Below are 72,089 nucleotides of genomic sequence, written 5' to 3' on the forward strand. Positions count from 1 at the left end.
AGTTAAAGAGATTCAACATATTCTGGTAATAAATCACGGATGAGATTATCTGGCCAGTTCTAAACCTTGCTTCCTTAGATGCAACAAATTTCATTTAAGCTTGTATCAAGAGGTATGAAAGTGTTTCCATTGCTGTTAGACAAACCATATTTGACCAACTTGCCTAGAATTCAGTCAGGTAAATTCGCACTAACTCTTATCCTGGATGTCATGCCTTATCTAGGTGTGCCTTGCCTTCTACCCTAGCTGCTACTACCATCACTAGATGAATTACTACGAGTAGTGCACCACAGGAAAAAACACAATAGTCTGAAGTTAGATCTTACACTAGAATATTGATCATTAAAAATGAAGTGGCCGAGATTCAACTGAACCTTACCATAGATACCATGAATATTTTTTAATGTAAGGCTTATGTCTTGATTGATTCATTGTCTAAAAGACCCTTTGTTAGCACTGTATTTGGATGTCTCGCTAATATATTTTTGAATCTATTTGATTATTTGCTTATTGTCCAAACTCCTCTTAGCGAGGAGATAATAAAAAAGATGGCATTTAGAGGGTGTATGACAGATGGGAAGGATTAAGTCTGTATATATTGCAAGTGCACAAGTCTTCAAGTAATACCTCGTGGGTGAGCATGAGGGTTGTATTCCTAGGGGAACGGCGAGAGGTTCCTATTACTTTCTTTTTCACTTAATCAATAACCGGAACATCTACGATGTTTCTTAATTTTATTTCTATAAATTAATTAATAAAATACAGTTGAGGATTGTTAAGTGCAACTGGAAGGTGTTGGTTAATCGTATACCAATTCCCTCAATAATCACTTGTGAAATAACATTGAAAGGTGACAATGCAATCTAATATTGGACCGAGAGAATTCAAAGGCCTAATGATCCAAATCTATTGGCAATTAGGTCTAAAATAGTAGAAACTTAAGATGTAATCTCTTTCACCCAGCCTCGCATGTCAGCCTTAACTTCAATAACTCCACTAGATGGGCTAATCAAACACTAATCCAGAAACCTTGCTATGCCTGATCTCTTAGCGCATGCATAGATCTAATAGAGCATGGGTGCTCTAATGTGTGGGCATATCTTCTTCACCACATCAAAAAAGTATCATTAAACAAGCATGCAATGAATCACAGAAGACTAGAAAGAATATTGAATTGCCAAAAGAATTTTCAAATAGAAGTTGAAGTACATTGACATGCAATTCCCCATGAATTGGGGTCCTCTAATGGATGTAAAAGTATAAATCAATGAATAATAATCATCCAAAGGAAAAGAATCATAAAAGAATTCCTAATCTAACTCCCTCCAATAGGTCACCAATGGTTGAGGTTGAGAAGTTCCCAAAATCATCAAGAAAACACCGAATCTCATCACGAGCTCTCCCCTAGTGATGCATGTTGAATCTTCTGTGAGGAAATAACCAAAATTTGTTGAATTGGTGATCAAACTCATCTCTAGCAACCTAGGTCTCTATAAATTAGACCGTCTCTCTCAAATTTTGCATAATAATCCCTTTTTTCATATAAAACCTAGCTGTATTTATAACCCAAGTCCGTCATGGCCTCACCACGCCCATTGTGAAGGCCGTGGTGAGTAAATTCTATTGCTTGGGCTGCAAGTCATGTCTTGGCATGGTCTGTCTTGCGTTGTGTGGATTGGTCATGGCCATTATGATTCACAATAGCCATTTTGGAGTCCATTATGACTTTTGTGTTGTTCTTTATGATTCGACACTGATACGGCTTGATAACGATCATGATAGGAATAGACAATGGGCATGGTAAGATGTTACTATGGCCATTGTGAGCTATGCGGATGCTCTAGTTCAGCAAGTTGATCTATTTTGCTTTGAAACGCCTTCATATTTGCTCCTTTAGCCCTAAGATGGAATTAAAGCTTATGGTAAACAAAAGAATAAATATATGTACTAGTTTGGTGCTGGACATGTAAAATCTTATGCTAAATGTAGTATAAATCATATATAAAATACACAGTTTCAAGCACTTATCAATGTGTTGTTAAAACTAGGGAAACAAAGCTAAGGGAAGATTGATTCCATTAGAGATTTAGGATTTTGATGCTATTCTTGGCATGTATTAGATGAGTAGGCATCTAGCTACTATTAGCTTTTTCACAAAGCAGGTGACCCTCTAGAGGCTAGAGATCCTAGCGTTAGTGTTTGTGGGCTATAGAAAGATTCCACCAACTTGCATAATCACCACTATTGAGGCTCGAAGATTGGTGCTTAAGGGTTGGCAGGCTTATTTGGCTCACATGATGGTACTATTATTATTGAACCAACATTGGAGAGTGTGCCAATAGTTAAAGAATTTACAAATGTATTTCAAGAGAAGTTACTTAGACTACCCCCAAATTAGGTGTTTGATTTTGCTATTGATTATTTACTTAATATTGTACAGATATCTATTTCTCACTAAAGTACGACCTGGGTAGAGCTGAAGGGACTAAATGTGGAGTTGTAAGATCTAGTGGATAAGGGCTTCATTCAACCTTATTTGTTTCCACAGGTTTCTCTAGTGTTGCTTGTGAAGAAGAAAGATGGTTTTTCCAAATGTTTATAGATTACTAGCAGCTAAATCGGGTAACCACCAAGAACAAGTAGCTTTTACATTAGGTTGATGATTTATTTGATCAATTACAATGAGCAAGTGTGTTTCAAAGTTTGATTTTTAATCAAGGTATCATCAGTTGCTAATAAACGAGAGTGACATTCAAAAGACTATTTTTTGCACTAGCTATGGGCATTATGGGTTCCTCGTGATGCCTTTATAGCTAGCTAATGCTCCAGTGGCTTTCATAGACTTGATGAATCAAGTTTTTCATCCTTATCTGGACAAGTTTGTGACTATATATAGTGATGACATCCTGTTGTATTCATCAATTGAGGAGGATCATGCATTGCATTTATAGGTGGTTTTACAGACACTTTGAGAGAATCAGTTGTTTGCAAAAAATTTTAAGTGTGAATTTTGGTTGTATGAAGTAGATTTTTTTAGGGCATGTTGTTTCAAGTGATGGGATATTTGTTGATATGAAGATAGTTGAAGCTATTGTTAAGTTGGAGCAACTAAAAATATGCTAGAGATTTGGAGTCTTCTTGGCTTGTTAGGGTACTATCATTGATTTGTTGAGGGGTTTCTAAGATTGTTGCTTGATTAACACTATTAACCCTTAAGGGAGTGAAATAAATTTGGGATCAAAAGTATGAGTAAAGCTTTCAAGGATTAAAGGATCTAATAACTTCAACACCAGTTCTTTCTTTGGATAATAGCGGGCAGGAGTTTGTGGTGTATAACAATGCTCCACAACATGGTCTAGGTTTTTTTTTAATGCAATATCAGAAAGTAATAGCTTATACTTCTCAGCAGTTGAAGAAGTATAAGTTGAACAATCCGACCCATGAGTTGTAGTTGGCCATAGTTGTGCTTAAACTAAAGATCTAGTGATATTTTTTATATGGGAAGAGTTATCGAATTTTTACCGACCAGAAGAGTTTGAAGCATCTTCTCACCCGAAAGAAGCTAAATTTGAGGTAATGTAGGTGGTTAGATCTAATTAAATATTATGATTTAATTATTGATTATCACTTGGGAAAGGTAAATGTAGTAGTGGCTTTTGAGCAAGTGCCCTACTTGGCGTACTTATTGGCAATCTATGAGTTGGGTGTTAGTTTGGAAGCTGATCGAAGTGGAGCCTTGTTCGGAAATTTTTTTGTGAGACCATCATTGCTAGATAAAGGTTGAGAATTCTAGAAGTTAGATGAGGAGCTAGTCCAAGAAGTGCAAAGATTGGGAAAAGGTGAGGCTAGTGAGTTCAAGCTTCTAGAAGATGGTAGTTTGGATATCAATAGTCAAATTTGTGTCCCTATGAACCTTGACTTTGGAAGGCAATTCTAGAGACGCTCATTCTTTTGCTTGTGCTACATATGACAAAAGTACTAAAAATGTACCAAACCTAGAATCGATATCAAAACCTAACCTAATTTCCTTCATTTGATCCAAGAATATATAAAGTAATAACTAGGAAAACTACGCAAATAATCTAACCCTTTTTTCCTTTGATTATCCTTACTTTTCTTAAAAGCTCAAGAATCACTACACTTGCACGAGGAGTCAAAGTCATACTAGTTGAAGAAATAATAAATAGTAGGAGCCTTATAGTTTATGCATCCAAAAGATCTCCTTCCAGGGTTACTAGTTGACTACTCGGTCCTCATTTCAACTACCAATCCATAATGACAAATTGGTGTTTTCTCTCCCAAGTTGTTTTCTTTTACCTACATATTTTACTTGTATTTATTTTATTTTATTTTTTAGTTACCATGTAAGCATCTCATGTGGTTTTCATATACCTTGACATGTCAATTGCGGTATGGTGACTAAAGAAGGATTTGACAAACTAGGCCATATTTCTATTAAACACCATTACTATTAGTAATTTAAAAAGACAAACAATAAAATATAAGTGACCCAATTCTAATTTTTCATAGTTGAGTGACCAAAATAAAAATAAAATCCGAATAGGTAAATGACCATCTATGTATTTTAATATATGGGTAATAAATAAGGTAAAAGATCTCAAAATTAATGTTTTTAAACTCGGAAAAACTACTAGAATAGGAAACTGGGCTACAGTCTTGTCTGGTTTTATATCAACTTTTATTCTGGTAATTAAACCTATTATACACATTAAAACCCAGTTGACCAATCTATTAGACTGAACTAGGCAAACCCGAGTTTTGACTTTAATTTTTTTTTTAATCTCATCATTTCATTCTTCTCATTTCTCTTAGTTGATTTCTTTGTAGCTACGCACCCACCCCTTTCTTTACTTTGTCGATCTCTCCCAATTTGGTTGGAGAAAAGGGAGGAAAGGGGTATCAAAGGCTTCTAGCCCACATCCATTGTCTAAGCTTGGAGTTGGAGACATGGAGGATCTTGATGTTGTTATCTCGTATCTCTCGTAACAATATCATAAACTTGTGGATGTTGTTGTAGTAATGTTATTGATGTTGTTATCTCTTGTAACAATATAATAAAGTTATGATGTTGTTATGATAATGATCAATAGATACATGGTTGTGTTGTTAATATTGTTATTGTCATGATTGTTGCTATGATCCTGTGCCTTGTACTTAGGAGCTAGAAGACGGGTGAAAAGGTAGAGATCAAGATTCAAAAGCCTCACGAGAGGTGATCTTTTCAGCACAACATCACCATCAAAACATATCTGTCTGTCTTGGATCCTGTCCTCAATTTTTATATGATAAATGTATGTATGATATATCATATATATATCCTGTTCAACCAAATAGGGCTATCAGACCCATGACCTAGTTGCTTAGCCAGTTCACTTCCAAGTCCAGTTTTAAATGATAATTTTAGAATAATACCCAAAAAACAAACAATGCAAAAGGCTATAATAATGTAATGAAGTAGTGGTATCAGAGATCATCCACTGTTCAGAATGCTAGGCATGTACCAATACCTAAATCTCAAGCTTCTGTGGATCAACATGAAGGAAAGGAGGTGGTCAGTGAGCAACCATCATCCTCAACTCAGCATAATGCAAGAAGGCGAAAGACACAAGGGCGAGTTTATGCATTGACTCAAGAGGATGCACATGCCTCAAATGCAGTGGTGTCAGGTATATTATCAGTTTATTCAGCTATGCCTGTGTGTTATTTGATTCTAGAGTAACGCATATGCCTGTGTCTTATTTGATTCTAGAGATATATTATCAGTTTATTCAACATACGCTTAGGGAGGAGCGTCTTCTAGCAGCTATGGATCAACAAGATGAATGAGTGAAGGTAGTGGAACAATTAATGAGTGACATAGCCAAATATATCGAGATCCAATAATCTCAAGGAGCTACTAGTACTGTTATTGGATTACAGTTGGTTTAATTAGAATTAGTCGAAGGGTATAAAGGTTGCCGATCAACACCTATTCAAACAAGGTTTGTGAAATGATATGACCCTTGTTTATTCGCAAGTGAACCGGTCCTAAAAATTAGTAACTTGTACCCAATCAGGGATTGGTTAGTCGATTCCACAGGGACTAGCAATTTTTCAATACTAATTTTTATTTGAATATCTAGTCTGCTCAATGATTGGTAAAGGATTCTAATTTATGAATCTAAAAAGGAATAAGAGAAGGGAAGAAAGTATGAAAAATAAAGAGATGAGTATAGCAAGTAACAGTGATGGGGAGTAGCTCCCCGGATTAATCCCCTAATGAAATGAGTAGTAACTCTCCTACAATGACTATTTGGTATATCTTATGGATTTTATGTGTTCTCTCAAGCCTTGTCATATATATTGCAATCAAATATGCCAAGTTCTGCAACTGTAACTATGGAAATCATACACATTCAGTTTTGCAATTACCTACGGTAATTACAACTATGGCAATCAACACATAGCAAGTTTAACAATTACATCTACTTAAATAATGTACGTCCAGTTATATGAGAAGTTTTAACAAAGAAAGAAATAGAACTCCATAGCCATTGTAAGAAAGTAAATCAAACTACAAATTAACACATAGGTTCATGAATCTGGGGCATCGGAGACGGTTAGACCCTCATAGGTTTACACAATATGAAAAAGACAAAGAAAGCAATCAAGTATAAATCCATAGACTCCCTATTGCCTCTCAATCGATCCAATTGCTCTCCTAGAAGCAACCTGATGGCAAAGCTCCACTCCAAATGGTGCCTCTCAATTAATGCTCTAATCTCCAGATGGATGGTGTTGAAGGTCCCCTTAGAGTCCCATCCAAATTCCCCAAGATGAACTCCCTTCAAACTCTAACTTTGCGACTTTAAAATTAAGTTTTCAACCCAAGCCAGGCCTACTTGGGTCATGATTTTTGGCCTGCTCTTTGTAGCCAAGTCTAGGGTTCATGATCAATAATAGTTTCTGCCAAACAGTAAAGTGCACAATCCAAAAGCACGGCCGTTCTTGGGCCATGCATCCATAAGCACCACCGTGCTCTAAGCTCCAAGATTGTGCTTTCTTATATTTGAGTTTTTTTTAAAGTCCAGTGATCTGCATGGCTTAAAAGCATAGTAATGCTTACCTTGGCTATTTGTAAGTTGGTTCTTTTGATGCCGAATTCACTCTAATAGTTTTTCTTTTAACCCAAGACCTATTAATCTACACATGAGCACAAGGATACCAAAAGAAGTACTAAGATATATTAAATAAATGCTAAAAGGCAAGCAAAACATGAATAGAGGTATATGAAATATATATAATACACTCATTAAATACCCCCACACTTGAATCATTGCTTCTCCTCAAGCAAACACACTCAGCTCATACAAATGCGGATGAGTGCATGACCTCTGATCTCAGAGAAATAGGAATTTTCTAAAGTGTAGGAAGACTCTAAATGGTCAGTGCATAGATCAAATGAATGATTAATAAAAATTTTACTCTTAGTCCGTACTCCCCGTGCGTGTGTGAAATACCCTAAAGAATGCACCCCATGTGCTTTTGGAATGACCAAGCTAAATAGGACCTTATTCTTAAGTAACTAAATCACTATGTGGGCAGTAGATTCATACACTCTAGATGTAGCCATTTCTCCCGGTAGGTCATCAAGTGTATGCTTGTAATGTTCCACATCCGACTACTCAAGAGTGGCTTTCACTCTTCTAAAGTGATAGATCTTTCTACCATCTTTTGCAAACTATTTACAAAAACCCAATAGGGTATCCCACCAAGGATCAGACTTTTCATGTTTATTGCACCTAAGTTTAAACAATTTTTTTTGAGCAATAGCTAAGGCCCTTTTGGCTAGAGTCATACCTAAACACAAGTGGCTCCATAAATAGGGTAGAGTGATAGAACTTAGGATTCTAAAGCAAGAGTGAATCTACACTTAAGCTCAAAAAAGTACACTAACACACTCCTCGTCCACCTAGACGTAGAAATTCCTATCCAAGAAGTTGTAGATCATCCTAAGTCATATACTATCACAATAAACACAAATGAAACCCTCCCCCACACTTGAATCATGCATTGTCCTCAATGTACAAGAATGTATACAAAAAAAATGAAATTAAGGACAAGTAAAAGTCGAGGAAAAGTTTTGAAATGACTACCCTGAACATTGAGAGTGATGTTATTGCTCTCAATGTCTATTCCTTAGTCCATTTAACCACACATCATGAGAAGTACAAAAGTAGCACAAGTGAAGCTTAAGCCAACGAAAGATAAAATAAAAGAAAAAAAGAAATAACAAAAAGAGAATGCATAAAGTAAACATACCAAAATATCAATTTAGCAGGGCACTCCCCTTTCTAACTGATCAAAAGTATCAGTCCAAATACTAATAAAATAAAATAAAATAAGTCCAACAGTAAAATAAAAAAAAATGGCTAAAGAAGTTCAGGACTCTGTGATATCGCTCGTCTCAACTGGCTCCGTACTACAAGAATCAGAATGGGTGCTGACTAAATCTGATGTATCTAACTCCACATGGCGTAAGGTAGTCACAGGAAGATGAGGCAGTCTAGATAATGAAGCCGTACACTGGTCAGCGATACACTACAAACTCTCTCCTAGACAATGGCTAAAAGGGGGAATATTCATGTAATGGGTAAGCATCAGTGGGTATCATGGGAACTAGAGTGGACTATGAGGATGGTGGAGATGGCACTGCCACTGCATAGATTCCCATGGTATGCATATTCCTCTGACTAATGGGGAGAATGCCCCCAACCCACCACATTCGATCCATACCACCCGAAAGGTCCATTCCTCGAATCAGCCTGGTAATTATGATCCTGCAACGATAACACTAACCATAGGATAAGTGGGTTGATGATGAAGCGTGGTAAGGAGCATATACTCTATATGATAGGGAACCCCATCTGCCATACTCCGGAAATACACAAAATCTCAACCACTAATGACTCTGATACTATCTCTCCTCCTTGTTACTGTCTCACTAAGTAGAGCATGAAAATGAAGAGCAAGAGACTTGAGGGTTGATGCCTTGGAGTGTGGTGGGTCATGGGTGAGCGGGCTACTGCTTAATCTCTTCCAAGCAATGACTTCTTGTTTCCCTGGCGGCGGATGGGAATTGATGTTCTAATACTCCACTATTTTTGTGTATTCCTCATCATAAAGACCCATGCAAAGGGAAAATTTGGTTTAACTCGGATGATGTGTGCGTCTACGAAGTTGAAAACTGACTGCATCATCCCTATCCCAAGCTACCTACCTTGCACTTTCTCGAATGTGGCTAAAACCTCCAAAGTCAACTCACGATAAATGGTATTAGTTATATTAAACTCATATCACCATGCACCAATGTTAATGAGACATTCCACATCATTTGCTAAATTCAGCTCCCTTAATATACCTTAATCAATGGTACGAAGTTTCCCAAACCGGTGTTGTGACAATCGCCAATGCTGCTCTTGGTGAATTACTAATTCAAAATGTTGTTCATGGGAATCTTCCATTGTAATTTCTATAGCTTGCTCTCTCTTTGCTGGAGGCCTACAAGTAGCCCACTACCAATGCATGCCAACCTATATTAGAGAAGGAAAATTATTAAATTAAGAAACATCCCTTTGAAAGGAAGCACGACTGTGCATAAAATAAGCATGGCTAGGCTTGCCAAAGCACATCAATGCTTTCAAAACGCACAGGTGTGCTTCAGGAATATCTTCCTCTTTCCTGATCAATCTGGAAAATTTTTTTAAACTCAGACTCAGATCTTTCAAATGTATGTTATCATAAAATAACATAGCAACTTATCATGAAATGACCAAGATCCAAGGTAAATAACAACTTTTACCCCAACTAGATAATGAATTATGAAATAAACAACATACTTGGCATGAAGAATCTGGATACAAATGATGAATCAAGGAGAAAAACTAGTGATGATGACAAGGAGTAAACCCGAGAGAGAAACCAATCAATAGAACAGATAGAGGAAATGGGAGATGGAGAATACATGAGAGGAAGAACGAAGGATAAAAACCCTAGATGTCTGTTGATTTACATGGAAAGAAGGTGAAAAGATGGCAAAGGAATTCGGAAGTAGGGTCATGTGCTTTTGGACCATGTACTTTATTGATTTTTGATATAAACATTACAAAAGAAAGCAAGACCTTTCTTTGGGCAACATAATAGTGCTTTTAATAAAGCACGTCCTAAGGACGGGCGTGCTTAGCCTGTGCTTCTTGAGTAAAGTGCACGGCCATAAACCATGGCCATGATTGCCCTGTGCTTAGCCCAAGAAGGTCTCCAAATGTTTGGCTCTTGACACGTCCGAATATGCGTGTGTGTACCGCAAGTGCACGGGTGTCGAAGTAATAATTACCCGGTGAGTCGGGTAGTCGAATCCACAGGGAACGGAAGTATTAGTAATAACCACTTCTCAATTATCTAGTCGGAATCAATGAATATGATGAAGTGAACTAATTGCAAGCAAAGCAAACAAGTATGCAAGAAATAAAGTAGAAGAATCTCAATCACTAAGGATGAGGTATTCGGGCAATGATCCCCCTAAGATCTTCCTTGAAGCTCAAGATTCACTAAATGCTCTAGAATCGAGTCTAATGAGTCAAGGTAATCCAACGATAACCAATCCTTGTCTCCAAGCAAAGGACACTAGTCCCCTACAAGGTCCCGGTGGAGAAATCGACCAATCTCAACACTTCACACCCTATATGACCGCATTATGCTATAAGGAAACCTAAGAGTGAAACCGATTCGTAAATGTAGATCCAACCCTAATTCCCGGCGAAGGATCCTAACCGCCTACAAGGTCCCGGCGGAGAAATCGAGCAATCTCACGCCTCACACCAAATATGGTTGCAAAGAGAATATGGAATATGGAGATAGGAAACACTCAATCGAAGGGGAAAGGGGACACTCCTCCATCTCAAGGCTCACCCTCTCAACCCTCTTTAATCTTGGAAATCTAACTCTAATGGAGACCTCTCACATCAAAGTATTAAATCATGCAATGTAAATCAACGACAAGGATTAACAACACTAGCAAGCAATTAAATCACAAGATTAAAACTCAAGACAACTCGGATTAACTAGAAGCATTAAGAGAATCAATTCAAAATATAAATCTTAGGGTTCACATGCCCAAATACCCACTAGGGTTTAGCGCTCCATGGGCCTAGTTACAAAACAATAATGGATACAATGAAAAGCAATAAAACCCATAGAGAAAACCCCCTCGAATTCACGCGGATTGGCCTTGATTGGTAGTTCTACGTCTTGAAGGGTTCCTCTCCGAAGCTAGGTCGCCAATGGCTCCCCAAAATGCTATGACGTCGAAGGAACCTATCAAAGTTGGTGAAGAACTCCCTCTCAATCGGCGAAGACCTTCTCCTCAAACCCTAGCCGCCTCTCTCTCAATGTCTATGCTCAAAGCTCCGCAAAAAGTCGCTTTAGAATCGGCCAAAAGGTGTATTTATAGCCTCACACCGCGTCTGTCACGTGCCCCCACGCGCCCGCGTGGATTTTCCACGCGCCCGCGTGGGCTGCAGGAAGTGAACAGTAATTCTGCTACAGTATTGTTACATTAAATTTGCTACAGTACTTTTGCTACAGTGATGTTTTGCTACAGGATTTCCACAAAACGCGATGATAAACATTCTCCTCTTAAGGCCACACGATCGGGCACACGATCATATGGTAGGCTATACGGCTTTTCCTTCATCAATGCGTCTTGAAAGGTCTTGAAATCTTTAAAAAGAGGAGGAATGTGGAGACATGGCTGCCTTTGTGCCCTTCCATTAATAACTTGGCTTGCAAAACTATGGAAGTTGGCACACATCTCCTCATACACGAACTCCTCTTGTGTCTTCCAACTTGATTTGTACAAGAACTCCCAATATTATGCCATGATAGCCTATCTTCACTCCCTTTTGAAATCCCAATGCCTTCACAACCTATATGCATAAAAGAACACCCAATACATGAAATGAGACATAAACCGTATAAAATATGATGCTCAATGTATGTAAAACATGCATAAAAACATGTTCACTCAAGCACTTATCAGCTCTACAGTTTTATAGACCTATAAAGCACAAGTGTGTGCAACTAATAATCAGATCCTAAAAATCGCCAAAAGAAAATATGGAAACATCCGAGAAAACTCTCAATAAAACCAAAACTCAACAGCCAACAAGTTAAATCACAAATGGAAATACTATGAAACAAAAAAACGAAAGAAAGAAAAAATTAAAATTCTTGGCCTGTCTCCCAAAGAGCGCTTGTTTAACATCACTAGCTTGACGTACCTGATTGGTCATCATGGAAGTTCTTGGAGTGATTGATAAGTGCTTGTGAGATAAGAATGCGAAGCATTCTTTCCTAGTGTTGAGCATTACTTTTCTCGGGTTTTAACTTTAATATGGGTGTATTTATGTTACTTTCATGCAGGTAGGGTTGTGAGGCCGAATATGAGAGAAAGAAGCCAATGTGGGTCGTAATGCACCAATTTGGAGGAAATCTTGCTAAGTTTCAAACGCGAAGACATAGGTCCGGTTTGAGATGCGGGAATGTGTGCCAACCTCCTCGTATTCGAGTTAGCACAACTATTTGGAGGGGCACAAGGGTAGTCACATTCAAGCATTCTGACTTGTGCATATAAAACAAGATCTCCACCAACATGTCCATTATTTAAGAAGCAAAGCGATCCACGACATAAACGTGTGCCCGTTTGCGTTACCTCGATAAAAGCATGGATTTGGGAGTATTTCGGGGCGGTACTATGTAGGAAATTGTAGCAAGAATACTGTACCAGCATTATTCACAGTCGGCCGAGAAAATAGGAAAACAGAGAATCCACATGCCAGTGTGAAAAATCCACAGGAGCGCTCACACGGCCGTGTAAAATCCCGATTCCAGCCCTTCAAAAGCAGATTTCAGCCCCGATTTCAGTATTTTTTTCTCCATCTTTTCCCCAACTTGAGAGAGTAATGCGGCTAAGGTTTTGAGAGGTATTGGCTAGGGCTTTGGAGAGGTTCTATGGCTCCAACATCACGCGCCATTTGGAAGAAGGTTAGTGGGAGAGCTTTCATCGGCACTGATAAGGCGAGGTGTATCCTAGGCCCGACAAAGGAACCCTTGCGACGAGTAGAGGACTCTCCACAAGACCATCACCACGACTAACGAGGGGGTTTTCCATGGATGCTTTGTTTTTACATTCAATTTCATTGATTGTATCTAGGTCCATGGAGAGCTAAACCCCTACTGGGTACTTAGGTATTTGTGAACCCTCGGATGTATTCCTTTCATTGAATCTCTTTATTATGCTTTCAATTAATTGATGTTTATTGTGAGTTCCAATCTTGTATGCTTGATTGTATGAATACTCCCTAGAGTGACACTAGGGTTGAGAGTTCTTCTTGGTAACTCTTGTGAGTGAGTGACACACCATGAGAGTTAGACAAAGCTAGATTGGAGAGGGTTGAGAGGGTGAGTCGAGAGGTAGCGGAGCGTCCCATTTCCCCTCCGGTGTGATCTATCCTACCTCCACGTTCCAAGAGTTCTTTGCAGCCATAGTAGAGTGAATGGGCTAAGGGATGACCTTTTGCTGGGGCTTAGTTTTGAGTGCAACGGAGTGAAGCGTTGAAGTGATTTTAGCATCTAGGGCTTAATTGTGGATAGGGATCTTTCACCTGGTCCAAAGAGTTAGGTCTATACATAGGAATAGGGTTTATCATTTGGAATCCCTATAGCTCATTGCAATTCTATACAAGTGCGATGTGTTGAGATTGTTCGATTTCTCCTCCGGCACATGTATAGAGTTGGGCATGGTTGACCTTAGATTTGGGACTATGCAATTAAGAATTTTCACGACTCACTATTACATTAATTAGGAAACATAATAGAGGTTTCTTGCACTTAAATTGATTGTTCTAGGTGGAACAATACCCGGGTACCCCATCTTTATCGATTGCCTTATCTTCTCCTTTACTTGTGCTCTCTTTCTTGTTGTTTTTACTTTTGAGAATTGAATCTTGTCACACATATCACTATTCATCTTCCACATTTGTTAAGAAACAACTTAAGTGTCTTTATTCTGTACTCTCAATGGATATGATACCCACTCATCTGGGATTACTTCGACACCCGTGCACTTGCGGTTTACACGCATATACGGATGTGTCAATGATATCTCTTCCCGTAATTCTTCTCGGGAAACATTCTCCATAAGCAAGTAGGGTTTGAAACTGTGCATATCTACCTTGAAAATACCCTTAGTTGGATGAGAAATCTCAACCGCACCATAAGGAAAAACTTTAGTGGCTATGTACGGTCCAGACCATCGAGATTTGAGTTTACCAGGGAAAATCTCAGTCATGAATTATATGGCAACACTTTCTCACCAAACTAGAACTGCTTGTCTCGCTTGATGTGACTGTCCTGTAATCATTTGACTAGTTTCTTGTATAGCACTGAATTCTTATAAGCATTGTAGCAACATTCTTTAAGCTCATTCATATAAAATTTTTGCTTTTTCCCGACCTCCACAATGTCAAAGTTTAGAAATTTTATCACCCAACAAGCTTCATTTTCTGATTCCACTAGCAAATGACAAGCCTTCCCATAGACCAAACGATAAGGAGTGTGCCCTGTTGGGGTTTTAAATGCCGTCCAATAGGTCCAAAAAGCATCATCTAGTCGTTCAGACCAATCTTTCTATTGTGATGCACAATCTTCTCAAAAGTTCTCTTTAATTCATGATTTGTAACTTCAACTTGACCATTTGTTTGATGGTGGTACGCTGTGGACAAGTGAAATGTGACCCCATATTTCTTGATTACCTTCTCTGACTGTGTGTTGCAAAAAGTGTGTCCCCTAATCACTTATGATTGCCCTTGGGCTCCCAAATCTCGAGAATAGCTTTTTCAAAAATTTCACCACCATTCTTGCATTATTTGTCAGGAAGGCTTGTGCATCTATCAATTTAGACACATAATCCACCACAACTAAAATATATTTATTTCTATTCGAATTCGGAAATGGCCCCATGAAATCAATCCCCCAGACATCAAAAACTTCATACTACTGAATGAATTCTGTCTCATCTCATCAAACTTTGATAGATTCCCACTATGTTGGCACTAAACAGATGAGTTTACACATTTGCAAGCATTATTAAGCATCGATGACCAAAAGAAACCAGCTTCCAAAGCACAAAAATGACCTCCTACAACACTTGAGTAACACTGTCGCAAAATTTCCCAGCCTTTTGCATGGGCAACACGATGTCTTACCAGCAAGTCAGCATAGATCTTGTACAAAAATGGATCTTCCTAAACATAATGCTTTATATCTGAGAGAAACATTTTACACTGCTGATATGAAAACTGTACTAGAACAAGACATCTAACCAAATAATTTGCAATGTCTACAAACCAAGGAATATCGGCATCATGAAATTTCTGCACTTGAACTTGGTAGAGACGCTCCTCTTGAAATGCATCATTACTTCTTTCCCCAAGCCTAGTTCACCTTGTGGATGCTCTAAATGAGATAAATGATAAGACACTACATTTTAAGATCCCTTCCTATAATTGATTTTTAAGTCAAATTCCTATATAAGAAAAATCCATCTAATTAATCGTGGTTTTGCATCTGACTTGGTCAATAGGTATCGCAAGGTGATAAGTGCTTGTGCGATAAGAATATGAAGTGTTCTTTCCTTGTGTTGAGTGTTACTTTTCTCAGGTTTTAACGCTAATATGGGTGTATTTATGTTACTTTCATCTAGGTAGGGTTATTAGGCCGATTATTAGAGAAAGAAGCCAATGTGGGTCGTAATGCACTAATTTGGAGGAAATCTTGCTAAGTTTCAAACGCGAAGACATAGGTCGGGTTCCAGATGTAGGAATGTGTGTTAACCTCCTCGTACTCGAGTTAGCTCAACTATTTGGAGGGGCACAAGGGCAATCACATTCAAGCATTCTGACTTGTACATATAGAACAAGATCTCCACCAACATGTACGTTATTAAAGAAGCAAGGCGATCGATGACGTAAATATGTGCCCGTTTGCGTTACCTCGATGAAAGTATGGATTCGGGAGTATTTCAGACCATTACTGTATCAGGGTATTGTAGAAAATACTGTAGCAAAAATACCGCAGCAGCACTGTTTAAAATCGGCCATGAAAACAAGAAAATAGAGAATCCATAAGGGCGTGTGGAAATTCCACACGCCCGTGTGAAAAATCAACAAGGGCGCCCATATGGGCATGTGGATTCCCTATTCCGGCCCTTTAAAAGCCGATTTCAGCATTCTTTTCTCCATCTTTTCCCGAACTTGAGAGAGGCAGGGGCTAGGATTTTGAGAGGTATTGGCTACAGCTTTGGAGAGGTTCTACGGCTCTGACATCGCGCGCCATTTGGAAGAAGGTTAGTGGGAGAGCTTTCGTCGGCATTGATCCAGCGAGGTGTATCCTAGGCCGGACAAAGGGGCCATTGCGATGAGTAGAGGACTCTCCACAAGACCATCACCACGACTAACGAGGAGGTTTTCTATAGATGCTTTGTTTTTACATTCTATTTCAATGATTGTATCTAGCTCCATCGAGAGCTAAACCCTTAGTGGGTACTTGGGTATTTGTGAACCCTAGGATGTATTCGTTTCATTGAATCTCTTTATTATGCTTTCAATTAATTGATGTTTATTGTGAGTTCCAATCATGGAGACTTGATTGTATGAATACTCCCTTAGAGTGACACTAGGGTTGAGAGTTCTTGTTGTTAACTCTTGTGAGTGAGTGACACACCATGAGAGTTAGACAAAGCTAGATTGGAGAGGGTTGAGAGGGTGAGTCAAGAGGTAGCGGAGCGTCCCCTTTCCCCTCCGGTGTGATCTATCCTACCTCCACGTTCCAAGAGTTCTTTGCGGCCATAGTAGAGTGAATGGGCTAAGGGATGACCTTCCGTTGGGGATTAGTTGCGAGTGCAATGGAGTGAAGCGATGAAGTGATTTTAGCAACTAGGGATTAATTGTGGTTAGGGACCTTCCACCTGGACCAAAGGGTTAGGTCTATACATAGGAATAGAGTTTATCACTTGGAATCCCTAGAACTCATTGCAATTCTATACGAGTGCGAGGTTGAGAGGTTATTCAATTTCTCCTCCGGGACATGTATAAAGTTATGCATGGTTGACCTTAGATTTGGGACCATGTATTAAAGGATCTCCATGACCCATTATTGCATTAATTAGAAAGCATAATAGGGGGTTTTGCACTTGAAACGATTGTCCTAGGCGGAACAATATCCGGGTACACCATTTATCATTGATTGCCTCCCCTATCTTTTACTTTTGCCTCCTTTATCTTTTCTTATTTTCATTTGCATTGAGTTTGTTTTCACATCACTTTCAACATATTTTCATTCTAGTTAAATAGCAATTTTGGTGGTTCTAAGCACTATTCCCTATGGATTCGACTACCCTCTCACCGGGGTATTATTACTTCGACACCCGTGCACTTGCGGTTTACACGCATATTAGGACGTGTCAAATTTTTGGCGCCGTTGCCGGTGAGTAGGCATTTAGAGATACTTTGGACTTCGTTTTCTTAGCTATTCATTCATTCTATTTCATATCTTCTTTTCTATCATCGTTCGGATTTTGTTTTCTTTGTTTTGGTGCAGCTCCAGGTTATGACCCGAGGGAACCCTTCGATATTGATTAAAGGAGATCCCGAGCAAGAACAGTCTAATCTAGCTGAATTGGAAGTAAAAGAATTTGAAAACATAACAGAATAGAATGAGCAGCAGTGGACATTATCCGATTATGCCAGACCTTCCGTATTGGGGACACAATCGAGCATTGTGTGTCCCCCGATTACATCTCAGAACTTCGAGCTGAAGCCGGCATCTACATGTTGTAGCAATCCGCACAGTTTAATGGTTTGGCCGATGAGGATCTGAACAGTCATATAGAGAACTTTCTTGAGGTGTGCGACATGCTTAAGATGAATGGGGTAACGGATAATGCCATCAAGTTGAGAGCCTTCCCATTTTCCTTGAAAAGGAGAGCGAAGCAGTGGCTACACTCATTACCTAGAGCATCAATTACAACATGGGAGGAGATGGTAGAAGCTTTTCTTGCCCATTATTCCCTCCCCCCCCCCTCCCCCCCCGAAAAATCTATAAAGCTTAGGAATGAGATCTCATCCTTTGTACAATTGGAATTGGAGTCTCTATTTGAGATGTGGGAAAGGTTCAAGGAGCTCCTGAGAAAGTGCCCGCAACGTGGATTCCCGGAGCGGATGATTGTTCAAACCTTTTACAACGGTTTAAATCTGAGTACAAGGCAACTCTTGGATGGGGCAGTAGGAGGTACCTTAGGTAGTAAGACCCCCGGTGAGGCCTGCCAACTAATTGAAGAAATGGGGTTAAACAGCTACCAATGGAATGCTAGGGAGAAAAAAAAGTGGCCGGCCTCCATGAGATAGATGCAGTAACCTTATTGGCGGCTCAAGTGGAATCATTGAGTAAGAAGTTAGATCTCCTAACTTCGAATAGAGTGTCAGCCGTGACTACTTGCACCGGGTGTGGTGGAGGACATGTTCCCTCCAATTGCCCGATCTCTATTAGTTATGCATTTTCGGTTGAGAATGTCGATTTTGTAGGTAATGCTATGAGGAATCAAGGAAACCCATACAGCAACACCTACAATCCGGGTTGGAGGAGTCATCCCAATTTCTCTTAGAGCAACCAAGGTCCACAAAAGGCCATGGGGCCACTGGGTTTCCAACAACAACAGCAAGCCCCAAACATGGAAAATAGAGTTTCAGGTTTGGAGACTTGAATGAACGATTTGGAGAAGGCTTTAACTAGGTTTGTGCAATCATCTGATACAAGGTTCGAATCAGTTGAGGCTACACTTCACAACCACACCGCCTCTTTGCATAATCTTGAAAATCAAGTAGGGCAGATTGTGAAGTCCTTATGAGAAAGACCACAAGGAAGCTTGCCGAGTAACACCGAGACCAACCTTAGAGAGCATATGAAGGTGATCACTTTAAGAAGTGATCGTGAGGTTTAGGGTAAGCTTCTAAGTGAGAAGCCCAATGAACATGCACCCGAGGTTATAGAGGTTGAGAAGGGAGAAACAAAGAGAAGGAGGTGGCCCACCCACCTTTCACGCCAAGAAGCCCTTATCCCTCTAGATTGAAGAATGACCAAGTGGATGAACAGTACAATAACTTCCTGAGTTTGTTCAAACAACTCCACATCAATATTCCTTTGTTGAGGTATTGGCTCAAATGCCTAAGTATGTAAAATTTTTGAAAGATTTGTTGACCAACAAGAGGAAGTTGGAGGGCAGTGCTTCAGAGATCTTAGATGCTTCTTGCTCGGTGGTGTTGCAAAAGAATATGCCAAACAAGAAGAAAGACCTGGGAAGCTTCATCATTCTGTGTAACATTGGCAATTTGGGTGAAGAAGTGGCATTGGCGGACTCAGGTGCTAGTATCAACGTCATGCCATACACCTTCTTTTAGAAGCTAGGCTTTGGAGAGCCTAGGCCCACTCGGATGACTTTACAATTGGAGGATCAAACATTGAGACATCCAAGGGGTATCATTGAAGACGTGCTTGTCAAGGTGGACAAGTACATATTTCCTGTAAACTTTGTGGTGCTAGACGTCGATGAGGATGAGGACGCACCCTTGATACTTGGGAGGTCGTTCTTATGGACTTCCAAAGCATTGATTGACATGAACGCCGGAGAGTTAACATTGAGAGTTGGAGATGACAAGCTCGCATACCGCCTTGCTGAAGCCATGCAGTATTCTCTAGATTTTGATGATAGTTTGTATTTTCTAGACACTACTGATGAGATTGTTGATGAATATATGCAGGAAATGTTTAATCCGGACCCGTACAAGGGTTTGTTTGACCAAGAGGTGGACAATAAAGGAATCATGATGCTTGGTTCGATGGAAGAAGTACCATCTACAACGGGGATCATGAAGAAGGTGCTTCGGAAGATGAAGAGGGCTAGGAGGCGCCACCGAAAATGCTCCAAGGCTGTTGGAGACGTGCGCAAACTGAACAAATTGGATGAATCATTGCTAGGTGGTCCCAAGCCTGATAATTCCCCCTCTACCTTCAAGAGACTTTGCTCATCATGTTTCCAAGCCATGGGTAAGAGGGCAACCTTCATCTATGAGCCCCCGTAACGTAAGACAAGGTACGTCAAGCTAAGTGACGTTAAACAAGCACTTCTTAGGAGGCAACCCAAGTGTTTACTGTTTTCTTACTTTGGTAGTTTAGTGTTTTCTTAAATAAATTGTAGAGTGTTAGTGTCTTGATTTGTAGATGCTTTTGCTGTAATTTTCTTGTGGACTTGTAATTTTACTGTGTGTTTTCATGTGAATTTGACAAAGTTTTGGTCCTTTGAGCTATCTATCATATTTCTCACTGGTATAGTTGCATATTAGGGCAGGCTCTAAGTGTGTAAACATGTTTAGAAATTTTTTGCAGAGCCTGCAGAGTTTTCTAAGGCATACAAAGAAAACACACGGACGTGTGGAATTAACACATGCCCGTGGTTTTGTATTGCAAGCTTATCCAGAGAAAGCACAAGTGCGTCGACTCACCCCTGTGAATGACCTTGTGATTCTCGCACCCCCGTGGGTAATTTGTGCACGGGCGTTGACTCGCCCCTGTGGGCGAACTTGTGAAATACACATGGGCGTGGGTTCCACAAGCCATACGGATCTCTGCAGATGAGTTCTCTCCATCCCGAGAAGAGAAAAGGGTGTGCAGCTGCCCCTGTGAGTTGGGCTTGTGAATGCCCACGCCCATGAGGAATTTCCACACGGGCGTGTGAAACACTTAGTGATTCTCCTCGAGTAGACAGAGAAGCCACAGGGGCATGCAGCAGCCCTGTGGGTCGGGCACATGGGCTTGGGTATTTCCCACACACCCGTGTATTTGCGTTCAGAGGCAGTGAGTGTTTTCCCGAGAGCGCACAGGGGCGTGCACCTGCCCCTGTGAAGCTTTCCTGTGGAGGCTGGTAAGTGCTTGTGTGATATGAATGCGAAGCGTTCATTCCTTATGTTGAGCATTACTTTTCTCAGGTTTTTACACTAATATGTGTGTTTTTTATGTTACTTTCATGCAAGTAGGGTTGTGAGGCCAAGTATGAAGGAAAGAAGCCAATGTGGATTACAATGCTCCGATTTTGGAGAAAATCTTGCTAAGGTTCAAACGCGAAGACATAGGTCGATGTGAGATGCTAGAGTGTGTGCCAACCTCCTCGTATTCGAGTTTGGCACATCCATTTGGAGGGGCACAAAGGCAGTCACACTCGAGCATTCCGACTTATGCACATAGAACAAGAGCTCCACCAACGTGCCTATCATTGAAGAAGCAAGTGATCCACGATGTGAACATGTGCCCGTTTGCGTTACTCTGATGAAAGTATGGATTCGGGAAACTATTCAGGCCAAATACTGTAGCAGAGTACTGCAGCAACATGATAGAAAGTACTGTCGCAGTAGTGTTCACAGCCGGCCGAGAAAACAAGAATTCAGAGGATCCACACGGGCGTGTGGAAATTATCCACGCCCTTGTGGAAATTCCGCAAGGGCGCGTGAAGCATCCACGGCCGTGTAGTCGCCCGATTCTAGCCCTATTTAAAGCCGAATCAGCCCCGATTTTAGTATTATTTTCTCCATCTTTTCCCCAACTTGAGAGAAGGCTTCGGCTAGGGTTTTGAGGGGTATTGGCCAAGGTTTTGGAGAGGTTCTATGGCTCTGACATCGTCATTCCTAAGAAAGAAGGTTGGTAGGGGAGCTTCCTTCGAGGCGTATCCTATACCGGACGAGGGAATCCTTGGACGACGAATAGAGGACTTTCCACAAGACCATCAACATGACTATCGAGGGGGTTTATTTTTAGATTCATTGCTTTTACATTCTATTTCTTTGATTGTACTTAGCTCCATGGAGAGCTAAACCCCTAGTGGGTACTTGGGTATTGGTGAACCTTAGGATGTATTCGTTTCTTTGAATCTCTTTATTATGCTTTCAATAAATTGATGTTGATTGTGAGTTCCAACCTTGAATGCTTGTTTGTATGAACATTTCCCCTAGAGTGACACTAGGGTTGTGAGTTCTCGTTGGTAACCTTGTGAGTGAGTGACACACCACGAGCGTTAGACACAGCTAGGTTGGAGAGGGTTGAGAGGGTGAGTCGAGAGGTACAGGAGCGTCCCCTTTCCCCTCCGACGTGATAGATTCTACCTCCATTCCTCGAGTTCTTTGTGGCCATAATAGAGTGAATGGTTTAAGGGATAAACTTCAGTTGGGGCTTAGTTGCGCGTGCAACGGAGTGAAGCGTTGAGGTGATCTTAGTATCTAGGGCTCAATTGTGGTTAGGGACCTTCCACCTGGACCAAAGGGTTAGGTCTATAATTAGGAAGAGATTTATCACTTGGAATCTCTAGAATTCATTGCAACTCTATACGAGTGTGAGGTGCTGAGATTATTCGATTTCTCCTCTGGGATATGTATAGAGTTAGGCATAGCTGACCTTAGATTTGGGACTATGTAGTTAAGGATTTCCACGACTCACCATTCCATTGATTAGGAAGCATAATAGAGGGTTCTTGCACTTCAAACAATTATCCTAGGCGGAGCATTATCCGGGTACCACATCTTTATCGATTGCCTTATCCCCTTCTTTACTTTTGCTCTCTTATTTGTTGCTTTTATTGTTGAGAATTGAATCATTGTCACACTCATCATCATTGATCTTTCACATAGGTAAGAATCGAATTAAGTATTTTTATTCACTACTCCCTGTGGATTCGATACCCGCTCACCCGGGATTATTACTTCGACAAACCCGTGCACTTGCGGGATATACGCAAGGGGACCTTGTCAAGTTTTTGGCGCCGTTGCCGGGGAATAGGAGTTTAGAGATACTTTGCACTTTGTTTTCTTAGCTATTTCACCATACATTCTATTTCATATCTTCTTATTCTATCATCGTTTTGATTTCTTTTTCTTTCTTTTTGGTTGCAGCTACAGGTTATGACCCAAGGGAATCCCTCAAAATTGATTGATGGGGGTCCCGAGCTTGAACATACACTTAAAAGAAAAGGGAAAGAGCCTGTGCAAGAACAGTCTAATCCAGCTGATTTGTAAGTAGAAGGATCTGAAAACATGGCAGAATAGAATAAGCAACAGCGAACATTATCCGATTATGCCAGACCTTCAGTGTTGTGGACACAATCGAGTATTGTGCATCCCCCGATTACAGCTCAAAAATTTGAGTTGAAGCCGGCATTCCCTCCTAGAAAATTAGCAAAGCTTAGGAGATGGTGGAAGCTTTCCTAACCCGTTGGAGGAGATGGTGGAAGCTTTCCTAACCCGTTATTTCCCTCCCAGAAAATTAGCAAAGCTTAGGAACGAGATCTCATCCATTGTTCAGTTGGAATTGGAGTCTCTATTCGAGACATGGGAAAGTTTCAAGGAGCTCCTAAGGAAGTGCCCGCAACATGGATTCCCGGAGTTGATGGTTGTTCAAACCTTTTACAATGGTTTGAACCCGAGTACAAGGCAACTCTTGGATGCGACAGTAGGAGGTACCTTCGGTAGCAAGACCCCCCATGAGGCTCGACAATTGATTGAAGAAATGGGGTTAAACAGCTACCAATGGAATGCTAGGGAGAAGAAAATGGTGGGCGGTCTCCATGAGATAGATGCGGTAACTTCATTGGTGGCCTAGGTGGAAAATTTGAGTAACAAGTTAGATCTTCTAACTTCAAATAGAGTGGCGGCCGTAACTAATTGCACTGGGTGTGATGGAGGGCATGCTCCCTCCGATTGCCCGATCTCTATTGGTGATGTTTCTTCGGTGGAGAATGTTGATTTTGTAGGTAATGGCATGAGACCTCAAGGAAATCCATATAGTTCCGGGTTGGAAGAATCATCCAAATTTCTCATGGAGTAATCAAGGTCCACAAAAGGCCATGGGCCCACCGGGTTTCCAACAGCAACAAGCCCCTCAGGTGGAAAACAGAGTTTCAGGTTTGGAAACCCGAATGACTGACCTAGAGAAGCACTTGGCTAGATTTGTGCAATCTGCAAATACTAGGTTTTAATCAGTCGAGGCTACACTTCGCAACCACACCGCCTCTTTGCATAACCTTGAAAATCAGGTGGGTCAAATTATGAAGTCTCTCTCCGAAAGGCCACATGGAAGCTTACCAAGCAATACAGAGACTAACCCTAGAGAGCATGTGAAGGCGATCACTTTGAGAAGTGGTCGTGAGGTTGAAGGTAGGCATTCGAGTGAGAAGCCAAAAGAACACGCACCCGAGGTTATAGAGGTGGAAGAGGGGACGAGAAAAGAGAAAGAGGTGGTATCCCCACCTTTCAAGCCAAGAATCCCTTATCCCTCTAGATTAAAAAATGACCAAGGGGATGAATAGTACAAGAAGTTGCTGAGTTTGTTCAAGCAACTCCACATTAATATTCCTTTTGTTGAGGCATTGGCCCAAATGCCTAAGTATGCGAAGTTCTTGAAAGACTTGTTGACTAACAAGAGGAAGTTGGAGGAGAGTGCTTCAATGATTTTAGATGCTTCATGCTCGGCGGTATTGCAAAAGAACATGCCGAACAAGAAGAAAGACCCGGGAAGCTTCATCATTCCGTGTAAAATTGGCAATCTTGGTGAGGAAATGGCATTGGCGGACTCAGGGGCTAGAATTAACGTCATGCCATACACCTTCTTTCAAAAGCTAGGCTTGGGCGAGTCTAGGCCTACTCGGATGACTTTGCAACTAGCGGACCGAACAGTGCGACATCCGAGAGGCATCATTGAAGACGTTCTTGTCAAGGTGGACAAGTACATTTTTCCGGTTGACTTTGTAGTGCTAGATGTTGATGAGGATGCGGATGTACCCTTGATACTTGGGAGACCGTTCTTGCGGACTTCCAAAGCATTGATTGACATGGACGGCGGAGAGCTCACCTAGAGAGTTGGAGATGACAAGCTCACATACCGCCTTGTTGAGGCCATGCGGCATTTTCTCGATTTTGATGATACTTTATATTTTCTAGACACTACTGATGAGATTGTTGATGAATACATACAGGAGATGTTTAATCCGGATCCGTGTGAAGGTTTGTTCGACCAAGAGGAGGGACATGAAGTTGTCATGATGCTTGGATCGACGGAAGAAGTACCATCTACCCCCAAGATCTTGAAGAAGGTGCTCCGGAAAATGAAGAGGGCTAGGAGACGCCACCGGAAACACTCCAAAGCTGTTGGAGACGTATGTGAACCGAAGAAGTTGGACGTATCATTGTTAGGTGGTCCGAAGCCCGATAATACACCCTCTACTCTCAAGAGACTTTGCACATCATGCTTTCAAGCCATGGGTAACAGGGCAACTTTCATTCTTGAACCCCCGTGAGGTAAGACAAGGTACGTCGAGCTTAGTGACGTTAAACAAGTGATTCTTAGGAGGAAACCCAAGTATTTCCTATTTTCTTAACTTTAGTTTAGTTTGTTTGCATGAATAATTTGTTAAGTGTTGGTGTCTTAATTTCTTAGATGCTTGTGTTAAGATTTCCTTCTGAACTTTGAATTTTAATCGTGTGTTTTCATGTGGAATTGGCGAAGTTTGGTCGTTTGAGCTCTATTTCATGTTTTTCACTGGTAAAAAATTACATAATAGAGCAGGCTCTGAGTGTGTAAACATGTTCAGAAATTTTCTATAGAGCCTGCATATTTTTCTAAGTCATCCAGAGAAAACACACGGGCGTGTGGAATTTCCGCACGCCCGTTGATTTGCACTTCGAGCTCATCCATAGAAGGCATAGGGGCGTGCGGCTGTCTCTGTGAATGACCATGCGATTGTCACACTCCCGTGGTTAATTTTCGCAAGGACGTGTGAATTCCTGCAGGGTTTGGCGAATTTTCCCGAGAGCACACAGGGTCGTGGACTCGCCCCTGTGGGCGACCTTGTGAACCATGCACGGGCGTGGCTAATTTCCACAGGCCCATGCGAAACTCTGTAGAGCAGTTCTCTCCATCCTGAGATAACACAGGGGCATGCGGCTGCCCCTATGAGTTGGGCATGTGAATGTCCACGCTAGTGTGGAATTTCCGCACGGGCGTGTATAACACTTGGTATTTTCTCGGATGTCCAGAGAAGCCACAGGGGCGTGCGGCTTCCCCTGTGGGTCGGACCTCACGGGCGTGGGTATTTTCCACACGCCCGTGCTATAGCAGTCAGAGTCGAAGGAGTATTTTCTTGAGAGCGCACAGGGGCATGCGTGCACCCCTGTGGCTCTTTTGTAATGAACTGTACAGGCGTGGGTAATTACCGCACGCCCGTGTGGATGCACAGAACATCAAGGGTCGCGAGTACTTTTTAAAGAAAATTAGTTTCTCTCTCCTTTCACGACCTCTATTCGTCTAAAAACACTCTCTTATCGTTCTCCGATTTCATAGCGCTACATTGATAGGATTTTTGCGAGGTTTTCTGGCCAGTTCTTCATTTTCTCATCCCATCTCTTCGGTAAGCCCTATTCATCATTTTCTTTGCCAATTCATGGTTTCCATCGATTAATATGGTTAATAATGCTTCGTTTCTTCAATTAGAAGGATGATTGATGTTTAGAACGAAGTTAGAAGTATTTTTAAGTTGTATTGTTGGATTTTTGGAGCGCGGCCGTGCGGTTTTCATGCCCCGTGGATCTACACGGGCATGCGTAAATTCCACACGACCATGTGGATTTCTGCAGTATTATTTTATCAACTTGTTTGATCGATTTCAATTCAAATTTTTGTAGATTATGGCATCTCGATCGAAGAAGCAAGCTGATAAAAGGCCGCGTGAGTCATCCCCTGAGCCTAAGGGCATGAGGTTTGCGATTCCAGAGCATCAGGTTCACTATGAGCGCTTGTCGAGACTCCGGTTCGGACAGACTCGATTCCTGGACATGACTATACTGCGAGATCGACAGCAGGGAGATGAGTTCGCTAATGAGGTAGAGGATCTCATTTCAGCAGGTGGTTGGCGGCATTTATTGATGATTAGAGAGCCCGTCATCCGAGAGTTTGCAGTGGAGATACTATCATCATTCGAATTTGACAGATCTTACACAAGCTTCGAATGTTTAGATACCATTCAGTTCACAGTATTTGGACACCACCATACCTTGAGCGTCACTCAGTTTTCACTATGACTTGGCTTGTATGAGGAGGCATTCACAGATACGGAGGAGTACGCTCAGTTACCGACTGATTATCCTGGAACCTTGACCCCGCAGAGAGCTTACAGAGTGCTATGTGGTCAAGGTCAGTACGAGCCGGTGGTGTCCAAGGCCACGTGCCTTTCCCGACCTGCATACAGATATTTACATGCCATCATGAGTAGGTCGGTGAATGGCCGTGGTGATAGCACTTGTGTTCTGAGCCGACAGGAATTATTGTATCTGTACTCGATGGTGCAGCGTGTACCGATTCACTTAGGGCACATCATGGCAGAGTACATCAGACATCAGGGGAACTATGCTAGACTGGGAGCGATCTTCTCGGGCCCCTACATTACGAGAATAGTGCTAGGCATGGGTCTCTTGGATTCGATTCGCAGGGTCGAGTAGACTAGTATACCTGCTTTCCTGAGCCTAAAGACGATGAGGTTGATGGGCATGGTCCGCAGGGTTCGGACAGGGGTTTTTGCGTTAGTACTACCAGCTCCAGAGATAACAAAGGATGAGGGTGATGAAGCCGGGGCATCTCAGCCCGCTCCCGAGCCTCAGCCAGCCCCGATGGAGACCGAGGCACCTCCAGTGGCAGAGGAACCACCCCCCGTGCGTATATTTTCACCATCTCGAGCTTATGATCACTTTGAGAGGCTCGAGAGCGCTTTAGGGGGAATACAGACTGAGGTAGCTGAGGCTCGAGCCGAGATTGCAGAGATTAGGGATACGCAGGCCACTCAGTCCACAGAGTTCATGGCACATTTCGATGTATTACAGCAGATCTTAGAGAGCGACGTCGCCTCATCATTTGTCTAACGGCCGAGGACTCCTCAAGACCCCTCAATTCCTCCTGCACCCTCATCCCCTACCCCGACACCAGTGGACCCACCATGTGCGTCTTCACCAGCAGCAACAGCAGCAACTGAGCCCGAGGGTGACACCGACATATGATTTTTAGTTCTTTTTCTTTTATGCATTTTATTTTAGACTTTTTTCACTCAGAAAGGATTCTCCTTCTGAGTTTATTTTCATTTTGCATCTCGAGTTGTATTCATTATCTATCTTTTATATATACTCAAGATATTTTGTTTTTATTGAGCTTCACTGAACCCCCTCGTGTATGCGTGCAGATGGTCTTGTCTTCTTGGGAATTGAGACTCAATCATGGGCACGGCCAAAGTGCTGAGGCACTTGGCCGTATGAGCTTCACAACCCGTCGGAACACTACTCCCATGGAATTAGCTTCATCAAACGCAACACTAGGAGTCAGGGGAGTATTGTTTTGATTGCTTCTCCCACATTTGCTTTTGAATGATATATATTTTGAGTGAGCTTGAATGTGTACATTGGGGACAATGTACAACTTAAGTGTGGGGGGGAGTTTCATAGTGCGCACATCTTTTCTATTGTTCTTGATTGATATATGCTCACATAGCCAATGACGGTTCACCTTAGTTGCAAGGATTGTATTCTTGAGTTTAAGAGAATTTCTAACATTGAATGTTTTCATGCTCTTGTTTTTGCTTGAATTTGAAGGAATTTTTGCCCGATTTACACTTAGTGCACTACTCACTTTTTAAACTCTTTTGGAAACTCAAGTTCTATGTTAAAGGGACTAGTTATAGTTGTTTCTTGTGTTAAATTCTGAAGAAAAAAAAAGTTTTATTGTTTATGTGTGCTTGTTGGGTGGAAAGAGCTACCACCTATGAAGTATGAAGCTACTCTCATAAGTCGGATACTAGCTATGCCCTAATGAGAGAAAGAGCTATCTCATAGGATGAGTGAAAGGTACCACTCCGGTAGAAAGAGCTACCACCTCGAAAGTGTGAAAGCCACCTTAGCGGCCGCTTTGGAAAGGGCTACCTTAGAGGATGTGTGAAGCTTCTACCATCTTTGAAATTGTTGTCACTTTTGTAGATAAATAAGTCCCTTGTACTTAGAACTTTGAGGAGTAAACTTTGGGTTGACTTGAGTGAGTTCACACACGTACACGACTTCGGGTTTTGTTTCCTTTTTTATTCAAGTTTTTAGCTAGAGCATTGATTTTTTCGTATTTAGTGTTGAAATTTCCCTCGCTTGTAGAATGCTCTCTTTGTATATTTTGGTGAACCTAAGGCCAAGCACTTTCAATATTTTCTTCATTGATGCACATAAAGTTTTAATTTTTGCTTGAGGACAAGCAAAAGCTTAAGTGTGGGGGAGTTTGATAAGTGTTTGTGCGATATGAATGCGAAGCATTCATTCCTTATGTTGAGCATTACTTTTCTCAGGTTTTTACACTAATATGTGTTTTTTTTATGTTACTTTCATGCAAGTAGGGTTGTGAGGCCAAGTATGAAGGAAAGAAGCCAATGTGGATTACAATGCACCGATTTTGGAGAAAATCTTGCTAAGGTTCAAACGCGAAGACAAAGGTCGATGTGAGATGCTAGAGTGTGTGCCAACCTCCTCGTATTCGAGTTTGGCACATCCATTTGGAGGGGCACAAAGGCAGTCACACTCGAGCATTCCGACTTATGCACATAGAACAAGAGCTCCACCAACGTGCCTATCATTGAAGAAGCAAGTGATCCACGATGTGAACATGTGCCCGTTTGCGTTACTCCGATGAAAGTATGGATTCGGGAAACTATTCAGGCCAAATACTGTAGCAGAGTACTGTAGCAACACAGTAGCAAGTACTGTAGCAGCAGTGTTCACAGCCGGCCGAGAAAACAGGAGTTTAGAGGATCCACACGGGCGTGTGGAAATTATCCACGCCCTTGTGGAAATTCCCCACGGGCGCGTGAAGTATCCACGCCCATGTAGTCGCCCGATTCCAGCCCTATTTAAAGCCAAATCAGCCCCGATTTTAGTATTCTTTTTTCCATCTTTTCCACAACTTGAGACAAGGCTTCGGCTAGGGTTTTGAGGGGTATTGGCCAAGGTTTTGGAGAGGTTCTACGGCTCCGACATCGTCATTCCTGAGGAAGAAGGTTGGTAGGGGAGCTTCCGTCGAGGCGTATCCTACACCGGACGAGGGAATCCTTGGACGACGAGTAGAGGACTTTCCACAAGACCATCGACACGACTATCGAGGGGGTTTCTTTTTGCATTCATTGCTTTTACATTCTATTTCTTTGATTGTACTTAGCTCCATGGAGGGCTAAACCCCTAGTGGGTACTTAGGTATTGGTGAACCCTAGGATGTATTCGTTTCTTTGAATCTCTTTATTATGCTTTCAATAAATTGATGTTGATTGTGAGTTCCCACCTTGAATGCTTGTTTGTATGAACATTTCCCCTAGAGTGACACTGGGGTTGAGAGTTCTCGTTGGTAACCTTGTGAGTGAGTGACACACCACGAGCGTTAGACACAGCTAGGTTGGAGAGGGTTGAGAGGGTGAGTCGAGAGGTACAGGAGCGTCCCCTTTCCCCTCCGACGTGATAGATTCTACCTCCATTCCTCGAGTTCTTTGCGGCCATAATACAGTGAATGGTCTAAGGGATGAACTTCCGCTGGGGCTTAGTTGCGCGTGCAACGGAGTGAAGCGTTGAGGTGATCTTAGTATCTAGGGCTCAATTGTGATTAGGGACCTTCCACCTGGACCAAAGGGTTAGGTCTATAATTAGGAAGAGATTTATCACTTGTAATTCCTAGAGCTCATTGCAACTCTATACGAGTGCGATGTGTTGAGATTGTTCGATTTCTCCTCCGGGACATGTATAGAGTTAGGCATAGTTGACCTTAGATTTGGGACTATGTAATTAAGGATTTCCATGACTCACCATTGCATTGATTAGGAAGCATAATAGAGGGTTCTTGCACTTGAAACAATTATCCTAAGTTTAGCATTATCCGGGTACCCCATCTTTATCAATTGCCTTGTCCCCTTCTTTACTTTTGCTCTCTTATTTGTTGCTTTTATTGTTGAGAATTGAATCATTGTCACACTCATTATCATTGATCTTTCACATAGCTAAGAATCAAATTAAGTATTTTTATTCCCTACTTCCTGTGGATTCGATATCCGTTCACCCGGGATTATTACTTCGACAAACCCGTGCAATTGCGGGATATACGCAAGGGGACCTTGTCAGAGGCGCACGGGCGTGGGTAATTTCCGCACGGCCGTGCGGTTGTACAGAATGCCAAGAGGCGCGAGTCCTTATAAAGGATCATCATTTCTTCTCATTCTTACACCCCCTCTTCGTGTGAGAGCACCCTCACACTTTTTCCCAACTTTGCACTGCCGTATTTGGAGGGATTTTTGCATGGTTTTTCGGCCACTTCTAGGTTTTTCACTTCAACTTGTTGGTAAGCCCTATCTTTTGTTCTCTTCGCAAATTCTTGATTTTAATCGTTGAAACTGGTGAATAATACTTTGTTTCTATAATTAGAATAAGTATGCATGTTTAGAACAAAGCTAAAAAAGATTTAACGGTGTATTTTTTTAATTTTTGAGGCATGGCCGTGCCTTTTTCATGCCCCGTGGATCCACACGGGCGTGCTGAAATTTCACATGACCGTGTGAATTTCTGCAGCATTGCTTAATTGACTTGTTTGATCGGTTTTCTTTCAAATTTTGCAGATTATGGCACCCAGGTCAAAGAAGCAAGCTGATAAGCGGCCGCATGAGTCATCTCCTGAGTCTGAGGGTATGAGATTCACTATACCCGAGCATCAGGCCTATTTTCAACGTTTGTCGAGACTTCGGTTCGGACAGACTCGATTCTTAGACATGAGCATACTGAGAGATTTACAGCAAGGAGACGAGTTCACCGATGAGGTCGAGGATCTCGTGTCGGTTGGTGGTTGGAGGCAGTTATTGTGGATTAGAGAGCTAGCTATCCGTGAGCTTACATTGGAGGTCTTGTCGTCATTGTGTTTGACAAATCCTATGTGAGATTTGACAGCCTCGACGTCGTTCAGTTTAGAGCACTTGGACATCACTAAAGTCTGAGTATCACTCAGTTCTCAATTTGGCTTGGCTTATACGAGGAGGAATTCACAGAAACTAAGGAGTATTCTCAGTTACTGACTGATTATCCTGGAGCTTTGACCTCGCAGAGAGCTTACAGAGCATTGTGTGGTCAGAGCCAGTACGAGCCGGGGGTGTCCAAGGCCACTTGCTTTTCCCGACCTGCGTACAGATATGTACATACCATCATGAGCAGGTCGGTGAATGGCCGTAGTGATAACACTGGCGTTCTAAGCCGGCGGGAGCTTCTGTACTTGTATTCGACGATGCAGTGCATACCGATCCATCTAGGGCACATCGGCACAGAGTACATTTGACATCGGGGCCAGTATGCCAGATTGGGAGTGATCTTCTCGGGTCCATACATTACAAGATTAGCTCTGGGTATGTGTCTCTTGGGTGTGATTCGTGGGGCCGAGAAGATGAGTATACCTGCACCCCTGTGCCTAGAGACGATGAGATTGATGGGCATGGTTCACAGGGTTCAGACGGGGGTTTATGCTCTGGTTCTACCAGTTCCGGAGATAGCCGAAGAGGAGGGTGATGATGCCGATGCTTCCGAGCCTACCCTCGAGCCTCAGCCAGCACCGATGGAGACCGAGGCACCTCATATGGCAGAGGATCCACCCTCAGTACGCATGTTTTCACCATCTCGAGCCCATGATCATTTTGAGAGGCTTGAGAATGTTGTGGGGGTGATACCTACAGAGGTCGTTAAGTCCTGATTAGAGATTGCTGAGATTCGGGCTACGCAGGCCACACAGTATACAGAGTTCATGTCACGTTTCGACATGTTACAGTGGATTTTAGAGCAAGACGTCGCCTTGTTATTTGTCATGCGGTCGAGAACTCCCCCGGCATGTCCAGCACCTCCTCCCCTATTCCATCACTAGTTAACCCACCATGTACTTCATTACCAGCACCAGCAACAGTAGAGGAGCCAGAGCATAACACCGACAGTTGATTTGTTATTTTTTATTTCTTTTACTTTTACACTTATATTTTCAACTTGTATTCTTAGAAAGGACTCCCCTTCTGAGTTTATCTTTTATTTTGTTGTCTCAAGTTGTATTCATTGCTTCATCTTTTATATATTCAAGTTGTTTTATTTGTATTGAGCTTCATTGAACCCCCTTGTGTATGCGTGCAGATGGTCTTGTTATCATGGGAATTGAGAACTTTGTCATGGGCACGGCCAAGGTGTTTTCGCACTTGGCTGTGTGAGCTTCATAACCCATTAGAACAACACTCCCAAGGACATAGCTCCATCAAATGCAACACTAGGAGTCAGGGGAGTATTGTTTTGATTGCTTATTCCACATTTGAATTTAATTGATATACATTATGAGTGAGCTTACATGAGTACATTGGGGACAATGTACAACTTAAGTGTTGGGGGGAGTTTCATAGTGCACACATCTTTTATATTAGTTTTGATTGATATACATGCTTGCATAGCCAATGGCAGTTCACCTTAGTTGTAATGATTGTATTCGTGAGTTTAGGAGAATTTTTAACATTGAATATCCTCATGCTCTAGTTTTTGCTTGAATTTCTAGGAATTTTTTCCCGTTTAACACTTGTTGTACTTATCACTCTTGAAACCCTTTTGGAAACTCAAGTTTGCTGTTAAAGGGACTAAGTATAGTTGTTTCTTTCGTTAATTAAAAAAAAAAGGATTAAAATAGTTTTATTTCTTATTTGAGCTTGTTGGTTGGAAAGAGCTACCACCTATGAAGTATGAAGATACTCTCATAAGTCGGATACTAGTTATGCCCTAATGAGAGAAAGATCTATCTCATAGGATGGGTGAAAGCTACCACTCCGTTAGAAAGAGCTACCACCTCAAAAGTGTGAAAGCCACCTTAGCGGCCGCTTTGGAAAGGGCTACCGTAGAGGATGTGTGAAGCTACTACCACCTTTGAAATGTTTTTGTTACTTTGTGTAGATCAATAAGTCCCTTGTGCTTAGAACTTTGAGGAGTATAATGTGGGTTGTTTTGAGTGAGCTCACGCACATGAATGATTTTGGGTTTGTTGTCCTTTTTTATTCAAGTTTTTAACTAGAGCATTGATTTTTTGTATTTAGTGTTGAAATTTTCCTTACTTGTAGAATGCTCTCTTTGTTTGCTTTGGTGAAACTAAGGCCAAGCACTTTCATTGTTTCCTTCATCTATGCATATAATGTTTTAATCTTTGCTTGAGGACAAGCAAAAGCTTAAGTTTGGGGGAGTTTGATAAGTACTTGTGCGATAAGAAGACGAAGTGTTCTTTCCTTGTATTGAGCATTACTTTTCTCGGGTTTTAATGCTAATATGGGTATATTTATGTTACTTTCATCCAAATACGATTGTGAGGCTGATTATGAGATGAAGAAGCCAATGTGGGTCTTAATGCACTAATTTGGAGGAAATCTTGCTAAGATTCAAACGCGAAGACATAGGTCGGGTTCCAGATGCAGGAATGTATGCCAACCTCCCCGTACTCGAGTTAGCACAACTATTTGGAGGGGCACAAGGGCAGTCACATTCAAGCATTTTGACTTGTGCATATAGAACAAGATCTCCACCAACATGTCCGTTATTAAAAAAGCAAGGCGATCCACGACGTAAATGTGTGCCCGTTTGCGTTATCTCGATGAAAGTATGGATTCGAGAGTATTTCAGACCATTACTGTAGCAGGGTAATGTAGAAAACACTGTAGTAAAAATACCGCAGCAGTACTATTTAAAATCGGCTAAGAAAACAGGAAAATAGAGAATCCACACGGGCGTGTGGAAATGCCACACGCCCGTGTGAAAAATCCACACGGGCGTGTGGATTCCTAATTCCAGCCCTTTAAAAGCCGATTTTAGCACCGATTTAAGCATTCTTTTCTCCATCTTTTCCCCAACTTGAGAGAGGCGGTGGTTAGGATTTTGAGAGGTATTGGCTAGGGCTTTGGAGAGGTTCTACGGCTCCGACATCGCACGCCGTTTGGAAGAAGGTTAGTGGGAGAGCTTTCATTGGCACTGATCCAATGAGATGTATCGTAGGCCGGACAAAAAGACCATTACGATGTGTAGAGTACTCTCCACAAGACCATCGCCATGACTAACGAGGGGGTTTTCTATGGATGCTTTGTTTTTACATTCGATTTCATTGATTGTATCTAGCTCCGTGAAGAGCTAAACCCCTAGTGCGTACTTGGGTATTTGTGAACCCTAGGATGTATTCATTTCATTGAATCTCTTTATTATTCTTTCAATTAATTGATGTTTATTGTGAGTTCCAATCTTGGAGACTTGATTGTATGAATACTCCCCTAGAGTGACAATAGGGTTGAGAGTTCTTGTTGGTAACTCTTGTGAGTGAGTGACACACCATGAGTGTTAGACAAAGCTAGATTGGAGAGGGTTGAGAGGGTGAGTCGAGAGGTAGCGGAGCATCCCCTTTCCCCTCCGGTATGATCTATCCTACCTCCATGTTCCAAGAGTTCTTTGCAATCATAGTAGAGTGAATGGCCTAAGGGATGACCATCCACTGGGGCTTAGTTGCGAGTGCAAGGGAGTGAAGCGCTGAAGTGATTTTAGCAACTAGGGTTTAATTGTGGTTAGAGACCTTCCACCTAGACCAAAGGGTTAGGTCTATATATAGGAAGAGGGTTTATCACTTGGAATCCCTAGAACTCACTGTAATTCTATAAGAGTGAGAGGTTGAGAGGTTATTCAATTTCTCCTTCGGGACATATATAGAGTTATGCATGGTTGACCTTAGATTTGGGACCACGTATTAAAGGATCTCCATGACTCATTGTTGCATTAATTAGAAAGCATAATAGGGGGTTTGCACTTGAAACGATTGTCCTAGCCGGAGCAATATCCGGGTACTCCATTTATCGTTGATTGTCTCCCCTATCTTTTACTTGCGCCTCCTTTATCTTTTCTTATTTTCATTTGCATTGAGTTTGTTTTCACATCACTTTCAACGTATTTTCTTTCTAGTTAAATAGCAATCTTGGTGGTTCTAAGCACTATTCCCTATGGATTCGACTACCCTCTCACCGGGGTATTATTACTTCGACACCCGTGCACTTGTGATTTACACGCATATTCGGATGTGTCACAAGGCATCACGATCAATATATACCACCACTTTGGATAGTACCAAATATGAACAGAATTTATCAAAAGCATACACAATGGATAAAAAAAAATTTCTTTGTTGTGGTGTAATTCTCTTGGGCTGGTGTCAACATCTTGCTTGTGTAATAGATAGGATGGAACTGCTTGTCTTGTCATTGCCTTAACACAGCCCCTATGGCTCAATCACTTGCATTGCATATTAGTTCAAAAGGGAGGCTCCAATCTGGTGATCTCATGATGTCCTCTATAAAGTCATTGTAAATAGACATCATATACCATTGAAATGTGGCCGGTACATTACACAACCAAAAGGTATTCTTCTATATGCGAAAGTAGCATGCGGGCATGTAAAAGTTGTCTTTTCTTGATCCTTAGGTGCAATTGGGATTTGCAAATACCCTGACATTCCATCCAAGAAATAGTAGTACATATACCCTGATAAGCGCTCCAACATTTGATCAATGAAGGGTAGTAAAAAGTGATATTTTCAAGTTGTGTCGTTTAATTTCTTCAAATCAACACATACCCACCATCCTGTAATGGTAGGGCTGGGATTAATTCATTATGCTCATTCTAAACCATTGTCATTCCTCCCTTCTTGGTTACCACTTGAACTGGGCTAAGCTATGCACTATCTGAAATTGGGTAAATCACCCCTGCATCCAGCAACTTCTTCACTTCAACCATGATGGCTTCCTCCATGTTAGGGTTCAAGCGTCTCTATTGTTGAACCTATGGCTTGATTTTATCTTCCATCAAAATTTTTTGATTGGAAAAGGATGGACTAAACCTCCAAATGGTAGAAATCTTCCAAGCAATTAACCGCTTATGGTCCTTCAAAACCCTAAGTAGCTTCTCCTTCTAAAGAGGGTCTAAATTTGATGACATGATCACATATAGCTTGTTCTCACCCTCCAAATATGCATACTCTAAATGCTCAAGCAACTCCTTCAACTCTAAGGATGGTCTTAGTTTCTCCCAATTCATAGGTAATGCTTCGATGACTGAAAGATCAACTTCGGTAGAAAGATCAACTCTTTCTGTACCTAACCTCTTCTGGTTTGATCCCACTGAAACTGACATCACTTGTTCCTTTGATGGCTCTTCTTCTTGATCCCTTGAAAGTACCCAATTTTCTACCATTGTCGTGCATGCCTACTATATTGTCTTCTCATGATATTTTGAGACTAACTCCTCTATACTCATATCTTCCAAATACTCCCCTTTTTAAGCCATACAATTAGTTTGAGTAAAATGAGGTAGTACATCTGCCAAACTTGGTTCTAAAGCAAAATAATCCACCTGCTTCTCAAATGGAAGATACAGATGATGTTCAATGCTAAAAACAATGTATCCATATTATGAGCACCTACACAAATAGACGAATAAAAGAAAGGTATAAAAGAATAAGAATAAGAAAAAGAAAATAATTAACAACAAAAGTAGAATAATTACTAAAGTATTAGAGTCCTAATATTTCTAAAAGCTTCCAGTCCCCGGCAATGACACCAAAAACTTCATATGCCCCTTACGTATCCATAAGTGCACGGGTCATAAAAAGTAGTAAAGTGTACCCAATAAGGGATTGGGTAGTCTATTCCACAAGGACTAGCAATCTTTCGGTATTAATTGTTCTTCCAATATCTAGTCTGCTTAATTATTGGTAAAGGATTCTAAGCTATCAGCCTAAAGAGGAATAAGAGAACGGAAGAAAGTATGGGAAATAAGGAAATAAATCTAGCAAATAGCAGTGATGGGGAGTAGCGCCTCGGATCAATCCCTAGTGAAATGAGTAGTAACTGTCCTGCAATGACTATCTGGTACATCCTATGGATTCTATATGTGCTCTCAAGCTTTGTCATATCTATGGCAATCAAATACACCATGTTCTGTAATTATAACTATAGGAATCATACACATCCAGTTTTGCAACCACCTACGGTGATTACAACTTTGGCAATCAACACACACAAAGTTTTACAATTACATCTATGCAAAATCATGCACATCCAGTTATATAACACAAGTTTTAACATAGAAAATAATAGAACTCCATAGTCATTGCAAGAGAGTAAATCAAACTACAAATTAACACATAGGTTCATGAATCTGGCCAATATAAAAAAGACAAAGAAAGCAATCAAGTAGAAATTCATAGACTCCCTATTGCTTCTCAATCTAGCCAATTGCGCTCCTAGAAGCAGTCTGATGGCAAAGCTCCACTCCAAATGGTACCTCTTAATCATTGCTCTAATCTCCAGATGGATGGTGGTGAATGATGAGTGCATTTTTTATAGATATTTTATATACCTTATCGCATGATTCACTTCTCCTTTTTGTATTCTTTTATTATAAACCAACACTACTTTGAGTATATTTGTTAATTGATGCAGATAACCAGTCTTGGATTAAAAGGAATTAATAGAGTTGAATTTTGGCCTGAAACAAAGTCGTAATGCACTTTTCAGAACAAGCACTGATGAGTGCATTCCATATCATGTTTCATCTACCTCCAAACTATATTTTCACTAATCTTTTAGCATTCTTTATTTATATTTGGTGCTATTTTGGGTATATTTTGTTATTGTGTAGAATTCTAGGGTTCAAATTAATACGAGTAAAATCAGAAGAAAATTAGGGAAAAGAACAGCATGTTCTAAGTGTCCAAGCAAAGCACTGCCTGAGCACGGTCATGCTTCTTTGTGATGCATATCGCTGATTTCAGGAGAGCTTAGTAATAATACAAGAATGAGTGTTAGGAGCATTTCTTTGGATTTTAGGAGTTCTCTCCATTTAGCTAAAGCACACTTTCTTTGCCCTTTCATGGGTGTGCTTATGCTGAGCATGGGCAGAGCACGATTGTGCTCTCTCTGTGTATTCATCTACCAAGGCACTTAGCCGATTTTCATCAAAGTCTCAAAAAGAGCATGACTTAAGCACACCCGTGGTTAGGCCGTGTTGAGTCCAAAAGTTCCATTTATTACCCAGATCTAGGTTTTTTAAAGAGGAGCTTGGCCAGGGTTTTGAGATCCATCTTTGGGCAATCACCAGAGGTTAAGACCAGACTTCACCACACCTTATGGGGAGACTAGGATAGTGTTGGAGGTATATTTGAGGAGTGGAGCTATTGAATCTAAGGAGTTCTTTGAGTCTAATTGAGAAGATTTTACAAGAAAGAGGAAGTTATTCTTTCTTCTTATTTTTTACCTCTTTTCCCTTCTCATCTATATAAACTCATGAGGGGCTAACCGTTCTATGGTGCCCTGGCCTATTAACCTTATTGTTGAGTATACTTTGACTTTCTTTCTTTCAATGATTATGGATCTTTAATGCATTGTTATGTTAAATCTTGTGTTGTATAACTTGATGTGCTTGATTTGCATAGTTGTAGTTGTGAAACTTAATGTGTGTTCCTTGTCATAGTTGTAGTCACCTCGTGTGATTGTAAAACTTGACATGTAAGAGACCTCTAGTCACAATTGCAAAACTCAACGTATTAGAATGCCATAGATATAATATTGCTTGTGAGCACACGTAAGAGCCTTGGAATGTATCTCGTAGTCATTGGAAGCAAGTCAGTACACTAATGCACTTGGGAATTAGTCTGGGGCGTTACTTCTCATTGGCTGCACACCCTTTTTCCTTTCATCCTTCTTGATTATTTGACTTTAGTTAATTCACAACCAACCCATTATTGATCGACTATAGATTAGAGGAGTGATTAGTATTAGTAGTCCCAGCCCTTGTAGTTCAACAACGCTAACCCTCGTGGGATACCACTTTAAACATGACATGATCCGTGCACTTGCGTAAAGTAGCCATCAAGCATGGTTAGGAAGCATGACCACGCTTACAACTGTGTAGTTTTCAGGACTTAGAGCAATTTAGCCCAACTAAGGAATCACACCCGTGCTAGGAAGCACGGTTAGAAAGCATAGGCGTGCTTATGGCCGTGCACTTCATTGTAATTTGAGCAAATTAAAGAGCACGGTTTCACTGCCCATAGCACTAACGTGCTTTTGAAGAACATTGGTAAGTGATGAGTGAAATTCATATCATGTTTTTCTACCCTCAATTTATACTTTTGCCTACCTATTAGCACATCTTTGTATACATTCAGTGCTATTATGGGAATGTTTATAGATGATGCAGGAATTGAGGAGCTTGATTCAGTTAGGAGTGAATATAGTCACCAAATGAGAGAAAATGGAAGAATTGTTAAGTGTTCAAGCTCAGCACGGGCAGAGCACGGTAGTGTTCTGTACCCCTGAATCTCCCAGTCTGATGTGGATCAAGTAAAGAAGCTTGCAGGGGTGTGACATCAGGATGAACATGGTTGAAGCACTATCGTGTCCCTTCCCTAGAATATCTCAGGCTGGAGTTTTTATTCTTCTCAATGGGGAAAGCACATATCGGAGGCTCCTAGCATGATCATGTTCATGGAAACACGCACCAAGAATAACCACGCTTCCTTCCACTGAAAATCTCAAGTGAGCACTTAGCCGATTCACTCAAAGACAGCCCATGGAAACATGGTTGAAGCACGATCGTGCTTAGACCGTGTCAAGCTCGAAGATAACCCTTTTTAACTTCATATTTTAGTGTTTGCCCTCATCTTTGTTTGGGGATTCAACTCTCCACCGGGAGGACTTTGAAGAGGGGGAAAATTAGGCTTCACTACACACTCTAAGGGGATAAAAAAGGAGTCGGAAGCACAAAAGAAGTGGGGTTGAGCATATGGAGCTCAACAAGGAAGGTCATATGAGTAGAAGGGATTCATGTCTTCTTTCTCTTGCTATTCATCTATGTCTTTCTTGTTGTACCCATCCATGAGGGGCTAACCGTCCACGGTGCCCTAGGATGTTGAACTATGTGGTTTTGTATGCTTTGACTACTTGATTATTAATGATACGGAGTTCTTCTGTTTCTTGTGTTTAATCTTGTGTTTGCATATCTTGATGGCTTGAATTGCATAGCTACCCTGGTAATCCAGTTATCTTGGCATAACTTGGTGTGTTTAAGACCCATAGATGCAATATTGCTTTATGGCACACACTTGAATCATGGAATATACCTGGTAACCATTATAATCAAGTCAACATACTATAAGTGATACGTGCTTGTGCATAAGTAATACAAAGTATTCTTTTCTTTCATTGAGCATTACTTTTCTCAGATTTTATCGCTTGTTCTTGTGTATATGTGATCTTTTGTGCATTTACAATTATGGAGACAATTGGTGAAGAAATGAACCAAAAGTAGATCTTTGATAAGTGCTTGTGTATTAGTAATACGAAGTATTTTTTTCTTAAGATGAGCATTACTTTTATCAGATTTTAGCGCTAATACATGTGTATTTGTGAACTTTTGTGCATGAAGGGTTGTGCAGCCAAATATGAAAGAAAGAAGCCAAAGTAGATTTTGATTGTACTTTGTTGATGAAGTCTTGGAGTGAACAAATGTAAAGACACAAGTTGTGATCGAAGATACATGAATATGCGCCAACCTCCATGTGCTCAACAATTTTATGGTTTGGAGGGGCACAAAGGCAGTCACATTTGCGTATTACGACTTTGCAATGTAAGCAAGATCTTCACCAATATGGCATTTTATTGAAGAAATGATGCGATCTAAGGCATAGATGTGTGCCCGTTTATATTGGCTTTATGAAAAGTGTGGATTCAGTAGTATTTTGGAGGAATATTGTAGCAGATACTATAGCAATTTACTGTAACAGTTACTATTCATAGCTCGCAGAAAATCAGATTTCCAGAAATCCACAGGGGCGTGTGGAAATTCCACACGCCTGTGTCAATGCCCGATTCCAGCCCTTTATAAAGTCGTGACTTGTACCGATTTGGGATCCATCTTTCATCCTTTCTTCTATCTTTTCTTCATCTTTTGGGAGGATAGAGGCTAGATTTTAGAAGGGATTCTTGAATGCTTGTTGAATGATTTCTCCCTTAGTGTGACACTAGGGTTGAAAGTCCATCTTGGTAGCCCTTGTGGATGAGTGACACACCATGAGGGTTAGACAATGCTAGATTAGAGGGGGTTGAGAGGGTGAGTCGAGAGATAGCGGACCGTCCCCTTTCCCCTATGGTGTGATTTATCCTACCTCCATGATCCTAGAGTTCTTTTTGGTCACAATAGAGTGAAGTGGTAAGAGAGGAACTCTGTTGGGGCTTAGTTGCACGAGCAACAGAGTGATGCGTTGAAGTAATCCTTAGTATTTGGGGCTTAATTGTAACTAGGGGTCTTTCGCCTTTACCAAAGGATTAGATCTATAGATAGGAATAGGGTTTATCACTTAGAATCCCTAGAGCTTCTTGCAATTATACACAATGTGAGGTGTTGAGACTAAGTGACTTCTCCTCCGAGGCATAGTGTTGAGTTAGTCACGGTTGACCTTAGGTTTGGGACAGTGTATTTTAGGATTTCAACGACTTATTAAGCATCAGTTAGGAGACATAATAGTTGTTCTTGCACTTGAAGCAATAACCCTAGGGGGAGCAATGTCAGTATTCCATACTTTTTACAGATTTATCATGTCAGAGTTCGAGTGCCCTATTTTCTATCGATTGCCTTTCCTCTCACTTTATCGTGCATCTCTTTCTTGTTTCTTTTAGTTCTTTTCACAATGATTTTATTAACACTACCATTGATTCATTTTCATTATAGTTAGATAGCAATTATTGTGTTTCTACTCACTATTCCCTGTGGTTACGATGCCCACTCACCTGGGATTTATTACTTCGATAAATCTGTTCACTTACGGGTCACACGCAAAGGGCATTGTCAAATTTTTGGCGCCGTTGCTGGGGAATAGGTGTTTTGGAAACACTTTGTACTTTGCTATTTTAGCTATTTACCATTCATTCTATTTTACCTTTTCTTATTCTATATTCATTTTGATTTGTTTTCTTTCTTTTGGGCCACTCCAGGTTATCACCCGAGGGAACCCTTCGATATTGGTTGGAGGTGATCCTAAAATTGAATGTACACTCAGAAGAAAGGATAAAGAACCTGCACAAGAACCGTCAATTCAAGCTGAAGTAGAAGGTGAAGGGTCAGAAAATATGGCAGAGTAGAATAAACAATAGATAACACTTTCCGACTATGCCAGACCCACAGTTATGGGCACACGGTCAAGTATCGTCCAGCCCCCGATTATAGCTACAAATTTTGAGCTAAAGCCAGTATTCATCCAAATGATACAGCAGTCAGTGCAGTTCAATGGTTTGGCCGATGAGGATCCAAACAATCACATTGAAAACTTCTTGGAGGTTTGTGATATACTGAAGATCAATAGTGTTATAGATGATGCTATAAGATTGAGGGCTTTCCCATTTTCTCTAAAAGGAAGAGCCAAACAGTGGCTCCATTCATTGCCAAGAGCTTCCATCACAATATGGAATGAAATAGTCGAAGCCTTCCTTGCAAATTACTTCCCTGCGGGAAAGTCAGCAAAGCTTTGCAATGAGATATCTTCATTTGTTCAGATAGAGCTTGAATCCTTGTTTGAGACATGGGAGCGATTTAAGGACCTCTTACAGAAATGTCCACAACATGGATTCCTCGAACGTATGATCATTCAGACTTTTTACAATCGGTTGAATCCAAGTATAAGACAACTTCTAGATGCCACCGCAGCAGGTACAATCAGGAACAAGACCCCTGAAGAAGCCCGACAATTGGTAGAAGAAATGGCCATGGATATCTACCAATGGAATGCAAGAAAAAAGAAGAAAGTGGTCGGACTACATGAAATTGATGCGGTTACATCTTTGGCAGCCTAAGTAGAGGCATAGAGCAAGAAATTAGATACATTGACTTCATGGAGGGTAGCCACTATCACAAGTTGTGATGGTTGTGAGGGTTCACATATGCTATCTATTTATCCTATTTCGATTGCTACTTCAGCCCCAACTAAACAAGTAGATTTTGTGGGCAATTCGGGAAGAGTACAAGGGAATCCTTATAGCAACACCTACAACCAAGAGTGGAGAAACTACCCCAATTTCTCATGGAGTAACTAAGGGCAGCAAAAGGCCATGGCACTACTAGGTTTTCAATAACAACAAGCCCTGAACATAGAGAATTGAGTTTCAGGCTTGGAGACCCGGATGAACGATCTAGAGAAAGCTTTGACCAGATTTGTTCAATTATCGGATACACGGTTTTAGTTAGTCAAAGTTACACTTCGCAACCACACCACTTCATTGCACAATGTAGAGAATCAAGTCGGGCAAATCACGAAGTCTCTATCGGAGAGACCAAAAGGGAGCTTTCCTAGTAACACCGAGACTAACCCGAGAGAACATGTGAAGGTAATCACTTTGAGAAGTGGTCGTGAGGTCAAGGGTGAGCTTCCGAGTGAGAAGACCAATATTAAAGCACCTGAGGTCATGGAGATTGAGGAGAGAGCCAACAAGGAAAAGGAGGTGGCACCCCCTCCTTACAAGCCAAGAATCCCTTACCCTTCAAGATTGAAGAACGACCAAAATGACGAGCAATACAAGAAGTTCTTGGTATATTCAAGCAATTGCACATCAACATTCCTTTTGTGGAGGCCTTGTCTCAAATGCCTCAGTATGTTAAGTTTTTGAAAAATCTTTTGACCAACAAGAGGAAGTTGGAAGAGAGTGCATCGGTGATCTTAGATGCCTTTTGTTTGGCGGTGTTGCAACAGAACATGCCGAACAAGAAGAAAGACCCCGGAAGCTTTATCATCCCGTGCATCATTGGTAACTTGGGTGAAGAGATGACATTGATGGATTCAGGAGCTAGTACCAATGTCATGCTATACTCTTTCTTTCAGAAGCTAGGCTTGGGAGAGCCTAGGCCCACTCGGATGACATTACAATTAGCAGACTGAACGGTGAGGCATCCGAGGGGTATCATTGAAGATGTCCTTGTCAAGGTTGACAAGAACATATTTCTTGTAGACTTCATAGTGTTGGATGTCGATGAGGATGTAGATGTTCCTTTGATACTTGGGAGGCCATTCTTGCCCACTTCCAAGGCACTTATCGACATGGACGGTAGGGAGTTGACATTGAGGGTTGGCGACGACAAGTTGACCTACCGCCTTGCCAAAGTCATGCGATATTCTATTGACTTTGATGATACTCTTTATTTTCTTGACACTACCGATGAACTAATTGATGAATATGTGCTGGAAATGTTGAATTCAGACCCGTACGAGGGGTTGCTAGACCAAATAGTGGAGGATGAAGAAGTTCTGATACTTGGTCAAGGGGAAAAGGTACCGTCTACCCCGAGGATTATAAAGAAAGTACTCCGGAAGATGAAGCGGGCAAGGAGACGCCACAAGAAATGCCCCAAGGCTATTGGGGATGTGCACGAATGGAACAAGGATGACGAACCCTTAAGTGGTAACAAGCTCGACAACTCTCTCTCTCTCTCTATCTTCATAAGACTATGGTCATCGTGCTTTCAAGTTAGAAGTAAGAGGGAAACCTTCATCTATGATCTCCCGTGAGGTAAGACAAGACACGTCAAGCTAAGTTATGTTAAACAAGCGCTTCTTGGGAGGTAACCCAAGTCTTTGCTGTTTTTCTAAGTATTAGTTTATTATTTGCATGAATAAAGCTTTGAGTGTTGGTGTCTAGATCTTTTAGATGCTATTGCTGTGTTTTTCTTGTGGATTGATTGGTGTTATCCTGTGCATAAATGTGTGTGGCACAGTATCTTGGTTGTTTGAGCATGTGTTTCATGATTCTCTTGTTCATTTTACATTGTAGAGGCAGGCTCTGAGTATGTATACATGTTCAGGAACTTTCTGCAAAGCCTACAGATTTTTCTAAGTTAACTAGAGAAGACACACAGGCGTGTGCTTTCGTTCAAAGCTTATACCGAGGGGACATAGGGGCGTGTGTTTGCCCTTGTGAACGACCTTGTGACAGTCACACGCTCGTGTCGAATTTCCACACGGGCGTGTGTTTCTCTGCAGATGTTCAGAGCTCTATCCCGAGAAGACATAGATGTGTGTGAATGCCCCTATGAGTAACCATGCGAAGATCCACATGCTCGTGTGGAATTTCTGCATGGGCATGGGAAACACTTAGAACTTTTTCTCGGTTGGACAGAGAAGCCACAAGGGCTTGTGGATGCCCTTGTGGTCGGGCACACGGGTGTGGGGAATTTCCACACGCCCGTGTGGATGCGTTCAGAGGTAAAGAGTGTTATCCCGAGAGCACACAGGGGCATGTGTTTGCCCCTATAAGATTCTCTTGTGGAGTCACACGGGCATGGGTAATTTCCACACGCCGATGTGGATGATCAGAATATCAAGTGGCACGGGTTTTCTTTAAAATCTATTTACGTTTCTTCATCTCCATATTTCCAATCACTCAGAGAGCACTCGTATTCACTATCCCAACCTTGCACCATTGATTTAGAGGGGTTCTACTTGAGTTTTCTGGCCGATTTTGAAGTTTCTACTTTCATCTCATCGGTAAACCTTCTTTCTCTCTTCTCTTCACCACACTTGATTTTAATTGATTAAAATGGTCAATGTTGCTTCGTTTTTGTTATTAGATGGCCTATGCATGTTTAGAAAGAGTTTAGAAATGATTCTAAAGTGTATTTTTGGATTTTTATCATGCATCCGTGTGGTTTTCACACCTAGTGGATCAACATGGGCGTGTGGAATTTCCACACAACCATGTGGATTTCAGCAGCATCAATCCTGTGAGCCAATTTGATCGATTGTTTTTAATTCTTGCAGATATGGCACCCAAGACGAAGATTGTGGCCAGTAAACGTGCCAGAGAGCACTCCCCTAAGATAGAGCACAAAGAGTTCGCCATTCCTGAGCACCAGGCTCGGTTTGAGTGATTGTCAAAGCTCAGGTTCAGTCAGTCTCGATTCCCAGATGTTAGTGATCTTAGAGAGATTCAGATGGCCAGTGAGATGGCAGATGAGGTAGAGGATCTTCTCTTAGTTGACAGCTGGCATAGATTATTGTCAATCCGAGAACCAGCTATTCGTCAGCTTACCTTTGAGGTGCTCTCATCTTTCGAGTTTGACAGATCGTACTCCAGATTCAATAGTGCCGATATTATATAGTTTAGAGCTTTCGGACAGCACTTCAACATTAGTGTCTGAAAGGTTTTAGTCCGTCTAGGCTTGTATGATGAGGCTTACACAAACACAGAGGAGTATGACCATTTGCCTATGGATTATCTCAGTGCACTGACCCCACAATGAGCATACAGAGTTTTATGTGGACAGGGGCAGTATGACCCAGGCATGTCTAAGGCCACGTGCCTGTCCCGGTCGAGTTATAGATATATACATGCGATCCTTAGCAGATCAATTAGTGGCCGAGGTGACAGCACAGGTGTTTTGAGCCATGAGGACTTACTCTACTTGTATTCCATATTCCAAAGTGAGCCAATTCATCTGGGGCACATAGTGGCAGACTACTTAAGGCACCATGGCCAGTATGCGAGAGTAGGAGTACTATTCTCTGGTCCTTACACTACTAGACTCGTCATGGGCATGGGTCTGTTGGATGCCATCTGTGGAGCAGAGAAAGCGATCGTTCCCTCCACTATCGTCCTAGACAAGATGAGACTGATGGGGCTAGTGTACAGACACAGACCTAGAGCGTACGCTTTGATGAGGCCTGCCCCAAAGATAGCTGAAGGTGAGGGTGACGCTGCCGAGGGTTCTCAGCTTGTCCCCGAGCCTCAGCTAGAGCATACGGTGGCCGAGGCACCCCCTGCAGCACAGGAGCCGCATACAGTACACATGTTTTCTCCTTCTTGAGCCTATGATTGTTTTAAGAGGCTCGAGGGCATTGTGGGGATGCTTCAAACCGAGATTACCGAGGTTCGTGCGACACAGGCCACGCAGCACGCAGAGGTGATGGCATGCCTTGATACTCTACAGCAGTTACTTGAGCGCGACGCGTCCTCACCCTTCATTATGAGACCAAGGACCCCTCCGGCTTGGCTAGCATCACCATCACCAGATCCACCAGCGCCGCTCAACTTAGCAGTAGCAGTAGAGCCGACCACCGATGACACCAACGCTTGAGGCATCTTTAGTTTTCTTTTCTTTTGTTTCTCGTATTTTACTTTTGCATTATCCTTTGGGCTTGTATACTCAGAAAGGATCTTCCTTCTGAGTTTGCATTTTATTTTTGTCTCTTGTTGTATTTCAATTTTATATACTCGAGTTGTTTTTGTTTATTGAGCTTCACTTAACACCCTTGTGTATGCGTGCAGATGGTCTTGTCAGTATGGAAATTGAGGAGGAGTCATAGACACGGTCAATGTGTTTTAACTTGGCCATGTGTGCTTCACAACCCGTTGGAACTCAACTCCCAAGGATCTAGCTCCATCAAACACACCACTAGGAGTTCAGGGGAGTATTCTTTCAATTGCCCACTCCCACATATATTTTTTTTTGAGTGATATACTTTGTATTGTGCTTGCATGTGTACATTGAGGGCAATGTACATCTTAAGTGTGGGGGGGGGAGTTCATATTGCACATATTTTATATCTCTGCTTTGATCTTGCATGCTCACATAGGTAATGGCGGTTCACCTTAGTTGCAATGATTGTATTCTTGAGTTTAGGAGAATTTTCATCATTGGATGTTTTCATGCTCTAAGTTTTACTTGGATTTTCAGGAATTTTTTCCTGATTGACACTTATTGCACTACTCATTCATTAAACTTTTTTGGAAACTCATGTTTGACGTTTAAGGGACTAATTGGTGCTATTTCTTGTGTTATTTGTGCTAAAAAAAAGAAAAGAGAAAAATACTTGTTTTAGTTGTGCATTTAGGGTAGAAAGAGCTACCACCTATGAAGTATGAAGCTACTCTCATAAGTCAAATACTAGTTATGCCCAATGAGAGAAAGTGCTATCTCATGGGATGAATGAAAGCTACTACCCCGGTAGAAAAAGCTAACACCTTGAAAGTGTGAAAGCCACCTTAGTGGCCGCTTCGGAAAGGGTTACCTTAGAGGATGTGCGAAGCTACTACCATCTCTTTATTTTGTGTTGTTTTGTAGGTAAATATGTCTGTTATACCCAGAACTTTGAGGAGTATACATTGGGTTGACTTGAGTGAGCTCACACACTTACACGATTTCGGGTTTGTTGTTCTTTTTGATTTGAGATTTTAGCTAGAGCATTGATTTTTTCATATTTAGTGATGAAATTTCCCTTACTTGTAGAATGCTTCCTTTGCATGCTTTGGTGAACTTAAGGCCAAGCAATTTAAATATTTCCTTCATCTATGCTTCATTGTTTTATTTTTGCTTGAGGACAAGCAAAAGCTTAAGTGTGGGGAAGTTTGATAAGTGCTTGTGTATTAGTAATACGAAGTATTCTTTTCTTACGATGAGCATTACTTTTATTAGATTTTAGCGCTAATACATGTGTATTTGTGAACTTTCATGCATAAAGGGTTGTGAAGCCAAATATGAAAGAAACAAACCAAAGTAGATTGTGATAGTACTTTGTTGATGAAGTCTGAGAGTAAACAAAAGTGAAGACATAAGTTGTCATTAAAGGTACGTGAATGTGTGCCAACCTCTATGCGCTCAAGCAATTACATGGTTTGGAGGGGCATAAAGGCAGTCATATTTGGGTATTTTGACTTGTGTAATGTTAGCAAGATCTTCACCAATATGGTATTTTATTGAATAAGCGATGCGATCTACGGCATAGACGTGTGCCCGTTTATATTGCCTCGATGAAAAGTGTGGATTCGGAAGTATTTTGGCGGAGTACTGCAGTAGCTACTGTAGCAAATCACTGTAACAATTTTTACAGTAACAGTTACTAAAAAAATCAGATTTCATAAATCCACATGGGCGTGTGGAAATTCCACACACCCGTTGGATGCCCGATTCCAGCCTTTTATAAAGCCGTGACTTGTACCAATTTGGGGATCTATCTTTCATCCTTTCTCCTATCTTTTCTCCATCTTTTGGGAGACCGGCGGCTAGGTTTTAGAGAGGCTTTGGCAAGGCTTTTGGAGTGGTTATACAGCTTCGACACCGCGTTTTTCTTGGAAGATAGTTATCAGGGGAGCTTTCATTGATACTGATCCGGTGAGGTGTACTCTAGGCTTGACAAGGGGACCCTTGGAGAGGAAGAGGCTACTCCTCAAGACAATCGACACAAATACCGAGGTGGTTTCCTATGGATTACATGTTTTTATTTTCAATTTCATTATTGATTGTATCTTGCTCCATGGAGAGCTAAACCCCCTAATGGGTGCTTGGACTTGTTAATCCAAGGATGTTATTGTTTCATTGACTTTTTATTATGCTTTCCTTAATTGATGTCTTTAATTGAGTTCTAATCTTGAATGCTTGTTGAATGATTTCTCCCTTAGAGTGACACTAGGGTTAAGAGTCCATCTTGGTAGCCTTTGTGGATGAGTGACACACCATGAGGGTTAGACAATGCTAGATTAGAGAGGGTTGAGAGGGTGAGTCGAGAGATAGCGGAGCACCCCTTTCCCCTACATTGTGATTTATCCTACCTCCATGTTCCTAGAGTTCTTTGCGGTCACAATAGAGTGAAATGCTAAGAGAGGAACTCTGTTGGGGCTTAGTTGCATGAGCAATAGAGTGAAGCGTTGAAGTAATCCTCAGTATCTGGGGCTTAATTATGACTAGGGGTCTTTCGCCTTTACCAAAAGGTTAGATCTATAGATAGGAATAGGGTTTATCACTTAGAATCCCTAGAGCTTCTTGCAATTGTACATAGTGTGAGGTGTTGAGACTGAGCGATTTCTCCACCGAGGCATAGTGTAGAGTTAGTCACAATTGACCTTAGGTTTGGGACAGTGTATTTTAGGATTTCAACGACTTATTAAGCATCAGTTAGGAGACATAATAGTTGTTCTTGTACTTGAAGCAATAACCCTAGGGGGAGCATTGTCAGAGTTCCATACTTTCTACCGATTGTCTTTCCTTTTACTTTATCATGCCTCTCTTTCTTATTTATTTAGTTCTTTTCATAGTGATTTTATTGACACTACCATTGATTCATTTTCATCATAGTGAGATAGCAATTATTGTGTTTCTACTCACTATTCCCTATGGATACGATACCCACTCACCTGGGATTTATTACTTTGACACACCGGTGCACTTGCGGGTCACACCCAAGGGGCATTGTCAATCATGGATGCATTTGTTGATGAAGTCGTGGAGTGAACAAAAGTGAAGACACAAGTTGTGCTCAAAGACAGGTGAGTGTGTGCCAACCTCTATTGTGCTCCAGTGAACACACAAATTGGAGGGGCACCATGGCAGTCACACTCATGTGTTCCGACTTGTGCAATACTAGTAAGATCTTTGTCAATGTGATTTCATTGAAGACGCAACACGATCTACCGCATGGATGTGTGCCCATTCATGTGGGCTTGATGAAAAGAGTGGATTCGGGAACATTTTGGCAAAGTATTGTAGCAAATCGTTGCAGCAAAATCACTGTAGCAGTTATTGTTCACATCTCGCAGGAAATCAATTTTGAAATCCACACGCCCTTGTGGATACCCGATTTCAGCCCCTATTAATACCGCGATTTCAGACGTTTTGAATAATCTTTTTCATATCTTTTACCCATCTTTGGAGGCACTCGCGGCTAGGTTTTAGAGAGGCTTTGGCTAGGTCTTTGGAGCGGTTCTATGGCCTTCGACATCAGTTTCCTTTGTAAGATAGTTATTGGGGGAGCTTTTGTCAGCATCGATTCGGTGAGGTGTGCCCTAGACTTGACAAGGGAATACTTGGAGAAGATGAGGCAGCTCCGCAAGACCATTGATACAGACTACAAGGGGGTTTTATCTATGGATAGCATGCTTTTATTTTTAATTTCATTATTGATTGTGTATTGCTCCATGGAGAGCTAAACCCCTTGTGGGTGCTTGGACTTGTAAACCCTAGGATGATATTGTTTCATTGACTTATATTATGTGTCTTTAATTATTATTTTAATTGAGTTCCATCACTAAATGCTTATTAATTTGATTTTCCCTTAGAGTGATAATAGGGTTGAGAATCTATCTTGGCAATCCTTATGAATGAGTGACATGTCAATAGGATTAGACAAAGCAAGGTTGGAGAGGGTTGAGAGGATGAGTCGAGAGATAGCGGAACGCCCCCTTTCTCTTCGAATGTGGGATAAACTCCACTAGGGCTTAGTTGCGTGAGCAACGGAGTGAAGTGTTGAAGTAATCCTTAGTGCTGGGGCTTAATCGTGAGTAGGGGTCTTTCGCTTGTACCAATTGGTTAGATCTATATTAGAGAATAGGGTTTACCACTTGGAATCCCTAGAGCTTCATGCAACCCCACACAGTGTGAGGTGTTGAGAGTATTCCTTTCTGCCGGGGCATAGTGTAAGGGTTAGTCATGGTTGACCTTATGTTTGTATGTTTGGGACCGTGTGTCTTTAGATTTCTATGACTCATTTAACTTCTATTAGGAGGCATAATTAGTAGTCTTGCACTTGAAGCAATAGTCCTAGGGTGACCAATGTCTGGGTACCCCTTTTTTATCAATTGCCTCTCCCTATCTCTATTGCACTTTCCTTTCTTCTCTTTACTTTTATTTGCATTGATATTGTTCACTCACTCACGACTTGGTTTTCACTCTAGCTAAGTAGCAGTACTATTTGTTTCCGAACACTATTCCCTATGGATAAGACTACCCACTTATTCGGGTACTTTATTAATTCGACCACCCGTGCACTTATGGCACACACATGTAAGGGGTGTGCCAATAACTCATAGGGATCATCCCGGGGCATTGCTTTCTTGTAGTTAAAAACACAATCCTAGTCCCTCGGTTTCTACCATCATTCACTCTTTCACTACTAGTTCTTAATTAAATTTTTTACTAATCTTTGTTAGACTAAACATCAGAAGATATATTAGTAATCTCTGTCCAGTCCCTAAGGTTCGACAACCCTATTCCTAACAGGGTACAACCGTATTACTTTTGTGCGACCCGTGCACTTGCTGAGAACACATCAAGTTTTTGGCTCCGTTGCCGGGGGCTGACAACTTTTATTAAAATTTGGATTTTGGTGACTTAGTTTGTTCATATTGTCTATATTTGTGAATATTTGTTTTCTTGTTTGTTTTCTTTTTTTATTATTTTAGCTTTCTTTACATTTTCATTCTTTTTCTTTTCTTTAAGCTCACTGTGATTTATCGTATAGGATATTGGAAAAATCGTATGACCCGTGGGGGTACCTCGTCTCCATTAGTGAATCCTGATCCAAAAATTGAGAGGAATTTTGGAAGAAGGATCAGGCAGATCAACTTGAGCGAAACAGGGTCAGTGGAGGTAAGTGTGGAAGTAGGTCAAGATGAAAATATGGCCGGCAATGAGCAGTAGAGTATCTTAGATTATGCTCGACCGAACTTGGAAGGAATAGGGTCTAGTATTGTTTGGCCTCCAATTGCCGTAAACAATTTTGAACTGGAGCCCAATCTCATTTAATTGGTACAACAAATGTGTTAGTTCGATGGATTTCAAGATGAGGACCCATATGAGCACATAAGGAATTTCCTTCATATTTGTGATACTTTTAAGATGAACAACGTCTCTGAGAAGGTCATCCACCTTTGACTCTTTACATTCACATTACGAGGAAGGGCCAGACAGTGGCTAAATTCCTTGCTGAAAAGGTCATTGACAACATGGAAGCAAACCTCAGACACTTTCATTGAAAAATATTTCCCTCTTGCAAAGATCACTAAGTTGAGAAATGACATTTCTTCCTTTAAATAGTTTTAGTCCGAATCCTTGATGATGCTTGGGAAAGGTACAAGGAAATGCTGAGAAAGTGCCCACCTCATGGAATTGTGTAATGGAAGAAAATCTAGATTTTTTATAATGTGCTGAATATATCGACCAAAAAGATGGCAAGCAATGACTACCAATGGAGTTCTAAGCGAAGAAAACCAGTCAAGGCAGCCAGGATTTACCAAGTTGATGTTGTCACCAACTTGGCTGCAAGGTTAAAGCCATCATGAAGCAGTTAGATGCAATGATATCGATTTCTTCAAGTAGTGGACCATCTAGAGATAGTTGGGTGCCCCCATGTGAGACTAATGGCTTTGTTGATATGGCTGTAGGTCAGTTTAAACAAGTGGATTTTGTTGCACAGAATCGCCGATTCTAGAACAACCCATACAGTAACACCTACAATCCGTAGTGGAAAAACCATTCCAACTTTTCATGGAACCAATCAAGACAAGGGCAGGGTCAACAAAATAAAACTTCCACGCCGAGCACATAATCATCACAGCCCTTGTCCTCTTCAAATTCAATTACTGAACTCACCGGGTTGCTTAGGCAATTCATGAAGGATACTGAGAATCGTCTTTTGAATCATGAAGAGATGATCAGGAACACTAATGCCACAGTACAGAATTTGGAGCACCGTATGGCTCAAATGTCAAAATTAATTGAAGAGAGGCTTCTGGGGTCACTTCCTAGTAACATAGAAATCAATCCGAAGAAATCCCTCAAGGGTGTTTCATTGAGCAGGGGAAAGCAACTCCCAAATTATTCTGAAAAAGAGGCCATTATAGTTGTGGATGAACCATCTAGCATTATCCACCTCGAAACCCAAATTATAGCAAAGGAAACAATAATGGAACAGGGCAAGGAGAAGAGTGCACTGCCAATGTATTAACCTGACACGTCCGAATATGCGTGTAAACCGCAAGTGTACGGGTGTCGAAGTAATAATTACCCCGGTGAGTGGGTAGTCGAATCCACAGGGAACCGAAGTATTAGTAATAACCACTTCTCAATTATCTAGTCGGAATCAATTAATATGATGAAGTGAACTAATTGCAAGCAAAGCAAACGAGTATGCAAGAAATAAAGTAGAAGAGTCTCAATCACTAAGGATGAGGTATTCGGGCAATGATCCCCCTAAGATCTTCCTTGAAGCTCAAGATTCACTAAATGCTCTAGAATCGAGTCTAATGAGTCGAGGTAATCCAACGATAACCAATCCTTGTCTCCAAGCAAAAGGCACTAGTCCCCTACAAGGTCCCGGTGGAGAAATCGACCAATCTCAACACTTCACACCCTATATGACCGCATTATGCTATAAGGAAACCTAAGAGTGAAACCGATTCCTAAATGTAGATCCAACCCCTAATTCCCCGGCGAAGGATCCTAACCCCCTACAAGGTCCCAGCGGAGAAATCGAGCAATCTCACGCCTCACACCAAATATGGTTGCAAAGAGAATATGGAATACGGAGATAGGAAACACTCAATCGAAGGGGAAAGGGGACACTCCTCCATCTCAAGGCTCACCCTCTCAACCCTCTTTAATCTTGGAAATCTAACTCTAATGGAGACCTCTCACATCAAAGCATTAAATCAAGCAATGTAAATCAACCACAAGGATTAACAACACTAGCAAGCAATTAAATCACAAGATTAAAACTCAAGACAACTCGGATTAACTAGAAGCATTAAGAAAAATCAATTCAAAAATATAAATCTTAGGGTTCACATGCCCAAATACCCACTAGGGTTTAGCCCTCCATGGGCCTAGTTACAAAAACAATAATGGATACAATGAAAAGCAATAAAACCCATAGAGAAAACCCCTCGACTCGGCGGATTGGCCTTGATTGGTAGTTCTACATCTTGAAGGGTTCCTCTCCGAGCTAGGTCGCCAATGGCTCCCCAAGATGCTATGACGTCGAAGGAACCTATCAAAGTTGGTGAAGAACTCCCTCTCAATTGGCGAAGACCTTCTCCTCAAACCCTAGCCGCCTCTCTCTCAATGTCTATGCTCAAAGCTCCGCAAAAAGTCCCTTTAGAATCAGCCAAAAGGTGTATTTATAGCCTCACAACGCGTCTGTCACGTGCCCCCACGCGCCCGCGTGGGCTGCAGGAATTTCCACAAACGCGATGATAAACAATCTCCTCTTAAGGCCACACGATCGGGCACACGATCATATGGTAGGCTATACAGCTTTTCCTTCATCAATGCGTCTTGAAAGGTCTTGAAATCTTTACAAAGAGGAGGAATGTGGAGACATGGCTGCCTTTGTGCCCTTCCATTAATAACTTGGCTTGCAAAACTATGGAAGTTGGCACACATCTCCTCATACACGAACTCCTCTTGTGTCTTCCAACTTGATTTGTACAAGAACTCCCAATATTATGCCATGATAGCCTATCTTCGCTCCCTTTTGAAATCCTAATGCCTTCACAACCTATATGCATAAAAGAACACCCAATACACGAAATGAGACATAAACCGAATAAAATATGATGCTCAATGTATGTAAAACATGCATAAAAACATGTTCACTCAAGCACTTATCATAACCCAAGTTACCCTACCCTGTGAAAGTGCAAAAAGACCAACAGGATTAGCAATATAAGAAATTCCTCGACTTGTTCAAGACTTTGCACATCAATGTTCCATTTGTTGAAGCTCTTGCTCAGATGCTAAGATGTGCTAAGTTTTTTAAAGAGTTGCTTGACACGTCCGTATATGCATGTAAATCGCAAGTGCACAGGTATCGAAGTAATAATCCTAGATGAGTAGATATCATATCCACAGAGAGTAGGGAATAAAGACACTTAAGTTGTTTCTTAACTAATGTGGAAGATGAATAGTGATAAGTGTGACAAAATATGAAATAACAAAAATAAAAGCAACAAGATAGAGAGCACAAGTAAAGGAGAAGGTAAGGCAATCGATAAAGATGGGGTACCCGGATATTGATCCGCCTAGGACAATTGTTTCAAGTGCAAGAACCCTCTATTAAACTTCCTAATTGATGCAACAATGAGTCGTGGAAATCCTTAATTACATGATCCCAAATCTGAGGTCAACCTTGCCTAACTCTATACATGTCCCAGAGGAGAGATTGAATAACCTCTCAACCTCGTACTCGTATAGAATTGCAATGAGCTCTAGGGATTCCAAGTGATAAACCCTATTCCTATGTATAGACCTAACCCTTTGGTCCAGGTGGAAGATCCCTAGCCACAATTAAGCCCTAGGTGCTAAAATCACTTCAGCGCTTCACTGCGTTGCACTCGCAACTAAGCCCCAGCGAAAGGTCATCCCTTAGCCCATTCACTCTACTATGGCCGGAAAGAACTCTTGGAACGTGGAGGTTCGATAGATCACACCGTAGGGGAAAGGGGACGCTCCGCTACCTCTTGACTCATCCTCTCAACCCTCTCCAATCAAGCTTTATCTAACTGTCATGGTGTGTCACTCACTCACAAGAGTTACCAACAAGAACTCTCAACCCTAGTGTCACTCTAGGGGAGTATTCATACAATCAAGTCTCCAAGATTGGAACTCACAATAAACATCAATTAATTGAAAGCATAATAAAGAGATTCAATGAAACAAATACATCCTAGGGTTCACAAATACCCAAGTACCCACAAGGGGTTTAGCTCTCCACGGAGCTAGATACAATCAATGAAATCGAATGTAAAAATAAAGCATCCATAGAAAACCCCCTCGTTAGTCGTGGCGATGGTCTTGTGGAGAGTCCTCTACTCGTTGCTGAAATCGGGCTGAAATCGGTTTTCAAAGGGCTGAAATTGAGAATCCACATGCCCATGTGGGCGCTCTTGTGGATTTTTTACACGGCGTGTGGAATTTTCACACGCCCGTGTGCATTCTCTGTTTTCCTATTTTCTCAGCTGGCTGTAAACAGTTCTATTGTGGTATTTTTGGTACAGTGTTTTCTACAATACCCTGTTACAGTACCAGCCTGAAATACTCCCGAATCCATACTTTCATCGAGGTAACGCAAACGGACACACATTTACGTCGTGGATCGCCTTGCTTCTTTAATAACGGATATGTAGGTGGAAATCTTGTTCTATATGCACAAGTCGGAATGCTTGAATGTGACTGCCCTTGTGCCCCTCCAAATAGTTGTGCTAACTCGAGTACGAGGAGGTTGGCACACATTCCTACATCTGGAACTCGGCCTATGTCTTCGGGTTTGAACCTCAGCATGATTTCCTTCAAATTAGTGCATTACGACCCACATTAGATTGTTTCTCTCATAATCGGCATCACAACCCTACCTGCATGAAAGTAACATAAATACACCCACATTAGGGTTAAAACACGAGAAAAGTAATGCTCAACAAGGAAAGAACACTTTGTATTCTTATCGCACAAGTACTTATCAAAATTCCCCACACTTAAGCTTTTTCTTGTCCTCAAGCAAAGATTAAAACATTATATGCATAGGTGAAGGAAACATTGGAAGTTCTTGGCCTTAGGTTCACCAAAGCATACAAAGAGAGCATTCTACAAGTAAGGAAAATTTCAACACTAATATGAAAAATCAATGCTCTAGTTAAAAACTTGAATAAAAAAGGACAACAAACACGAAATCATTTAAGTGTGTGAGCTCATTCAAACAACCCACATTATATTCCTCAAAGTTCTAAGCACAAGGGACTTATTGATCTACACAAAGTAAAAAAAACATTTCAAAGGTGGTAGTAGCTTCACACATCCTCTAAGGTAGCCCTTTCCAAAGCGGCCGCTAAGGTGGCTGACACGTCCGAATATGCGTGTGTAAACCGCAAGTGCACGGGTGTCGAAGTAATAATTACCCCGGTGAGTGGGTAGTCGAATCCACAGGGAACAGGGCTACTAGTACTAACTTCTTCTCTGCTTTCTAACCTAATGATAAATGAAACGGTGTGGTGATCTAATGTGCGAAGAGATGAACACCGGAGATGAATATGCAAGGGTAAAATGGAAGAAGAATCTCAATCAGTAAAAGTGGGGTATTCGGGCAATGCTCCCCCTAGGATTCAGGTATTAGGTACCAGATAAGCAAAGTGTTTCTATGATGAGTAAGTTAAGTCGTGGAAATCCAAACATAATCAGGTCTATCTCTAGATCACCGATACTAGTCCCCTACGAGGTCCCGGTGGAGAAATCGCTCAATCTCAACACCTCACACCACATATGACCACAAAGCACTCTAGGGATTCCAAACTGTGTATCCAATTCCTAAAGATTGATCCAACCCTAATTCCCGGCGAAGGATCCTAACCCCCTACAAGGTCCCGGCGGAGAAATCGAGCAATCTCACGCCTCCCACCAAATATGGTTGCATAGAGCTTAGGGAATGGAGATAGAATACACCAATCGGAGGGGAAAGGGGACACTTCACTATCTCATGACTCACCCTCTCAACCCTCTTCAATCTTGAGGTTCTAACCCTAATGGAGATCTCTCTCCCACCAAGGCAACAAATCATGCAAACCAAATAACCATAAGATCAATAAGGCAAGCAAGCATTAAACAATCAAGAATGAAACTTAATCAAACTCGGATTAAATAGAAACACAAAGCAAATCCACAAAAGCTGAGAATCTTAGGGTTCACAAGCCCAAATACCCTCTAGGGTTTTAGCCCTCCATGGAGCAACATACAAAACACACCATCAATGAATGAAAGTACATTAAAACCATAGAAATAAGCCCCCTTATATATGAACTGATGGCCTTGATGGAGAGCTTCGACGTCTTGAAGGACCCACTCCGAAGCTAGGTTCACCGGTGGCTTCCTTGATGCTATGACGGAGGAGGAATCGATCAAAGTTGGTGACGAAGCGCCTCCAAAGCCGCAAAGACCTCCTCTCCAAACCCTAGCCGTCTCACCCCTCAAGAGCCGCACAAAAGATGACAAAGAATAGGGCAAAACGGCTATTTATAGGACTTAGATCGCGTCTGTCACGTGCCCTCACGCGCCCGTGTGGATTTTCCACGCGCCCGCGTGGGCTGCAAGAATTTCCACGCGGCCGCGTGAACAGTAATTTTACTACAGTAATGCTACAGTGAAATTACTACAGTACTTTTCACAAAACGCGATCCGAACACTCTTCTCTTAAGGCCACATGTCCGGGCACACGTCCACGTGGTAGGCTATAAAACTTTTCTTCATCGACGTATCTTTGAGAGGTCTTGCAATCTTCACAAAGAGAAGGAATATGAAGATGTGGTTGCCTTTGTGCCCTTCCAAATGGTGAATTGACTTGAATCTTCTTGGAAGTTGGCACACATCTCCACGTTTATCAACTGCTCTCGTGTCTTGGTCCTTGAATTGAACAAGAACTCCCAACATTGTGTCTTTATAGCGTATCTTTGCTTCCTTTTTACTCTTCAAGGCATTCACAACCTATATGCATAAAAGAACACCAAATACACAATATGAGACATAAACCACAGTAAAAATGATGCTCAATGCATGTAAAACATATATAAAAATATGTCTACTCAAGCACTTATCAGTGGCTTTCACACTTTCGAGGTGGTAGCTCTTTCTACCGGAGTGGTAGATTTCACCCATCCCATGAGATAGCTCTTTCTCTCATTAGGACATAACTAGTATCAGACTAATGAGAGTAGCTTCATACTTCATAGGTGGTAGCTCTTTCCACCCAACAAGCACAAATAAGAAATAAAACTATTTTGATCCTTTTTTTTAATTAACTAAAGAAACAACTATACTTAGTCCCTTTAACATCAAACTTGAGTTTCCAAAAGGGTTTCAAGAGTGAGAAGTACAACAAATGTTAAACGGGCAAAAATTCCTAGAAATTCAAGCAAAAACTAGAGCATGAGGATATTCAATATTAAAAATTCTACTAAACTCTCGAATACAATCATTGCAACTAAGGTGAACCACCATAAGCTATGTGAGCATGTATATCAATCAAAACTATAATATAGAAGATGTGTACACTATGAAACTTCCCCCCACACTTAAGTTGTACATTGTCCCCAATGTACTCATGTAAGCTCACTCATAATGTATATCAATTAAATTCAAATGTGGGATAAGCAATCAAAACAATACTCCCCTGACTCCTAGTGTTGTATTTGATGGAGCTAAGTCCTTGGGAGTGTTGTTCCAATGGGTTATGAAGCTCACACGGCCAAGTGCTGAAATACCTTGGCCGTGCCTATGACAAAGTTCTCAATTCCCATGATGACAAGACCATCTACACGCATACATGAGGGGGTTCAGTAAAGCTCAATAAAAATAAAACAACTTAAGTATATAAAAGATGAAGCAATGAATATAATTCGAGACAGCAAAATAAAAGATAAACTCAGAAGGGGAGTTCTTTTTGAGAATACAAGTCCAAAATATAAGTGCAAAAGTAAAAGAAATGAAAAAAAAACAAATCAAGTGTCGGTGTCGTGCTCTGGCTCCTCTGCTGGTGATGAAGTACATGGTGGGTCAACCGGTGCTAGAATAGGGGATGGAGGTGCTGGACATGCCGGGGGAGTTCTCGGCCGCATGACAAATGACGAGGTGACATCTCGCTCTAAAATCCGCTGTAACATGTCGAAACATGCCATGAACTCTGTATGCTGTGTGACCTGTGTAGCCCGAATCTCAGCAATCTCTGCTCGAGCCTCAGCGATCTTTGTCTGTATCAACCCCACAGCACTCTCGAGCCTCTCAAAACAATCATGGGCTCGAGATGGTGAAAATATGTGTACTGGGGTGGATCCTCTGCCATATGAGGTGACTCGGTCTCCATCGGTGCTGGCTGAGGCACGGGGGTAAACTCGGAAGCCTCGGCATCATCGCCCTCCTCCTCGGCTATCTCCGGAACTGGTAGCACCAGAGCATAAACCCCCGTCCAAACCCTGTGAACCATGAACATCAATCTCATCATCTCCAGCCTCAGGGGCGCAGGTATACTCATCTTCTCGGCCTCACGAATTGCACCCAAGAGACCCATACCCAGAGCTAATCTCGTAATGTATGGACCCGAGAAGATCGCTTCCAATCTGGTATACTGGCCCTGATGTCAAATGTAGTCAGCGACGATGTGCCCTAGATGGATCAGTATGCGCTGCATCATCGAATACAAGTACAGATGCTCCTGCCAGCTCAGAACGCCAGTGCTATCACCATGGCCATTCACCGACCTGCTCATGATGGCATCTAAATATCTGTATGCAGGTCGGGAAAGACACGTGGCCTTGGACATCCCTGGCTCATACTATTTCTGACCACACAATGTTGTGTAAGCTCTCTACGGGGTCAAAGCTCCAGGATAATCAGTCAGTAACTGAGAATACTCCTCAGTATCTGTGAATACCTCCTTGTATAAGCCAAGCTGGACTGGAAACTACGTGATACTCATACTCTGGTGATGACCAAGTGCTCTGAACTGAACGGCGTCGAGGCTGTCGAACCTCGAATAGGATCTGTTGAACTCGAATGATGACAAGACCTCCAGTGGGAGCTCACGGATGGCTGGTTCTCTAATCGACAACAACTGCCTCCAACCACCCACCGACACGAGATCCTCGCCCTCATCGGTGAACTCGTCTCCCTGCTGTAAATCTCTCAGTATGCTTGTGTCTAAGAATCGAGTCTATCCGAACCGAAGTCTCTACAAATGCTCGAAACGGGCTTGATGCTCGGGTATAGTGAATCTCATACTCTCGGACTCAGGAGATGACTCACGCAGCCGCTTATCAGCTTTCTTCTTTAACCTGGCTGCCACAATCCACAAAATTTGAAAGAAAACCGATCAAACAAGTCAATTAAGCAATGCTGCAGAAATCCACACGGTCGTGTGGAATTTTCGCACGCCCGTGTGGATCCACGGGGCATGAAAAAGGCACGGGCACGCCTCAAAAATCAAAAAATACATCATGAAATCACTTTTAACTTCGTTCTAAACATGCATACTGATTCTAATTATAGAAATGAAGCATTATTCACCAGTTTCATCGATTAAAATTAAGAATTTTCAAAGAGAACAAAAGATAGGGCTTATCGATGAGTTGAAGTGGAAAATCTTGAAGCAGACGAAAAACCAGGCGAAAATCCCTCCAAATATGGCAGTGTGAAGTCGGGAAGAAGTGTGATGGTGCTCTCAGGTGAAGAGGGAGTGTGGGAATAAGAAGAAATGATGATCCTTTAAAAGGACTCGCGCCACTTGGTGTTCTGTACAACCGCACGGGCATGCAGAAATTACCCACGTCCATGCCCCTCCACAGGAAAGCTTCACAGGGACAGGTGCACGCTGTTGTGCACTCTCGGAAAAACACTCACTGCCTCTAAACGCAAATACACAGGCGTATGGGAAATACCCACGCCCGTGCTCTCGACCCATAGGGGCTGCTGCATACCCCTGTGGCTTCTCTGTCCACCCGAGAAGAATTGCAAGTGTTTCATACGCCCGTGTGGAAATTACGCATGGGCATGGGCATTCACAAGCCCAACTCACAGGGGCAGCCGCACGCCCTTGTGTCTTCTCAGGATGGAGAGAACTCGTCTGCAGAGATCCGCACGGGCGTGTGGGAATTACCCACGCCCGTGTGTTTTTCACAAGTTCGCCCACAGGGGCGAGTCCACGCCTGTGTGCTCTCGGGATAGTTTGCCAAGTCTCTGCAGGAAATCACACGCCCGTGCGGAAATTACCCACAGGCATGCGAGAATCACAAAGTTGTTCGCAGGGGTGAGTCCATGCCCCTGTTCCTTCTTTCGATGAGCTCACAATATAAAACCACGAGCATGTGTTAATTCCACACGCCTGTGTGTTTTCACCGGATGAATTAGAAAACTCTGCAGGCTGTGCAAAAAATTTCTAAACATGTTTACACACTCAAAGCCTGCCTTAATATTCAACTATACCAGTGAGAAACATGATAGATAGCTCAAACGGCCAAAACTTCATCAAATTCACATGAAAACACACGGTGAAATTACAAGTCCACAAGAGAATCACAGCAAAAGCATCAACAAATCAAGACACCAACACTCAATAATTTATTCAAGCAAACACTAAACTACCAAATTAAGAAAATAGTAAACACTTGGGTTGCCTCCCAAGAAGAGCTTGTTTAACGTCACTTAGCTTGACATACCTTGTCTTACCTCACGGGGGCTCATAGATGAAGGTTGCCCTCTTACCCATGGCTTAGAAACATGATGAGCAAAGTCTCTTGAAGGTAGAGAGGGAATTATCAGGCTTGGGACCACCTAGCAATAATTCATCCAATTTGTTCAGTTCGGGCACGTCTCCAACAGCCTTGGAGCGTTTCCGGTGGTGACTCCTAGCCCTCTTCATCTTTCGGATCACCTTCTTCATGATTCCCAGGGTAGATGGTACTTCTTCAATCGAACCAAGCATCATGATTCCTTCATTGTCCACCTATTGGTTAAACAAACCCTCGTACGGGTCCAGATTGAACATTTCCTATATATATTCATCAACAATCTCATCAGTAGTATCTAGAAAATACAAAGTATCATCGAAATCAAGAGAATGCCGCATGGCTTCAGCAAGGCGGTATGTGAGCTTGTCATCTCCAACTCTCAATGTTAACTCTCTGCCGTCCATGTAAATCAATGATGTGGAAGTCCGCAAGAACAGCCTCCTGATCACTTTCCCGCAAGTGTACGGGATCGCCAAGTAATACCCCTCGTGCGAGCACGAGGGGGTCGTATTCCCAAGGGCCCGAGAAGCTACTCTTACTTCCTCTTCGCTATGTTGTTTAACCTCCAAGTTTGAATGTGATAGTGATAAAACAAATAAACAAGTAAAATGCAAATAAAATGCTAACAATGAAGGCAAGATACGGGGGATAATCAAGGAAAGAAAGCGGTCGCGGATGAGGATCCTCTTAGGGGCTACTAAAGTGTGCAGGATACCAGAACTAACATGCAATTGGCTAGTTGGACGGAGAAAACCCTAGATTACGTCAACCCGATGGTCACGGCAATTGACACCTAATCCGGTACGAGTATTGGATACCGAATCTCTTCTGCCCAAATCCTCCTACGATTGCAATGAGAAAGGTGGTTTTCTCAAGTTAGGGTTAGAATACAAGCTAATACTTAACCCTAGAATTGGAGGGGTATAAATACCCGATGGTGACAGCGTATTTTTACTTGTTTCACTTCCAAACTTGGTGAGTCTAACACTAGGGCAATGATCATGCAACCTAGCATTAACTAAGAATTGATATACCGAGTTCTCATGCATACCAAAGCATTCAAATACACCAAGTAAGGATCACAAACAAGCCAAAATACAATAGAAAGAACCAAGCATCCATACAAGCACAAGTTCACCCCCAAGGTTTACCTACATCCGGTGACCTTGGGGTTTAGTTGTTCATAGTCATCAAATACAATAAGAAATCCATGAAAACAACCAAATAAAACATAAGAAACACTCCCTCAAAGAATGAAGGCTGGAGAAGCTTCCAAAGACGCCACACAAGAGGTGGCTTCCCTTTTCTTCAACCTCCTCTACACAAGCCTTAGGAATAGATCTCACCCAAAATCGTGCTCTCCTAGTCGAATCCTCCATGGAAATACCCTCAAAACCTTACTTTTAGCTCCGATTTGGTGTGGTGGTGGTGAGCTCCAAGAAGAAGGCTTCCCCTCCTCAAAAGAAACCCTAACAATGCTTATAAAGGGATGAACTCGGGCATCCCTGCGGGTGACCTCACGCTCACAATACTGCCCACGAGGATGGTCATAATACTGCCTGTAAGGAAATCCAGACTTAGACTTTTTCTAAAATTTTCATGTTCCAGGCTGCTACATTGCATGTACAGTGCCCGGGTCCAAAAATGACGTTTTTGATGTCGATTTCTTCTTACATTCTGTCGTTGAGCTCACCTAGGCCTCCTTTGTTCCTGGAACATGAAATAAAATGATTAAACCATTAAAAAGGCATTGAGTTCTCAATAAAATATGATAAACATGCGCATTGGTACGTACAAAATACATATATTTAGACGTTTATCACCTCCCAAATATCATGGGTACATCCGCATCCTCATCGACGTCTAGCACCACAAATTCTACAGGAAATATGGAAATATGTACTTGTCCACCTTTACAAGCACGTCTTCAATGATACCCCTCGGATGTTTCACTGTTCGATTCGCCAATTGCAAAGTCATCTGAGTGGGCCTAGGCTCTCCCAAGCCTAGCTTTTGAAAGAAGGTGTATGGCATGACGTTGATACTGGCCCCTAAGTCCGCCAATGCAATTTCTTTACTGAAATTGCCAATGTTACATGGAATGATGAAGCTTCCCGGGTTTTTCTTCTTGTTCGGCATATTCTTTTGCAACACCGCTGAGCAAGAAGCATCTAAGATCACTGAAGCACTGTTCTCCAACTTCCTCTTGTTGGTCAACAAATCTTTCAAGAATTTTGCGTACTTAGGCATTTTAGCCAATGCCTCAACAAAAGGAATATTGATGTGGAGTTGTTTGAACAAACTCAGGAACTTATTGTACTGTTCATCCCCTTGGTCATTCTTCAATCTAGAGGGATAAGGGATTCTTGGCTTGAAAGGTGGGGGTACCACCTCCTTCTCTTTTCTTGCTCCCTTCTCAACCTCTATAACCTCGGGTGTGTGTTCATTGGGCTTCTCACTCGGAAGCTTACCCTCAACCTCACGACCACTTCTCAAAGTGATCGCCTTCACATGCTCTCTAGGGTTGGTCTCGGTGTTACTCGGCAAGCTTCTTTGTGGCCCTTCCGATAAGGACTTCACAATCTGCATTACTTTGTTTTCAAGATTATGCAAGAGGCGGTGTGGTTGCAAAGTGTAGCCTCAACTGATTGGAACCTTGTATCAGATGATTGCACAAACCTGGTTAAGGCCTTCTCCAAATCATTCATTGGGGTCTCCAAACTTGAAACTCTGTTTTCCATTTTTGGGGCTTGTTGTTGTTGTCGAAAACCCGGTGGCCCCATGGCCTTTGGTGGACCTTGGTTGCTCCACAAGAAATTGGGATGACTCTTCCAACCCAGATTGTAGGTGTTGCTGTATAGGTTTCCTTGATTCCTCATAGCATTACCTACAAAATAGACATTCTCAATCGAAGATGCATCACCAATAGAGATCGGGCAATCGGAGGGAGCATGTCCTCCACCACACCCGGTGCAAGTAGTCACGGCCGCCACTCTATTCGAAGTTAGGAGATCTAACTTCTTACTCAATGATTCCACTTGAGCCGCCAATAAGGTTATTGCTTCAATCTCATGGAGGCCGGCCACCTTTTTTTTCTCCTTAGCATTCCATTAGTAGCTGTTTAACCCCATTTCTTCAATTAGTTGACAGGCCTCACCAGGGGTCTTGCTACCTAAGGTACCTCCTGTTGCCGCATCCAAGAGTTGCCTTGTACTCGGATTTAAACCGTTGTAAAAGGTCTAAACAATCATCCACTTCGGGAATCCATGTTGTGGGCACTTTCTCAGGAGCTCCTTGAACCTTTCCTACGTCTCAAATAGAGACTCCAATTCCAATTGTACGAAGGATGAGATCTCATTCCTAAGTTTTACAGATTTTTTGGGAGGGAAATAACGGGCAAGAAAAGCTTCTACCATCTCCTCCCATATGGTAATTGATGCTCTAGGTAATAAGTGTAGCCACTGCTTCGCTCTCCATTTCAAGGAAAATGGGAAGGCCCTCAACTTGATGGCATCATCCGTTACCCCGTTTATCTTAAGCATGTCGCACACCTCGAGAAAGTTCTTTATATGACTGTTCGAATCCTCATTGGCCAAAACATCAAACTGTGCGGATTGCTGCAACATGTGGATGAATGCCGGCTTCAGCTCGAAGTTCTGAGCTATAATTGGGGGACGCACAATGCTCGATTGTGTCCCCAATACCGAAGGTCTGGCATAATCGGATAATGTCCGCTGCTGCTCATTCTATTCTGCCATGTTTTCATATTCTTCTATGATTAGTGCTTGTGCGATATGAATGCAAAGCGGTCATTCCTTATGTTGAGCATTACTTTTCTCAGGTTTTTACACTAATATGTGGGTTTTTATGTTACTTTCGCGCAGGTAGGGTTGTGAGGCCAAGTATGAAGGAAAGAAGCCAATGTGGATTACAATGCACCTATTTTGGAGGAAATCTTGCTAAGGTTCAAACGCGAAGACATGGTTCGCTGAGAGATGCTAGAGTGTGTACCAACCTCCTAGTATTCGAGTTGGCACATCCATTTGGAGGGGCACAAAGTCAGTCACACTCGAGCATTCCGACTTATGCACATAGAATAAGAGCTTCACCAACGTGCCTATCATTGAAGATGCAACTGATCCACGACGTGAACGTGTGCCCATTTGCGTTACTCCGATGAAAGTATGGATTCGGGAAGCTATTCAGGCGGATACTGTAGCATCCACGCCCGTGTAGTCGCCCGATTCCAGCCCTATTTAAAGCCTAATCAACCCCGATTTTAGTATTCTTTTCTCCATCTTTTCCCCAACTTGAGAGAGGGCTTCGGCTAGGGTTTCGAGGGGTATTGGCCAAGGTTTTGGAGAGATTCTACACCTCCGACATCGTCATTCCTTAGGAAGAAGGTTGGTAGGGGAGCTTCCGTTGAGGCGTATCCTATACCGGACGACGGAATCCTTGGACGACGAGTAGAGGACTTTCCACAAGACCATCGATATGACTATCGAGGGGGTTTCTTTATGGATTTATTGCTTTTACATTCTATTTCTTTGATTGTATTTAGCTCCATGTAGAGCTAAACCCCTAGTGGGTACTCGGGTATTGTGAACCCTAGGATGTATTTGTTTCTTTGAACCTCTTTATTATGCTTTAAATAAATTGATGTTTATTGTGAGTTCCAACCTTGAATGCTTGATTGTACGAACATTTCCCCTAGAGTGACACTAGGGTTGAGAGTTCTTGTTGGTAACCTTGTGAGTGAGTGATACACCACGAGCGTTAGATAAAGCTAGGTTGGAGAGGGTTGAGAGGGTGAGTCGAGAGGTACAAGAGCGTCCCCTTTTCCCTCTGGCGTGATAGATTCTACCTCCGTTCCTCGAGTTCTTTGCGGTCACAATAAAGTGAATGGTCTAAGGGATGAACTTCCGCTGGGGCTTAGTTGCGCGTGCAACGGAGTGAAGCGTTGAGGTGATCTTAGTATCTAGTGCTCAATTGTGGTTAGGGACCTTCCACCTGGACCAAAGGGTTAGGTCTATTATAAGGAAGATATTTATCACTTGGAATCCCTAGAGCTCATTGCAACTCTATGCGAGTGCGAGGTGTTGAGATTGTTCGATTTCTCCTCCGGGACATGTATAGAGTTAGGCATAGTTGACCTTAGATTTGGGACTATGTAATTAAGGATTTCCACGACTCACCACTGCATTGATTAGGAAGCATAATAGATGGTTCTTGCACTTGAAACAATTATCCTAGGCGGAGCATTATTCGGTTACCCCATCTTTATCGATTGCCTTACCCCCTTCTTTACTTTTGCTCTCTTACTTGTTGCTTTTACTGTTGAGAATTGAATCATTGTCACACTCATTATCATTGATCTTTTACATAGCTAAGAATCGAATTAAGTATTTTTATTCCCTACTCCCTGTGGATTCGATACCTGCTCACCCGGGAGTATTACTTTGAAAAACCCTTGCACTTGCGGGATATACGCAAGGGGACCTTGTCAAGTTTTTGGCGCCGTTGCCGGGGATTAGGCGTTTAGAGATACTTTGCACTTTGTTTGCTTAGCTATTTCACCACATATTTTATTTCATATCTTCTTATTCTATCATCGTTCTGATTTCTTTTTCTTTCTTTTTGGTTACAGCTACAGAGTATGACCTGAGGGAATCCCTCAATATTGATTAAAGGGGATCCTGAGCTTGAACGTACACTTAGAAGAAAAGGGAAAGAGCCTGTGCAAGAACAGTCTAATCCAGCTGATTTGGAAGCAGAAGAATCTGAAAACATGGCATAACAGAATAAGCAACAGCGAACATTGTCCGATTATGCCAGACCTTCAGTGTTGGGAACACAATCGAGTATTGTGCGTCCCCCAATTACAGCTCAGAACTTTGAGCTGAAGCCGGCATTCATCCACATGTTGCAGCAATCCGCACAGTTTAACGGTTTGGCCGATGAGGATCCAAACAGTCACATAGAGAGCTTTCTTGAGGTGTGCGATATGCTGAAGATAAATGGGGTGACGGATGATGCCATCAAATTGAGAGCCTTCCCATTTTCCCTAAAGGGGAGAGCGAAGCAGTGGCTACACTCGTGACCTAGAGTGTCAATTACCACGTGGGAGGAGATGGTGGAAGCTTTTCTAACCCGTTATTTCCCTCCCGGAAAATCAGCAAAGCTTAGGAACGAGATCTCATCCTTTGTTCAGTTGGAATTGGAGCCTCTATTTGAGACATGGGAAAGGTTCAAGGAGCTCCTGAGGAAGTGCCCGCAACACGGATTCCCAGAGTGGATGATTGTTCAAACCTTTTACAATGGTTTGAACCCGAGTACAAGGCAACTCTTGGATGTGGCATCAGGAGGTACCTTAGGTAGCAAGACCCTCAATAAGGCCGTCAGTTGATTGAAGAAATGGGGTTAAACAGCTACCAATGGAATGCTAGGGAGAAGAAAAAGGTGGCCGGTCTTCATGAAATAGATGCGGTAACTTCATTGGCACCCCAAGTGGAAAATTTGAGTAAGAAGTTAGATCTTCTAACTTCAAACATAGTGGCGGCCGTGACTAATTGCACCGAGTGTGGTGGAGGACATGCTCCCTCCGATTGCCCAATCTCTATTGGTGATGTTTCTTCAGTGGAGAATGTTGATTTTGTAGGTAATGGCATGAGACCTCAAGGAAACCCATATAGCAATAAGTATAATCCGGGTTGGAAGAAACATCCCAATTTTTCATGGAGTAACCAGGGTCCACAAAAGGCCATGGGGCCACCAGGTTTCCAACAGCAACAACAAGCCCCTCAAGTGGAAAACAGAGTCTCAGGTTTGGAAACCCGAATGAGTGACCTAGAGAAGCACTTGACTAGATTCATAGAATCTGCAAATACAAGGTTTGAATCAGTTGAGTCTACACTTCGCAACCACACCGCCTCTTTGCATAATCTTGAAAATCAAGTGGGGCAAATTGCGAAGTCTCTCCGAAAGGCCACATGGAAGCTAACCAAGCAATACAGAGACCAACCCTAGAGAGCATGTGAAGGCGATCACTTTGAGAAGTGGTCGTGAGGTTGAAGGTAGGCTTCCGAGTGAGATGCCAAAAGAACACGCACCCGAGGTTATAGAGGTGGAAGAGGGGACAAGCAAAGATAAAGAGGTGGCATCCCCACCTTTCAAGCCAAGAATCCCTTATCCCTCTAGATTGAAAAATGACCAAGGGGATGAACAGTACAAGAAGTTCCTGAGTTTGTTCAAGCAACTCAAGATCAATATTCTTTTTGTTGAGGCATTGGCCCAAATGCCTAAGTATGCGAGGTTCTTGAAAGACTTGTTGACTAACAAGAGGAAGTTGGAGGAAAGTGCTTCAGTGATTCTAGATGCTTCCTGCTCGGCGGTATTGCAAAAGAACATGCCGAATAAGAAGAAAGACCCGGGAAGCTTCATCATTCCGTGTAATATTGGCAATCTTGGGGAGGAAATGGCATTGGCGGACTCAGGGGCAAGTACCAACGTCATGCCATACATCTTCTTTCAAAAGCAAGGCTTGGGCGAGCCTAGGCCTACTCGGATGACTTTGCAACTAGCAGACCGAACAGTGCGACATCCGAAAGGCATCATTGAAGACGTGCTTGTCAAGGTGGACAAGTATATTTTTCTGGTTGACTTTGTAGTGCTAGATGTCGAT

The 72,089-nt window shown here is 41.9% G+C and overlaps 5 non-coding genes across 5 annotated transcripts; 1 reads left to right on the top strand and 4 right to left on the bottom strand.

Moving 5' to 3' along the window:
• Window positions 1–18,218: 18,218 nt before the first annotated feature.
• Window positions 18,219–18,325, bottom strand: LOC120281581. Its single transcript, XR_005542718.1, has one exon. It is a non-coding gene; the product is annotated as a small nucleolar RNA R71 (small nucleolar RNA).
• A 5,156-nt stretch (window positions 18,326–23,481) lies between these two features.
• On the bottom strand, window positions 23,482–23,588 carry LOC120281440. Its single transcript, XR_005542579.1, has one exon. It is a non-coding gene; the product is annotated as a small nucleolar RNA R71 (small nucleolar RNA).
• Window positions 23,589–43,855: 20,267 nt separating this feature from the next.
• LOC120281460 lies at window positions 43,856–43,962 on the bottom strand. Its single transcript, XR_005542599.1, has one exon. It is a non-coding gene; the product is annotated as a small nucleolar RNA R71 (small nucleolar RNA).
• A 23,707-nt stretch (window positions 43,963–67,669) lies between these two features.
• On the top strand, window positions 67,670–67,776 carry LOC120281542. The gene has a single exon (XR_005542680.1). It is a non-coding gene; the product is annotated as a small nucleolar RNA R71 (small nucleolar RNA).
• Window positions 67,777–70,586: 2,810 nt separating this feature from the next.
• LOC120281579 lies at window positions 70,587–70,693 on the bottom strand. Its single transcript, XR_005542717.1, has one exon. It is a non-coding gene; the product is annotated as a small nucleolar RNA R71 (small nucleolar RNA).
• Between the last annotated feature and the right edge of the window lie 1,396 nt (window positions 70,694–72,089).

The sequence above is a fragment of the Dioscorea cayenensis genome, chromosome 17 (genome assembly GCF_009730915.1).
Source record: "Dioscorea cayenensis subsp. rotundata cultivar TDr96_F1 chromosome 17, TDr96_F1_v2_PseudoChromosome.rev07_lg8_w22 25.fasta, whole genome shotgun sequence".
Classification (NCBI taxonomy): Eukaryota; Viridiplantae; Streptophyta; class Magnoliopsida; order Dioscoreales; family Dioscoreaceae; genus Dioscorea; species Dioscorea cayenensis.